Source organism: Acomys minous, assembly GCF_964271855.1.
Source record: "Acomys minous genome assembly, chromosome: 12".
NCBI lineage: Eukaryota > Metazoa > Chordata > Mammalia > Rodentia > Muridae > Acomys > Acomys minous.
Genome location: NC_140493.1, coordinates 75,026,231 through 75,096,857, shown reverse-complemented (window position 1 = coordinate 75,096,857; position 70,627 = coordinate 75,026,231). Strand labels below are relative to the sequence as shown.

Here is a 70,627-nt window from a genome sequence, read left to right as displayed (position 1 = left end):
GGTCTTTAGTGATCTTGCTGTCTCTGACATTGGGAGGTAGTTTCTGGTGTCCTACACTGGTCATTGAGAGCAGTTTGTTGGTAAGTGTCTATATGTTGAGAACCCTCACCTGTGTGGATCAGGGAACCATGCCCTAGATCAGGCAGGTGATCTGATTTCAGCTCTAGAGGACTCTGCTCCACACCCTTGGCTCCCCACTGGGTCAGCAGAGGCTTGTGTTGGTGCTTGGCAGCCCAAGGATCAGTTCGAGGTAGTGTAGATATTGCTGGTTATCCTGTCTTTGGCTGGGCTTTAGAAACCCTGCCCTTGGGCACTGGAGCTTTGAGGTCTTAGGCTCAACCTGCCCTACAGTGCTGACTGTGGTGGTTGGCTAGGCCTGATATGTCCAGGCCGTGGGGCCTACGCTCAGTCCTGCCACAGAGTGTGGGAGCCCCTGCTGGGCTGTGGCAGCTGGCTAGGCTTCTACTCATCTGCTTAGGCCAGTTCAGTCCTGCCCACGTGTGCAGGAACAGTCCACTGGGGCAGCTGGCTAGGTTTCTGCCTGATCTATTCAGGCCATGCCACCTTAGATCAGTCAACCCTAGAGTGCAGCTATGGAGCTGTATCTGGAGAACGTGTCTACAGCTGCCTGGGCCCCTGCATGGGCCCTTGTCTCCCCATGGACTGGCAGGATGATCTGAGGTCAGATCTTTGCCAGTTCCATACTCTTGACTCCTCCTGGGCCAGCAGACACTGACACTGTTTCTCTGTAGGCCACAGTTCAGTCAGAGAAGGAGAAAGAATGCAGGTACAGCAAGATAGGCTGCACTGGGCTTTGGATGCCGTACCTGAGTGGTCACTGGCCCCTGGGGCTTTCTGTGGACTGGCGGGGTGGTCTGAGGTCAGATCCACCCATTTTCCTGTTTTCCCAAAGCCAGCAGATCCAGACTCTAGTGCTTCACTGCCCACAGTTCAGTCCCAGATACCGAGTCTGTGATATAGAGCAAAGCTGCAGCTTGCAGGTAGGTATAGGTCCAGACTCTGGGGACTGGGTACCTGTTCTCTGTGGGCCAGTTGGATGGCCTGAGGCCAGACCCACATGTGCTCTATTCTATGTGGACCCCTCTCACCTAGGGCTCTCCAGGTCTTGTGGTCTGTAGCTCCCAGCCGGTCCCTATTCTCCCTCTTGCAGATCAGATACCGTATGTTCAGCACTGCCATCTTGGATCTCTCAGCACCAGGTTCTTTACTCACCAATCTATATCCTCCATCCATTCTGAAATCCTTCAGTGATTACAAACTTATTATAGGAGTTTTGTTTTTATGCCTATCATTGATTCGTTGTGATTTCCAGTAGAAGTAATCATAATTTTCTTAAAGGCAGCTTAACTTGCTCCTTCCATCTCTGTATCTTTCTGTTTTCTTTTCTGAACTAACGAGTTAGCCAAGACTTTCACTGTTGTGACAGTGCAATGGTGAGAGGGAACATCCTTGTTCTGCTATATTCAATCTTATGAGAACTTCATCTACTTTAGCGACGGTGAGTACAGAATCCACTACCAGTCACTGTAGATGTTTATTAGGTGGAAGAAGCTTCCTCTGATTCCAAGTGTACTGACAAGTAGTTTTGGTTTTTTAATCTTGATGAGTATGCACTTTTGTTCAACACTTTTTGGTGTCAATTGGTAGCACCACGTAACCATTCGTCTTTCAGCTGGTTGATTTGATAGGCTACAACAATAAATTTTTAATAGAATTTAAGTTTTCGCTCTTATATGTACATGTGTGTGTTTACAGCGGTGCTTGACAATGCATGTGTGGATGTGCTCACCTGTGTGTTTGTATGTAGTTAGAGGTTGACATCTGGATGTCTTCCTTGACCACTGTCCACCCCAGTCTTTGTGGTAGAATATCTTCCATGAGCCTGGAGATGGCCATGTCCAGCTGGACCAGGTAGCCAGGGAGGACCCAGGACACACTTGGCCCATGATTTTCTTTTTACTGCTGTATTATTAGCTTTCTGCTAAGTTGGAAAGAGCAAACATGATAATTTGGCTCGTCTTCCTTGTAACTTCATCACAGCACAGCATACCACTGTCTATGTGCAACTTCCTGGCCTTAGAGAGTGAAATTGCCAATGTTCATTCTGGTTTTGTGTTTTGGAACAAGTTGCTGAGTATGAGTATTATTTGTAGAATTGGTGTTCAATAGAATTCATTGGCATAATCTTCTGGGAGATCCTTGTGCTTTCGGGGTTGGAAAACTATTATTTATTCAACTTATGTAATAGACAAAGACGTTATTGCTATTTCCTTATGTGAGTTCTGGCAGAGTGTGTATCTCAAAAAAACAGAACATTTTCCCCTATGCTTTCAAGTTTTGAACCAAGAATTCTTTAAAATCTTTTATTCTCTGTGATCCTGTATTTTCTAGGGCAGTAGCAAAGATGGTCTTCTTGCCAGTAGTAATTTGTGCCTTTGCTCTTTTCATGTGATTGTCCTAGGTGATGGTTTGTTGCTTTTATTGTTATGTCCAAAGACACAATTTTGGTCTTATTGATTTTCTCTATTGTTTACCTATTTTCTATTCTTGTTTTTCTTCCATTCTTTTGTGTGATCTAGGTTTGTGTTGCACACAGACATACACAAACAAATACACCACACACAATTACCTAAGTGAAGACTGCCAGGAAGAGATGTCCTTCTTTACCTTTAAATGGGCATTTAAATGGATGCTCATGAAATCTTAGAAATTGGCCTTGGAACTGACTGGGTGACAAAGATTACCACTATTAGTTAGTCTTCTTGTCACTGGAGTTTCAGATAGTTGCTACCAGACCTGGCTCTTTATGTGGGAGCTGGGCGATCTGAAGTTTGATCCTCATGATGGACCGAACACTTTACCCACTGATCAATCTACCCTGCCCATTCTGAAGCTTCCCAATGATACCTGACTGAAACAACATAAGGGAGGATAGGTCTATTTTGGCTCACAGTTTCAGAGAGTATTGTCCATCATAGCATTTGAATGGCATTGGTTATAAACAGTTCAGTCTATACTCCCAGGAGTTCATGACTGGATGTATTTCAGCAGTAGACAGAAAACAAGGTGAGCTATAACTTCCAAGGACCTGTTCCATGTCACTCACCTCCAAAAATTTTTCTTCCTTCCCTAAATGTTGTACCATCTCCCTTAAATGTGCCACTTGTCTGGGGACCAAGTATTCAAGCACATGGACATAGGAGGGACATTTCACACCATAACATAATAATTATATTAGTCTATTCCTATTGCCAAAACATAATGCCTTAGACATAAATAACTTATAAGAAGAAGGATTGATTGCTTAAATTCTGGATCTGAGTATGGTGAAGATCAAGGTACCAGTAGTCTTGGTGTCTGGGAAGGGCTTGCTGCACATTGATTCTGTGTACCTCCTGTGTGTTTTTTCAAGGCAAGAAGGCACAACAATTCTCCCAAGCCTCTGCTATTAGCATTGGTATCACTTATAGAGGCAGACTTCTCCTGACTCAGTCATGTGTTGAAAGTCCCTCCTCTTAATCCCACCACAATGCATGCTATGGTTTATATGTGACTACCCCTCAATAGATGCAAACTGTAAGCTTAGCCCGTAGTATAGTGGTGGTGAGATGGTGTAGGAGCCTTTACGTTTTGGGGCTGAGTTGAAGGACATTTCAGTGTTGGGAGCTCTGCTTTTGTGATGGATTAGCAATAGGAGTGTTTTGAAGGTATAGAGATGAATCATCATGGTCATTCTATGTGCCTGGCCACTTCAACACACAGCATATTTCCTTTCTGGCTCTGCTGTTTTGTGATATAGTCTGATCGCCTCATCAGGGCCAATGCTATGTTATGTGAGCCTTCTATTTAGACTATTTAGTTACCTTCCTTTCTTCATACAGTACACACACAGCACAAAGGGCCAATATTAGATTCCAATGTAAATCTTGAAGAAGCAGACACTCAGATCATAACTCAGGTAAATTAATGTTAGGTCTAAGAACCGGTAGCTCCTTAAATAGCTGCTGCGCGAGAGTGTAGGATGAGTTCATGTCTAGGGTCTTTTGTTTCCCTTCTTCAGTGCGATTCTCCTCTTCTCTGGGGAGGAGGGCTGTTGGCTACTAGCACACCAAGGCAGGAGGAGCAGAAGATGAGGCACAGAGCTTGGAAGGCTGTGAGCACGACAGAGACCAAACACTCCAGGAACCACTTCAGGGAGCTAGTTCAACTTTACTTGGAGAGAACAAAGGCTACGGTCCTTGGGGAGTGGGTGAGGGGCTCCCAGGATAGGTGTACATAATTGGTTGAAACAAGGAACTGCAACACTCTTCTATGATATGAGCGGGAACACAGTACCTAATTATCCTATAGGCGTGGGGGAGGGAAGAGCTAGCAGAGAGCTGTGTCAAAGGCCATCTATCATATGTGGTTAGGGGCATCTATATCTAAATACACTCTCCAGATGAAGTCAGGTAGAGAGCAGGAGGCCCAGCTGGGGAGAGGGAGTCCTACACCTAACACTGACCTCAGAAGGGTTATCCCAACTGGGAGGAGAACTGCAACCTCAAAGAACAGGATCCTCCAACAATTTAGCATTCCGCACAGCACCAATTCTGTCTGCCCAGCTAAGATTGTTGAGGTCTTCCTAAGCACTGCAGTGGCTGCCCGTAGGCCCTCCCTTCCTCTTGGTATCCTGTGCTCAGACCTAGCAACTCTTTCTCTTCCTGCCTCTCAGTGTGTCCCTGTGCTTACAGCTTGAATCCACTTTCTGAGTTCTTGCTGATCTCCCATGCTGAAGGTAAAGAGTCCCTACAATAAGATTACAGCCTTTTATTTCTCCAATTTCTCCAGAATTAGGACATGCAGCTGGCTGGCTTCCTTTCTCTGGCTCAGTAGCCTCCCCTCTTTCTTGGAAAGCTCAGAAGAGCATTATTTGCAGTCCGTCATGCCCACTGCCCTTCCAGAACAGATGCGTTGGGGAGCCATCCTCATTTAAAAAAAATCCCAAATAGGTGTGGGATGTAGAAGTCTAGTTTTCCTCATAGGTCTGGCTTCACATCTGGCTTCAGAATTCGTTACATGGAAAGGCTCTGGGGTTAGAGAGAAGTCTCTAGATTAGTGCAAGAGGTCATGGGACTCTGTGAAAAGACAAGTGTGACGAGAAAAGAAATAGGCATAGAGAAGCTAATTACCAATGGCAGATAGTGGGAGGGCTGGAGATAAAGGGCTAGAGGGGCCTGTCATCTGCCGCCACATTCTCCCTGAACCTCAGCAGAGTTCTGCCCTTCCAGAAGACATCCCTGCGGGGTGGTCCTTACCCACTGCTGTTGGGTTTTCCCTTCCAGCTTAATATGACCCAAAATTAGAGTAATGTACTTAAGAGCACATATGTGTTCTTCTTTGGCAACACCACAGTCATAGAATAACATTGAACCCAGCAGCAGGGAGCATGCACTCCACTTGAAGAGACACTGATTCCCGGAGAATACAAAAGCTCCTGCAATGCTAATGCATCATGCATGGCTTTCACTACCCCACAGGCGGGAGGGAGGGAGAACACTGACATTTTGCCAGGAATTTAACTGAGTTCACATAAAAAAATAAACACACAGTTTGTAAGTTAAATTCCATTTACTTGGCTAAAATATAATTTAAATACCATTAAATATTACTCAAGGAAGTCTGTGTTTTAAATTATTAAAGGCACAGCTCTTCAGCTATCATAATAAATTACATATCACACTGCCCTTGGGAAAGGTTGAGGGAGTATACATAAGATTTCCTGGGACTCTCAGCTTAGACACAAAGGTTCAAGGATGCTGAGTTTGAGACTTCTGGTCCAAGCGCTTTATGGCATCTTTAACCCACTTCATCTTGGGGTCAGCACAGATGTCCTTATCCAGTATGGTCCTGAAGCTGTGGGGAAAGGACATGGTTAGACACACAGGGCTCTGAGCATTCTTTTCAGGGCATGGCTTATCGACCATCAGGCCTCTTCTGCTGCTCCATAGATGAAGAGGCAGGAGAGAAGACTGGGAGAGTGAAAGAAAGGAACCCTGTTCTTGCTCTCCTAGCTGAATCTTTCCAGTCTCCTGGCTATATGAGTTGGGCACACACTCTCTCTGAGCTGATGGAAAAGTATGGACTTTCTAACAGGCTTAGCTTTCTTAGATGAGGAGGGGACCAGACTGGTAAGATGTTATGTTTGATTTATGGTCACGAGTCCAAACTTCTCACCCATGCTCCTCAGATAGGAAACTAGTATGGGGTGCCAGGCGTGACCTACTCACATCACAGCTTCCCGGGGACACTGGGTGCTGGTGATTCTCCTGTAGCTCTTCAGCCTCCGCACGTGAACCTTCTGATGAGCCACATCATAACAGCAGGTGACCGGGATGGACACCGAATCTGAAAAAGAATTTTGCAAAGAAAGAGATAACTTAGGAGACATTTAGGGTGTTCTCACAAGGAAAGGAGTGTGCTGGCTTGTACCTAAGAGTCGTCACAGCTCCCAAGTTTTGTATCCAGAGTTCAATCACAGAACATCACAGAATATATCTTTGCTGCTGACTATGTGTGTGGGGGAAAAATCTCATTAATTTCTGACACAGGGAAGTAAGCTGTAGGAACTTGCTGTCTATCGCTTGCTGCTGTGGGTTTAGAGCCAACCTACTTTTAGGAACATAACCCCAAACTTCAAACCACCATTCCTGTCACTCCTCCATTGCTCGAGCTGTCCTTTTCATTCACAGGCCCACTTCTGGGCCGCCTCTTTTCCAAACAAGGAGAGAGCAGTATCTCTAGTGGCTGCGGGCAGGATCTTGTCCCAGAGCTGGTGTCAGGAGACATCACAGGACCTCAGTGCTCTGCACACTTGCTTCTGGCTCTCAGACTTGCTGTGACATAGTGACTTTTTTTTTAAACTCCTCCTGTAACCCGAGTCTCTCCATCTTAAACATGCAGACCATGCAGGAGGAGCTCTGGAAAGTGCCAAGAGATTAAAGAAGCCTTACCTGGCCCAGCCAACACCTCTGGGCCGATGGTAGCAGCCACGAGAATCAGGCACAGAAACGCTGTGGAGATCTTCATGTTGAGGTCAAAGGTTTTGGAAAGAAAACTGGAGGCTTCAGGAGTTAGCGTCTCTGCTCCTCTGGAGGCTCCATCTGTCTTTTATAAGAAGCATGGAGCCTGGTAGCATCCTGCTGAAGGAAGGATGAGGCAAGATCCTCTGGATCATGCTGAGTAGGCACTAAGACCCCCGGGGTGATTTCCCCATAGCCAGAAGGAAGCTGTGCAGTTTCCGTCTGCTGCCAGTTTAGACCATGGAGCAGAGGCAGAAAGGTATAGCTGAGCACAGCAACACAGAGGGACAAGAGTTCTCATTTCTTCGAAATGGAAAAACATCTGTATGGAAGAAAGAACAGAAACCAGAAGTCACAGTGCAGTAAAGACAGGCCAGGATCTGCCACTTGGAGGGTGCCAAGAGGCTGGAGATAGGCTGAGTCTTCATCTCTGGCCTTTGTCACACCATGTCACTGCAACCCCTAAAACAGGTGGGCTCTCAGATCCCAGTTGGGCTCCAAATAATCCCGGAGGAATGACAGGATCCAGAGTGTGCAAGCTAGCTTTGCTTTCCTCAGTCTTCTCTTCCTTCCTGTTACACATGTTTACACATTGTACAAGTTAGACCTATCTTTGTACATGTTAGGCGTGTACTCTACCGCTATGCTACAGCTATATGACTTGCATTCCTTCTCTGTCTCTGTCTCTCTGTCTCTGTCTCTGTCTCCCTCCCTCCCTCCCTCCCTCCCTCCCTCCCTCCCTCCTTCCCTCCCTCCCTCCCCCCTCTCTCTCTTTTGAGATAGGGTTCATTTAGTTGCCCAACAAGCCTTGAAATAATTTTGTAGAACAGGCTGACCTTGGACTTGTGATCCTCCTGCCTTGATCTTTCAAATCGCTGTGTTTATAGAATTGCATAATTAATCTTGGCTCAATGTCTGAAAGTCTCAGAGTCTTAGAGTCTTAGAGGACTCTGTGTCAATTGCTGATTCTGTAGTCAGCGTGATTTTAAGTAGGTGGGATCCTACAGTGAGTGGGATCCTGTAATGGTGGGTATGATCTTGAATGGAACTCACAGGAGGGGATGATGCTACAGTATGTGGGATCTGGAAGTGAGGAAACTTGCAATGGAGGAAGACCATGCAGTAGACTAGGAATGCTGCAGTGGGTGGAATCCTGCCATGGGTGGGATCCTGAAGCATGTAGTGGAAGGATCCTACAGTGGAGTTGACTCTGCAGTATGTAGAATCTTGCTATGATGAGGATCTTGTAGTAAGTACAATATCCTGACGTGGGTGGGATCCTTCAGTGGTGGGAATCCTGTAGTGGGAGATCCTGCAGTGGGTGGTATAATTCAGTAGGTGAAACCCTGTGGTGGGAGGGGACGATCTTATAGTGGAGAGATCCTGCAGTGGGGAGATCCTGCAGTGGGGGAGATCCTGCAGTGAGGAGACCCTGCAGTGGGACGATCCTGCAGTGGGGGAGATCCTGCCATGGGGAGATCCTGCAGTGAGGAGGAGGAGACTCTGCAGTGGGGAGATGCTGCAGTGGAGAGATCCTGCAGTGGGGAGATCCTGCAGTGGAGAGATCCTGCAGTAGGGAGATCCTGCAGTGGGGAGATCCTGCAGTGGAGAGATCCTGCAGTGGGGAGATCCTGCAGTGGGGAGATCCTGCAGTGGGGAGATCCTGCAGTGGGGAGATCCTGCAGTGGGGAGATCCTGCAGTGGGGAGATCCTGCAGTGGGGAGACCCTGCAGTGGGGAGATCCTGCAGTGGGGAGATCCTGCAGTGGGGAGATCCTGCAGTGGGGAGATCCTCCAGTGGGGAGATCCTATAATGAAGAGATCTTGTGGTGTAGGAAATCTGCAGTGGAGTTGATCCTGCAGTAGGTGATTTTTCCCAAGTGAAATCATTTGGAGAAGCCAACGATTTTATGAAGATTCTGGAAGTTTGGGTTTGTTAGTTAATGCCCTCCCAAAGCCCTTCACTACACGTAGTGGAAGAGAGGTCATTGGAAAATGTGAAGGGGAGCCAGGTTGCAAGTTGCTGACCTCATCTGTCCCTCACCACTCACCCATCATCACCACTGAAAGCTTAGAGTATAGCATTTCTAGGTTGGTTCATTTCACCAAGCAATATTGTGGTGTATGGGAAAATATATATCTTGTGAAATATTCTGTTGTTGTTTTAAGACAGAGTTTCAAAATTTGGCTGTCCTGAACTCACTTTGTAGGCGAGGCTGGCCTTGAACTCACAGAGATCTACCTGCCTCTGCCTTCCTGAGTGCTGCGGTTATGGGCATGAGTCCCCGCATCTGGCTGAAATTATATTCTTAACGACAAAGTGTGTAGTTCACAGGGACTTGCAGTCAGTCTGCATGGTTCTGTTTTGTGAACCAAATTCTATGTTCAATAACCCATCCCCACCTGCTCCCTGGCCCTGGGGAAGCACCTGGATCTCGCTCACCGAATAATCTCACCCATGGCAGTATCCTCCACTGCTGCTTATCCTTTTCTGCGGTTTCAAACTTCTCATGTAATGAAGTTCAATTTTCTTCAACTGCCTTATGTTAGCATAGTGGCTTAAGGGCCTTCTATGCTGTTGCATCTATCACTATTTCTCCTTTTCTTTCAGGCCATGTAAGATGCCACACTAGGTATCTGACACAGTGTGCTTGTCCACTCACAAGCACCTAGCTCATCCTTGCCCTTCTGTTGTAAATAATACTTTAATGTGCATGAACTAGCCTTAATTTTTTTTTTTTTTTTTAGTAATGATCCAGAAGTGGAGTTGCAGAGCTCTATGGTAATCATGCATTTGTTTATTCTTAGGAGCTAAGTACCCTCTTTTTCCCACAGAGCTGCTCTGTTTGACACTCTCAGCAGCTGCACACAAGGCTCCATTCCCGCCACATCCTTGCCGTGGTCTTCTCTAGTGGACATCTTAGATAGGAAGCAGTTTCTCATCGCAACATTTGTTTCTGTTTCTCTGTTGACTGGTGATGAGTGGATTTCCATGGACTTGCCAGCGGTTTGTGTGTTTTCTTTGGAGAAATATTTTGAATCAGTGGTAAGCTTTTGTTGTTGAGTTGCAGATGTTCTCTATTCTGGATACAGATTTATTGCGGTATGCAAGGACTTCTTCCCCGTTTCCAGATTGCCTTTTCACTTTGTTGACATTGTCCTGTGATGCTGAGGTCTTTTTGGTTACCACTAAGTCTAACTTGTGTAGTTTTTGTTTTGTTTTGTTTTGTTTTTGCCACCCGGGACTTGGAGCCATACTCACAAAGTCATTGCTAAGTCAGGAAGATATGTTGTGTGCTGTCTTCTAACAGTTGTGTTTTTTGTTCTTGTTGGGTTTTTTGTTGTTTTTGTTTGTTAGTTTGTTTTGCTACAGCTTTGGTTGGTACATTTTGAGTTAAGTTTTCATATGGTGCCAGGAAAGGGCCCAATTTCATTTTTCTACATGAGAACATCCAATTTCCCCAGAACCATTTCTTGGGAAAACAACTAACTCCTCTTGACACTCATCTTTAAAAAACAATTGGACCTTATGTGCTATGATTTATTTCTGGGAGCCCTGTCCTGCTTTGCTGATCTGTGCCTATCGTTATGTCAAGACCACAGTGTTCTGGTTACTCTGAATTAGTAGCAGGTTTTTGTGATTCAAGATTAGAGGCACTATTTAGGGTCCATTGACAAACTAAGTGGCTTTTAGGATGTGGCCCTCTGTTTCTGCTGAGCATGTCACTGGGATTCAGGCAGGAATTTGAGTCTGTAAATGGCTTTAGGAAGTCTTTACTTCTTAACCAAATTGTCCTCTGACCCATGAACCTAGAGTGTGCTTTCCTCCCCTTACGCCCCTCTTTATTCTGGCCGGTTTCCTAACTGTGTTCTGCAGTCCTTCTGCCTTCTTACTTCGTTGATTCTCTCTTTTTCTTGAGACTACCATGACTGTAATTAATTTCAAAATTCCCTTTTCAAACCACTCACTGCTACCGTAAGGAAACGCAGCTGATGTAAGTGCGATATTTTTAGATCTTGCACGTCACTGTTTTACTATCAAACTCCAACTTTTCTGTATGTGTGGAATCTGAAGGTGATTTGAAGGAAGAAGAAGAAGAAGAAGAAGAAGAAGAAGAAGAAGAAGAAGAAGAAGAAGAAGTCTCTGTGTACTTGGCATACAAGTCCCTTTTCAGATTCATGTTTTGCAAATAATTTCTTCTAGTCTGTGACTTTTATAGAGTGTAAGACATTTCTTTTTCTTTTTTTCTTTTCTTTTCTTTCTTTCTTTCTTTCTTTTTTTTTTTTTTTTTTTTTTTTTTTTGCTTCCATGGACTGTAATCTATCGGTAGTTTTTCTTGTGTGGAGTGCTTTTGATTTTGTATCTATAAAGTTAACATCAAACACAGTGTCACCTATTTCATCTTCTAGATAATATTTCTTTATTGATTAAGAATTTCATAATGCATATAATTTTTTTTATCAGGTCTACCTCCCATTCCCTACCTCCCAAGTACCCCCATCCCGCCATGACTGTTTTCCTCCCACTTTCATATGTTCTGTCTTTTAAAACCTGTGGAGTCCACATAGTGCTGTATAGCTTGAATTTCAAGTGGCCAAGAGACATGTCTACAATTCATTTCACACTCCTTTCCATGAGAAGTACCTGGTCTGTCTCTGCATCCATTTTGTGTGTTCACCCAGTTGTTACAGACTCATTTACAGAAAATTCTCCACTGAATTGCCTCTGCTACTTTTCAAAGGTAATTTGTGTGGATCTATTTCCGTCCTGTTGATTTATTTTCTATTATATAGTCAGTCCCAAGGCATCTTGAAGCCAGGTAATGTGAGTCCTCTGACTTTATTTTTCAGTGTTGTGTTAACTCATCCGGGTATTTTGCCTCTCTGTCTAAACTTTAGAACCAGTTTGTCAATATCCATCAAAGAACTTGGTGGGCTCTGGACTGAAATTATGTTGAATGAAGAGATCAAGTGAGGAAGAGCTTGAAGGTTGATAGTATTGATCGAGTCTCCCTCCTATGAACACAGTGATCTCAACTTTGGCTCAGTTCTTTCTCCTCTCAAGGGTTCATAGCTGTTCTAATGTATATCACAATATTCCTTTGGTTAAGTCCTATGTACATGATTTTTAGTGGTTCTCTAAGTGACATAGCATTATCAATTTCCTGTTCACTACTAATATTTTGGAAGGCTACTGAATCTTATATCAAAACCTTTTTATTACACAACACTTCTATGATGACAAGTTAACTGTAGGAGTGTTGTTGTTCTGTGGTACCCACTGTTGATTCTTGGTAACGGTAAACCAGGGTTTTTCTCAAATGCAGCCTAACTTCTTTCTTCCTATTTGTGCACTTTTGTTTTCTTGCCTGCGCTAATGAGTCAGCCAGGATTCTCAGTGATGTGATACTGCAGTGGCGAGAGGGAGCATCCTTGCTCTGCTGGTCTCAGTCTATGAGAACCTTGTCAGCAGTGAGGGTGGAGTCAGCTGCAGGTCCTTGTAGACATTTGTTAGCTCGAGAAGCTTCCCTCTATTCCAAGCGTCTTGTGATTGATGGTTACCATAATAATTTAAAAAGTTTTAAAGATATATTATGTATGTGATTCGTGCATGATGCACAAGCATGTGTAAGCATGCTCACTTGTGCAAGGATTGTGAAGGTTGAAAGTTGACTTGATGATATCCTCCATCACTTTTCCACCTTATGTCTTGAGATAAGTTCTCTTCACTGACTTTTGAACTGCCCATTTCAGCTGGCCAGCAAGGACCCAGGAGCCCCTGTCTCTGCTCTCCCTGTGAAGTGCTGCTTTTTATGGGGATGCAGAAGATTCTCACACTTGGCCAGCAAGCACATGTCCGCTCAGCTGTCTCAACAGCCTTTCCTATATGAAATTAATTAGGCTATGTTGTTGGCGTCTGTCTTCTAAACTTTTGCTGAGGCAGTTTGCACCTATGTTCACGCATCTCATGTGCTGCCTTCTGCCGGCCTGTGATTCTCCTCTGTTGTGATTTGTCACCCTACTTATGTTAGGTCAAGAAGAATAGACAGGTGGCAATATTGACTCTTTCTTCCTTGTAAGCCCAGAACAGATGCCTGTGCAGATCTTCTTGGTCTCAGACAATGAATTTGCAAATGTTCTCTTTGTATTTATATTTTGGAACCAGGCGTTGAGTGATCATTTGTTAACTTAAATACCCAGTAGAGTTCACAAGTGTGCCCAGCTCCGAGGTCTCCGTTCTCTCTACATTGGAAAATTATGGTTTATCAAACTCTTTAAGTGCTATAAGGATATCTGGTTGGCCCTTTTCCCTTGTGTGAGCTCTGGTCAAGAAACTGACTTTTTCTCTAAGCTTCAACATTGGGTGAATTATTTCTCATATCTAGTGTCTTTATTACACATAGTGTCCAGAGAAGTGATAGTGAGGGCCTTCTTGTGTTTCTGAGAGTAGTAACTTGTACCTCTGCTTTCTTGTGGTGGTCCTAGTTGTAGATTTGTTGATTATTTTTGTTGTTGTTCTTTTAAACATCGGGCTTTAGTTTTATTGATTTCCCTCTTGTTCCTGTATTCTCTGATCTTGTTTGTCTGTGGGTATGTGTGTGTGTGTGTCTGTGTGTGTGTGTCTTTGTGTGTGTATGTGTGTTTGTGTGTGTGTATGTGTATCTGTATTATATGTGCATGTGTATGTATATGTGTGTGTTTTGGTTTTTGTTTTTTCTTTTCCTCTGACTCATTGGGCTTTATATTTACTCCTGTTTTTCTGCTTTTGTCAGGTAGAATCTTAAGTTGTTCATTTTAGATTGCTCTTATTTTGTTTTCCTTCCATAGTATACATTTCCTTGCAATCACTGCTTGTGCTCCATCTAACAAATTTTGCTACTTTGTACAAAAACATTTTCAACTTTCTCTTAAGATCTTTTGCTGTATTGATGCATTATTTAGACCTATAAAATCCAACCTCCAAGTATTTGGAGAGTTTTCGTCTTTCTTTTATTGACCTTTAGTTTAATTCAATCGCAGTTGGGAAAGCATGTGTTATGAGGTTTCTATTCTTTTACATTTACTGAACATGGGTCCTCTTGTAAATGTTCCCCACTTGTTGGAAAGAATGTGTATTTTTGTTTTCAGTTTTTATGGAATAAAATCTACTTTAAATGTCAGTTAGAATCACATTAAATCCAGACGATCCGTGATGCTGTTTAGGTCATCTAGCCACAGGTGACTGTTCTCCAAGATCTGTGCATTACTGAAGAGGGTGCACTGAAGTGTTCACCTGTCATAAGTTTGGCAATTGTCATTAATTCTGGAAAATTCTTAACTGCTAGTGTTTCACATGCCTTCCTCCTCCCTTCTCCCTTCTGATATCCTCACTTTGCACATGCACTGTCTGCATTTGTCTTTAAAGTTCTGGAACATGCCATTTCATTTCCTCTTTTGCATCTCAGTTCTGGAGGATTCTACGGGCCCACCCCTACGCCTTCCGATTCTTTCCTTGGCTCTCTCCACTCTGCTGCCGAGTCCCTGGATGATGTTTTTGCATTATGTCAGGGTGTTTCGATCCCTAGGACATTACTTTCCTTCTTTATTAGTGTTTTTCTATCCCTGCTGATGTTTTCTTGCGTTTTACAACGTAAGCTCTTGCCATGTTGCTCAAAGTTATTGCAAGTTCTCAGTGTGATGGCGTCAGATTTTCCTGGTGCGTCTTTATCAGGTTCCTTGTCTTGTTTTTTCCTCCTGAGTCTGTGTGCTTCTTGCCTTTTGGTATGCTTGTTGAAATCAAGCACAGTGCATTGGGTGGCAGGAATGGAGATAAGTCAGTCGTTAGAGTTAAGAGTTTTTGTTTTCCTAATAGTGAGACAGGGTTTCTCTAGACAGTCTTTCTTGCATTAACATCTGGATACTGCTGCTCTTTTAGCAGTGACCCTTTGGCACTGGTAGATGTGGTGGCAGGGATGATTAGGTCTCAGTCACTGACTGCCCTCAGCCCCATGCCCTTGACACCTGTCCCCTTTCTACTTTTAGGAGGGTTTGCCAATTGTTCTGAATGGGTATTTTCTATTCCTTGTGTAGATTAGGTTCTGGAAAAGCAACTTTCTTCTAGAACTAGTAGAGAACACAAAAGTTTGAGCATTTTAAAAAATATTCACCCAATGCATTTTTATCCCCTCCAATGCACTTTGTTTTAATTGATTGAGAATTCCATATATGTATACAATATGTTTTAATTGTCTATCCTCATGCCCTTCCTTCCAGTTTCCTGTCTTCAGTATCACAATTCCCTCCCAGTTTCATTCTCTCTCTCTCTCTCTCTCTCTCTCTCTCTCTCTCTCTCTCTCTCTCAATCTCTCTCTCTCTTTTTAATTTTTTAAACCCGTGGAGTCCACTTAGTGCCATAGCATGTGATTGTGTATAAGGCCAGGTACTGGAACATGGGCAGCCTCTCATGGGCTGCAACCCCAAAGACAACTGACTCTCCCGCTTGCAGGCGCCATCAGTTGCCAATGGCTCCTCGGCTAGGGCTAGAACTTCCAGGCTGACTTGGTCTGTGTGCATGCTGTCACTGCCAATGTTAGTTTACATGTGCGATTTCCCTCTTGTGTCTCTGCAACCGTCCGCTTCCTTTGGCTCTTACCATTTTCCTAGCTTCTTTTCTGCAATTATCCCTGGTGCTTGGGAATAAGGGGTGTGATGTAGGTGTCATGTTTAGAGCTGAACACTCCATGGTTTTTACTCTCTGCACGTTGACCATTGGGGTGGGGTTTTGTATTCATCATCATGTGCTACGAAAAAGAAGCCTTGTTGGTGAGGGCTCGGAGATGTGCTATCTGTGGATAGACTGGCAAGTCTTTTAGGCGTTGGTTTAAATCTATGTCTGCTCAGAAGCGAGTTCTCCCCTAGAGGCTATGACTTTACCTGGTCTCAGGTTAACAGTGCCAAGCACAGGCTCTGTCTTGTGGAGCAGACCTTAAGTCCAATCAGAAAGAGATTGGTTACTCCCTTAATATTCATACCACTACCACACTAGTGTGGGGATGTCTTGCCAGGACCGTCGTTATTACAGTTTGCAGGGTTTCCTCCTATCTTGAGCAAGACTGATGATAACTTCTCTCTCTCTGAGCAGTGTGTGTAGAATCTTCTAGCACTGTTTTTTTTTTCAGAATGACAGCATTTCTTCTGAATATGTTTCAAAATGGACATCTTCCTCTGTCCCTACTGGAGGCATTAGAGAATATTTGGGTGATATTCACCCTGTAAACCTGGTGGAGGCCCTGGCAATCAACTTTATGCATGAGTTTGGATTCCCCTCCTCGCCCTGTGAGGAACTGCCTCCTATATAGTTCCATTTTCAAGACTTTCAGCTAAAGCTTAATCTCCTGACCTGTGTTTTTGACCCTTTGACTCCTGCTTCTGGCCAAATGTGGTTCTCTCCTGTAAGGCGCGGCCGCGCCTGATAATGGCAGCGACCGTTACCACTTAGCAGCGACCGTTAACGCTCCCGCACATGCACAGATGTAAGCCCTCTTAATGCACCCCTCCTGAACAGGGGTATGCAAATGAAGCACTCCAATATGGCCCTCTCAACTGCAGGCATGCTAATGGGGCATGCTAATGAAGCATGCAAATGCAACCAATGAGACTTTGACACTCCACATACAGACAGTATTTAAACAACATGCTCGTGGGCATTCGGGGTCTTTCGTTTCAGCTTCAAGGGCGCTCCCAATAAAGCGCGATTGAGAAGAATCCTGGTGTCTGCGTCGTTCCTGCCGGTGGGAGGGCGCAACACTCTCCATCCATCTCCTGCTCTGGTTACCTTGAAGAGCTCTGGCAGATCTAAGAAAAGTTGCCAATCTTCAGTTTAATTCAGCAATTTTTCTCCTTGTCAAATAGGAGTGATTCCTCCAACTTCTTTCTGGGTCCAAGTAGAAAAGCTGGAAGTCAAAGGAATTCATTTCTATGTTGTTTTCCTTTCCTACAGGTTCTTTGGTGGAGTGTATCTATTAAATTTTTTTGTGTGTGCCATTTTTAACATGTGATTGGTCATTTTCTTGTTTCTGGGCTTAAGAGTTCTTTTTCGGATTTGGGTAGAATTTATTTATTAGACTGGGCATTGCAAATGCCTTCTTCCGGTCTATGGTGTTTTCTTTTAACAATACATTTCACCAAGAAGAATGTTTCAACAGCAATGAAGTTCATTTTACCAAATTTTCCTGCCACAGCTCTCACTTTTTGTTTTCGGCTTATTTTCTGATCTGAGATGCCATATTGGTTCTCAGTTGACACAGTGAGACTTCTGACAAACCATTAACTGTGCTCCAATAATCTTGAACCTTAAATGCTCCATAAAGGTCTTATATACATCAGTACACTGCAGTTAATTTACTCATTTTTCCATAGTCATGACCTATGAGATTTTTCTTTTTATACTTATAAAAAGTATGCATGACAAGCTGATACATGATCGTTCATACTTCCATTTAATTCCACAGCCAAGGGATTAATAAATCAAATGTGTGGATGTTATAATACTGTAAAACTTCTTATTCAGATGATTACATTGTTTGAAAGCTTGCTCCATCACTAGGATATGAGTCAACTAGTCTTAAGAATGTTGGAAGCACATTCTCCACAGTTGAGTGGAGAGTGGGGTATGACTTTCACACAAACTCTGGTGCCTCATATTTGACCATGTCCCCTGGAGGGGGAGACCTGGTGGCACTCAGAGGAAGGACAGCAGGTTACCAAGAAGAGACTTGATACCCTATGAGCATATACAGGGGGAGGAAATCCCCCTCAGGAACCGTCATAGGGGAGGGGAATAAGGGAAAAATGAGAGGGAGGGAAGAGTGGGAGGATACAAGGGATGGGATAACCATTGAGATGTAACAAGAATAAATTAATTAAAAATAAAAAAAAGAATGTTGGGCAGTTTGTGAAGAAGCAGACATTTATTGGTTAAAAAGTGAAGTTAACCTATGATAACAGATGTCACCATGGTGGATTCTTTTGTGGGAACTGATAGAAGGGAGCCTGGAACATTCTGCACTTTGATGTGTCAATCTCCTACCTATCCAATTAAGTAGAAATAGCAATGATGAGGCTACATCAGCTTTATCAGGAGGATTGCTTGTAATTATGTTGTGACCAGAGTGGTGGTGAAACTAGTTGCTTATGCACGTGAAATGCATAAAATGGTGCATTTAAAATACCTGAATCTCATCACATATCAATTACACTTTGAAATAAGCAACAGGGGAAAAGCACAGATAATTTTGCACAGAATTTATTTGGCTCCCTTAAAAATACAGATTTATTTATCTATTTAAATCGTGTGTGTGTGTGTGTGTGTGTGTGTGTGTGTGTGTGCGCACAAATGTGTTCAAGTGTGCAAAGAGACCAGAAGAGGGTGTTGTATCCTCTGGAGTTAGAATGTGTACTGGAAACCTAATTCAGATCCTATACAACACCATACCTATCCCATCTAACTATGTACTTACCATTAACAGCTAATCAATCTCTGCAGCCTTGTCCATAGGAATGTAACTACTAATTTTTATAATCAGAGAGAAATTTGGGGTGTTGTAGGACACTGTCTTCTAGTCTGTGGGGATGCCAGGAGTATCCTGTGGCTCTGATTCTATCGAGATGTATTGGATTACAAATCAGATTTGTATGTGTTTTGCATTGTTGCTATTTTACATAATACCTTCAGAGTTTAGCCAGTCTCTCCTCTGAGCTTCTATAAGTAGACAACATTAATAGGTATGAAAAATCATATTCATAGGGAAATAAAAAGGGCTGATGAAATGAAAAAAAAAACCACATTGTTGAGCAACTTGAGATTAGTCATGATTTAGCCAACAACTTGCCCAGTATGACCATGAGGAAGTCTTCCCAGCTTTGTTATAATTCGATATATCCAGAATGGATAGCATTCTGACAAGTTTAGGGATGACAGAGAGTCCTCAGTTATGTGTCAGCCTCAGAGTCTTGTAGTGGATGACCAGAAAGTGGAATAGAAAAATGAACAGACAAGCAACAACTAAGTCTTAGCTTGATTTACCAAATAGGATGCTGTGATTGACAGACATATTCAGGTCTGCCGTGGCCACAGCACTAGACAGTGATACTGTCTGTATAGTTGTCATTCCTGGGTTGAGTAGTTTCAAGCTGATCTTGACTCATCCATGACTGAAGACAAAGGTTAATGCAAGGCCCTGGTCATTTGCAGAGCAGTGCTTTCTTCAACCCCAAGAGACACAGCATAGCATAGGCTCAAAGTCTGGATTCAGTTCCTAGGAAAGCAAGTTCAAATTGTTACTGAAATTAGAGTCAGAGCCTGGGCCTTGGTAGCCCTCTAATAAGCCAACTTTAGGCACAAATCCTTAGTCATCCTGTTTCAACAACACAATTAACAGTGGCAAGCAGAAAAAAAAGATTTACTCACTGGGCAATTCAGTCATTGGAAAGAGGTCTAGGTTTAGGTATAAGTAGGCAGCCAGAAGTGTGCAAAGAGAGAACAATCCAGGTCCATGTGTCAACTTGCCTGCCAATCTTGTGTCAATACAATCTGATCTGCAGGTAACCTGACACATAATGAATTGGTTGTTGTTGCTGCTGCTGTTGTTGTTGTTGTTGTTGTTGTTGTTGTTGTTGTTGTTGGTTTTCAGGAGACAGGCACCCCTTCTGACTGGGCCCAAGACCTCAGCCTTTTCCTTTCCCCAGCATGAGATACCCAGAGACTTTTCTCTTTCTAGAGATCAAATGTTTCAATAGTATGATAGCCAAAAGGCAGGGCTCTTTAGAGTAACCCCTTATAACATCTTCTTTCTTATCAGGATAGTTGTATTCTCTGTGTCAGAGAAGGCACACAACTTCTTTATGCTTAATACGTTTAACCTTCTTGTACAGAAATGGGACCTGCTGTGACTGTTAGACTATCTGATGTCAAAGCATGCACTGAAGAGTGGATAGTGTGTGGTGCGTGATCAGTACACTAGCTGTAACCCATAGTCTGGTAAGGTAAGTATACACAGATGTGTTGGAAGAGAGAACCCAAGCTTATACCATAGGTGGATAATGGCAAAATGTCTTCTAGAAGTGAACAAGTGAGCTCTTGGGATGCTATCATGACCCAAGGGCAGAACACTCTGTGGGCTTGTAAGAAATGGGATCTGTATGCCAATGTGGATGGCCACCATAGTACACCAGGATTCTGTGAGGAGTGTGTGCATGTCAGTCCTTGAGGCTTTCTGATTATGCAACTTCCCTCTCTTATTTTATTTTTAAACAGAATTCAAGGAATCCCATTGCAAGAAGTTGAAATGAAACTTAAGCCAGGCCAGGCAAGGAGCTGTTTTTGTCTAGCTGTTCTGCCTGCTTAAGTTATTCCTTCTTTTAGGTACCTTCCCAATGAGCAGTTTTCTAAAGAAAATCCTGCCAATTGCCTGTGGCCCCATGGTTAATGGAAGAGATCTTGAATTGAGATCAGAAACAATAATCTGGAAAAAAGAAGACAGGAGAAGGGCATGCAAAGGAACTGAGCCGGGTTCTGACTTGCGTCTCCTGGCAAGCAAGCTCTCTGCTTTGTTTTTTGGTTCCTTCCTCATCCTCCATTCCCAGTAGTCACAGGGTCACAGAATGGCCTGAAGGAGATCTTTTCCCTAAGTCAACCCTTTACCTTGACAAACGAGAGAGAAAGAAGTAGGCAGAGGAAACGATTTGTGACAGGCCATACAGTGTGTATGACACGTGTGTGACCGTGTCCAAAGAAATGTCACCACGCAACACCAATTAAGAAGGAAGAGACATCCAAGAAAGGATAGTAAGGAACCCAGGAAGCTCACAGACCATCAGTGCGCTAGTGCCCAGACCTGCTTGTAACACAAGGATTCCTTGGGCAAGTATTGCTAAGTTGTGGGACTGATAAACCCTACAAAATGCAGGAACAGTTTATGGAGACGGTGTCCGGAATCTTCTGGTTTTGAAGTGCTCTGGTTGACTTGGGTAACTTTTAATCATGACCAGCTTTGGAGCCACTTTTGAGCTAGTTCAAAGTGTCGTTTACAAATAGAGGGAAGCAAAGGAGAGGAAAACAATTTCCTCCAAATGAGAGTGACAACTGATTAAGAACCCGAAACCCAGGCTCCGGGATTAGATTACTAAGACCAATTGGGCGTCGGGCCTCCTACTTTGTTCTCTGCCTCCTGGTAAAGTCTTTGTTGTTATGGAATAACTTACAGCTACCAGCTCACGTGGCAAGGACAAGCAATCCTGGGCCCCACTGGAAAATAGATGCTTTCAGGGAAGCTTGCTTGATATGTCTTAACCAAAGAGACGTGATCAGCTACTACTGGGTCTAAGGAACACCCTGCCCTTGCTTCATCACATCTATTCAATGCTGACCTTGCCCAGCAGAAGGAAGCCTCTGGCGACTTGTTATGGCTTGCCCTAGCTGCAGCGTGAACAATCAAGTGGGCACACTGGAACAAAAGTGACCATGTAATTCCATAAGGACAAGGGCATGGGAGAACACTATAGTGTGGGGGGGGGTACCCCGAGACGACATATTGCACAAGTGATATGAGAATGTCTCATCATTCATTACTCTGTGGAATCAGTAGGATGTACCCTCAAATGATGTCTGGGATAAGGGGTGAGTATGAGAGGTGCACACACTGTTTTATTATGACAACAAATAGGTCATTAGGGTGTCAGTGAGTGCCTAGTTGCTTCTGGGTCTTTACCCAGGTTGTGGGATATGCATGGGTGTCCTCTGACCGGCTCTTGGATGTTCCTAGGGCTTGGATATTTGCAGTGCATCTGAATTCCTGAATGCCTCGACAGTGTGGATTCCAAGGATCATGCCCCACCCATCTTTGATGACAACAGAGGCCATTTGGTCTGAAACATGGATCCAAATAAAGGTGAAAAGGAGTTTCTGTGTTCACTTCCTAAATGAATGTTTATTATCCCAACTTCATTGGTGGGGCACATACTAGAGTTATCTGGAGAAGCAGAACTTATACAACTTATATTCAGAACTTATTATATACACACACACACACACACACACACACACACACACACACACACACACACATATATATATATATGTGGTCCAGCTAGTTCAGCAATGGCTGTCTATCAATGGAAATCTAAGAACCCAGCACAATCCTGAGGAAGAACACCAGAAACTCAAAGTAGTAGGCTCTAATGCCAGTGAAAAAAATAGAGCTGCTAGTGAGAATGAGAGAAGCAGGTAAAGAGAGAGCTGCCTTCCTTCTTCCATGTCCTTTATATAGGCTGTCAGCAGAAGATGTGGCCCAGTTTAAAGGTGGATCACCCCACCTTAAAAATCTAGATTAGAAGTGATTCTCCCCACTTCAAATGATTTGATTAAGAGAAAAAAAAAAAAGTCCCTCACAAATATGCACAGCCATTTGGGTATATAAGTTAATTACAGATGAAGCTAAGTTGATAGCCAAGAAATGCCATCATGGGGAAGTTGAGGAAAAGAACAATGACTTGATGTGCCCTGGGTAGTGTGTGTCATATAACAGAGCATCTAGACCTCTGGTTGTCCTTGAGAAGGCTCTGCCTGTAGTGGAAGAAGGGTGTAGCATGACTGACATAGTACAGCTTTCCATGGCTGCCTCTGATTAAGGTTCCTCGCCAGTGAATACCCCCCTCCCCACCCCCAGACACCATGGCCTGTGAAGGACAGAGAAAGATTTGCTCCAGTTCTTAATGATCCCTGCCCAGAGTGGCGTTTGTCAGTTTGGCTTGCCTTTTGCTGACGGAGGTAAGCCATGAATTCTTATCTGTCTTTGGCATGAGTCCCACTCAATGTGCGGAGTGAGAACTGGTGCCATTAGGAGCTATTCCTCCACCTGGCCAGTTGCAACAGCTCAGTGGCTGTTGACCATCATTTGGAAGTGTTCAGACGTGTACTGTGGAACACTCTCAGGCTGAACGATTCATAATCCTCACGTTCAAAGGCCCACTCGCTTAGGTTTTGTTAAATTTTAATGTGAGGCAGAACGGTGCATCTAAATAGCTTCATAACATTTAGTGCCTTCTGCAGCGTTCTAAATAAAACATATTTTTTGTTGTTTTTGTCGAGACAGAAAATGAACCCGTAATAATCCCATAATCTTGCAATTGACTTTTATCTAAATGCCAGGCTATTATGCTAATGGTTATGATAGCACGTTATTCACATTCGCTTAGCGAAGTGGAAATGATGATAAAGCCCTCAGTGGGCACAGGTGTTAATTGGTACTTTGGGTGATATTTTATTTAATTATTTACGGAAAGCACAGGGTTACAAATATAAGACAGTGATTGCCTAGCACGCACGAGGCTCTGGATTCCACGCCCATTCCTACATAAAGCAGGCGTGGTGAGCTGAGTGAGCACTTGTGAGGTGGATGCAGGGAGAAGTTCCTGGTCATCCCCAGCTGCACAGCAAGCCCTAGGCCAGCATGAGAGCCTGACTAAGGAAAAACCAAACACCAAAGAAACATATAAGGCAAACATCCTAGTATCCGTCAGACATTGTGAAGGATTTACTGGCTACTCAAGTTTCATGTCACCTATAAAGTCATTCTTATTATGTATTTGTCACTTTTTTTAAAATGAGGCCAAATACAGTAGACTATTTGATTTAATAGTGTGCATTTGTTATGGTTTGAATGTGAAGCATCCCTCATAGGCTCCATTGTTTGAATGTCACCTCCCCGGCTGGTGGCATTGTCTAGGGAGTCTGTGGAACCTTTGGGACATGTGCTTTTGGGGGCAGCAGTGTGTCACTTGTGGGGGTGGCAGGTCTTGAGGGCTATACCTGTGTCTGTTTCTGCTTAGTGTTTCCTGCTTCCTGGCTCAACTGATATGGGAGGAGCCTGCCACACACCCTCATGGCCAAGTAGTTGCCCTACCCACTTGAACCATGAGCCACAATAAATGCCCTTCTGAAGCTGCTTCCCTCAGGTATTGCTACTATAAATTAGCATATATTAATAGTGTTTGAATTTGAAAAAACTTTATTCTACCCTCCACTCTGTAACACACTCTCTGTCTCTGTCTCTGTCTCTGTCTCTGTCTCTGTCTCTGTCTCTCTCTCTCTCTCTGTCTCTCTGTCTCTGTCTCTCTCTGTCTCTCTCTCTCTCTCTCTCTCTCTCTCTCTCTCTCTCTCTCTCTGTGTGTGTGTGTGTGTGTGTGTGTGTGTTAACAGGTACCCACAGAGGTCAGAAGGGGACATCAGATCCTCTGGACCTGGAGTTACAGGTGGTTTTGTGCTGTCTGATGAGGGTGCTGGGAAGGGAAGTTGAGTCCTCGTTATGAGCAGCAAGCGCTCTTAACTGCCATCTCTTCCTATGTGCATTTTTTTAATCTTATGAATTGTCTCCTTAGCTTAGGAGCTCTGACATTTTTCTTCTTTATAATGACTTTAGAGCTTTTTGCCTCTTCCTTATGTTGTTTTTCGGTGAACATCATCATGTCCCTTTACAGCAATGTAGAAGTGAGAACACTTGAAGCATATCCTCAGCCTCCGGATTTCCTCTGGCAAGAAGGAACTGAGACCCTTTAAAAATAAATCAATTTGGGACCTTCCCCTGCTCATTGCGTCATAGAACCCCGAGTCATCTTGTAAGGTTCAGTTCAAGAATCAAGTGTCCATACATGCTCAGCCAGAACAGGATGCTTTCGCTCACCTAGAGGAGGGGCATGGGAAGAGGAAGAGGCAGTTATAAGGGAGCAAGGTAAAAGAGCTAAGATGTAAGGAACTTTGCAGAGCATCCAGGCATAGTCTCGGCTCACCTGCTAACCAGCTCTGTGGTCCAAGTGGCACAGAGATCTCAAAGCAACTGTCAACCTAAGAAGTTTGTGGGAAAAGAGGTTGATAGTTTGTCTTAGTTTGATTTCCTGTTGCTTGATTCAATACTAACTAACAGTGACCAACTTGGGTAGCGAAGGGTTTATCCAACTTACAGGTTGCAGTCTATGCTGAAGGAAAGTCAAAGTAGGAACTCAAGGCAAGAACTGGAGGCAGGAACAAAAGGGGAATCACAGAGCAGCCACAACCACTTTGGGGGATGACCCTTTCACAGGGGTCACCTAAGACCACTAGAAAACACAGACATTTATGTTATGATTCATAACAGTAGTGAAATTACTGTTACCAAGTAGCAATGAAAATAACTTTATGGTTGGGGGTCACCACTGTTGGCTCTTCACCCATTCTCAGCAGAGAAAACACCCTGCGGTGAACTTCCTTTGTAAAGTTTATATACTTTGTAAACTTTGTATACTCTTCAAGTTTTGCCCCTGGGCTCCCCCCCTACATCTTTCCCCAGGTGCCCCTCTTCAGCTCCCTGGGGTGCCATGCCTCTGTGGTCCTGGAAGGGGTGCTCAGATCTTCAAGGGGTGCTCAGATCTTCACGGGGTGCTCAGATCTTCATGCTGTGCTGCTGGCCTCTCTACACCTCCAGACAGCAACGCCTCAGGACTCCAGAGCATCTGAGGCTAACTTTCCACAGCCCTGGGACCTGAGATCAGACTAGAGAAACTGGAAACTCAGACTCAGGAGAAAGCAGCAGCACCCGAGGCCTCAGCTATGGCTCTTGCTGACAGGGAACTCAGGAGGAGGCAGGAGCCAGTCTCTGTGGCAACAATGTATAAACCAGCCAGTCCCCTAAATCAGGGAGCTTTACTAGGTTTTGGGTTGTCAGCCAGGGACTAGGACCAGGACCAGGATCAGGGATGCCCCTCAGTGTAAATTCACAATTTAGTTGAGGAAAGTTGTTCTGTTCAGCTCAGGGTTGAAGTCTGCGTAGAGCCCTTGAAGCACGAGTCAATAGGCCCCCCACCCACACCTCTTTGTCCTAATGACATTTCCACCCTCCGTAACTGTCTGTCATAAAGGCCATCTCCAGCCTCTCAGTAGGGCCTTTCCCAGATTATGCTAATTTTAGGTGGGAAAATCTGAATAAAAACCCACCAATCCCTGAGCAGCGAAGCCCACTAATTCCCACACTTCCCACAAAACCCCACCAATCCCTGAGCTTCCCCAAGCTCAGGACTTGAAATCTCACCAGTTCTCACCCACTCCTGGGAGGAGCAGCACCCACTCCTGGGAGGAGCAGCACCCACTCCTGGGAGGAGCAGCACCCACTCCTGGGAGGAGCGGCACTCACTCCTGCATTCATCCCTCCTCTCCTTGGTTTCATCCCTCCAATTTTTTTTTTTTTTAACGATACTTGCTGCCTGGTGTGACTCTCTTATCTGAAGAAGTCAAGAAGCAAAGAGAAGAAGAAGCAAAGAAGGAGCACGGCTGAGGCTCCTGAGCATCTCAGCTCATCTGGGGATACCCTCCCCTGAGAGCTGCAACGCCTCTGTTGAGGAAGCTTCCTCTCAGTTGTGTGGTTCCTGGGCTCCTGAGTTCCAGGACACTGTTCCATCCGAGCAGGAACACCAACAACCACAGCATGAGGAACTATAGTAAAGGGTCACAGCATCAGGAAGGTTAAGAACCATTGTCTTAGAGAAACGTTGCTTATTGGCTTGTTCCCCGGCTTACTCGGGTCTCTTTCTTCTACAGCCTAGGCCCACTTCCCAAGGTACAGCACCGTCCACAGTAGGCTTGATCTTCCTGTATCCATCAGAAAATGCTTTACAGACATGCTCACAGGCCAATCAAATGAAGGCAGTTCCTCAGTTGATGCCCCTTCTGTCCAGCTGTGTCAAGCTGACGAGCAATTAGCCACGGTGTGCTTTATGTGGTGGTGTGTGACATTATGAGGGAAGTATGAACCAATGGCTACTCATCACGGACAGGGAACCAATGACAAACCAAAGTAAGGATCCAACCCAAGTTCAACTTGGTGAACCAGTGAGTTTTATTAGCTGGATATTTACTTACAGGAGCTAAAATGGCTTAAAGGCAGCTGCATCACCAAAGCCCACTCCAGCATGTGTGACAGCTCATGAAACATAGGGACCTTGAGAGCAACGCACAGCTTATTGGTAGTTAGTTCACTTAGCCTCAAGCTTCTAGGCAGCTTGGCTGATCTCTGCTTCTTTTAGGCTGCCTGGTTGGTCTGAGCCTCTTCAGGAAACTAAGTAAGAATCTCATCAGTCCTTTCAGCTTACATACACACTAGGGAATAGACGAGCCTAGTGAGCCTGTTCAGTTTCAGGAACTTCCTGAAGCCTTTGGGTTGTTTCTTGGGCTTAAGGAGCTGCAGGATGGAATATTTCGCCTCCTTTTAGAATATCCTGTTGTTTCACCTTCCTGTTCATTTCTATGCTTGATGAGATTCCCTTCACAGTGGGAAGTTTTAATATCTAAGGAAACTGACGTACACCACATAAGGCATGAGAGACAGGCAGAGGATTCTTTAATGATTCCTCTCAGGCAGAAGATTATGGATGAATGGAACTCCTGACATGCTGTCCATAACTTTAGCCTCCTTTCTCCTATTCTTCCATGATTGATGATCTTTTTGCAAGGGGTTTGCTCTGAGACAGGGACATTTGAGCCCAAGAAAGGCAAACGAGAGAAGGGCAGGGAAGAGCTTTGGAAAGCTTTATGTTGTGGTGGGCAGGACAGGGTTAAGATAGATGTATTCTGGAGTCAGGCCACCACTAGAAGTCCAAATTCAGATGCTTCTGTCAGTTCCCTGGGCCTCAGTTTCCCTAAGATGCATGTGAACTAAATGAGTTGACAACAAGAAGCAACAGGGAGTTGCTATCTCATGGTCAAGTGTTTAACCGGTCAGCTTCTGATCTGGAAGCTGAGAGGGATGTGGCGTTGATAGGATGGGTGCCAGGAAGAGGCTCAGCATGTGGACCCTTAGGCAGACATGAACCTTCCATGATTTTTTGTGCTATAGACAAGGGAATAAAGTTCTACAGTCTTTATAAATAAATAGGAAAAATGTCTCCTGGAAATAGAGGGCCGTGAAATCTCAACACACTCTCATGAACCAGTGGTACAGAGGGCTCCAGGCTCTAGAAAGCTGCGGAAACAGATACCAGGTATGTGACACCAAAAGAAACCATCCTTGTTTCTGGAGAGTGTTCAGGGACCACAGCCAGCAAGTCTCTTTGACTGTGCAATTTCCCTTCCTTTGGCTCTGGTTTCAATCAAGGTTTGAGGAACCTCAATCAGCACAGCCAGAATGAGACTTTATACTGCCCAAGTTCTGAAGTTGTTCTGGTTAGCTGCTGGCCACATTCTCCAGGGGTGGAGCTTTCCTGTCTCTTGATCCTTATGGTGGTTTCTTACTTCATCGTTATCCAGTGGATCAGACAGATGGCTTTCGGGTAATTTAGAAGCTGATGAATGAGGTGATGTCTACGGTCTGGCCAACTTAGTAGTGGATGGAGATGACTGTGCATTGGAAGTGAGGCAAGTTTCTTGAAGTGAAGTCTGTCTTACAACTTAGTTGAGTGTTGGCTCTGGTCCCTTAACAATTAGACTGTATTATGAATTTATTAAGCAGAGGTTAATAAACTTACAACCCGACTACCCTGAAGAAGAGGGAAAGGAGGTTAAAGAGAAGAAGAATAAACCATCCAGGTATCAGTTCCACGGGAGGAATCCCTAGGCATCTCTGGGCCTGCACACAGATCCTCTCCCCACAGAAGCAATCCGCACCCTCATGGTCCAATCCTTTTCTCTAGTCTCTTAGCTTCTCCTCTCTCCCAGTTGGTCCTGAGCCCATGGTCTCTCCTCCAGTTCCCTCCTCCCATAGATGGTCAACTTGCAGCTAGTGTCCTAGGTCCTGTCCTTAATCCCTGGGCCCTAATGGCTCCTTTCTGTCTATCACAGATGCTTCTCCCAGTGGAATATCAGAGGTGTTTCAATGAGGCAAAGCCCACCAAGACTACTTTCACCCGGGGCCCGTTCATGTTCCTTCCACAGTTGAGTCTGAAGCAATGGGGCAGAGGCAGGTTCGAGATGATCTTGGAACACTCCCTTTTTTTTTAAATAGATGTATTCAAGGTCTACAGAATCACAGGACCAATGGGAAGAGACATAGCTGATCAATGGTGATCCGGGACTGGAGGATTATCAACAGTCAGTGTAGGATTTGGGCAGGTTAACTGTAAACTGTAACTCAAGTGCAAGACAGTGGGAGAGAACCTAAGGGGAAGAACACAAAGGAATCCCAGAGAGTTTCGGGGTCCCAGAGCCTTTAACATCTCTGAGGAAACCATTTGAAAACCTGATGTGCACTTCCCCGCAACCTAGCACTCTTGACTCAGAATCTTGGGAGGAGGTCTGTCTGGTGGTGTGTGAGAGGCTGCCTAGGGGAGACCCAACGTATACATGTACCCACCCAAGAAAGGAAACCTGCAACTGACCAGTGTGTCCATTGCTCTCAAGTCCAACTTAGAAAAAAAACAACAAAGTTTCATTAGCGCTAATAACAGAAGTGTGGGTGTGGGGCTACTTATAAGAGCAAGAAAGACACAAAAGTTAACTGTGTCACCAAGAAGCTCAACCCACAGACTCACGAAAGCCTTCTGCGCACAAGTGAAAAAAATCTCCTCTCCACAGCCGGGATGATGAGTGTCAACTTCAGGCAGCTGTTGTTTACTGTTTCTCAACAACGAAGAGGGGCCTTTTAAGTCTTGCAAGTTTCAACTTTCCCGGACATGTCTGTTTACCTCTTGAGTCTCATGATCTTCCTGTCTCAGTCCTGGAGGTAATGTTTTTAATTTCAAGGAAGCCACTTATATAACACCCGGACGCTTATGTTTTCAAGAGTAGCCCCAGCGAATCTAAGTATCTAACTTAGAAACCATCTGTCTAGTGCAAAAGTGAACAATATGTGTACAGACTCCCCCCATCTCCCCCGCCCCTCGCCAACCCTGGCAGTCCAGTTGCAGAGTCACAGCCTGACAAAGAGACATCGGGGTTGGGACACTCAATGGCGCGCAGCACCTCCATGACGGCAAGTTGGACGGGGACCTCTGCAAAATAGTGACGGAGCATCACGGAAGACGTGAAGAAATATCTACCCGAAGCTGGGTACATGGTGTCCGTGTCCCCACTCTCTCTGCCTGTCTTCTTTCCCCTTCATCTGACAAGACTTGCCCGCTGCCACAGGCTTCTCTGAGTGGCAGAACATGTGGGGACATGTCTGTTATCTTTCTTCCAGAGTAGCGTGTGCTCCTATAGTAGGCTGGGGCCTTGGTCCTGACTGGTGCTTGGAGGTGGAGCCTTGGTGGCAGATGAGACACCCAGAGCTACTGCATCTGATGGGAGGATGAAACAAGCCTGTTTGCCTTGACACCGAGTCACTAGCTAGTGACCTTAGGCAGTGCCTATCCCGTGAGAGGATTCTTAGCCCTGCCCTGAGTACACTTGAGTACACGTTTGAAGTAGTTTTTCTACCAGCTTGTCCCCAGCCCGTGTACACGCGATGCTGTGTATGTGCCTGGAGTCGTGCTGCTCAGAAGCGTGACTCCTAGAGCTGCAGGAACCTGTGAACTCGTTCCCCAGATCCCTTCATCTCTCACCTGTAATGCAGGCCCACAAAACTGAGGTCCAGAAAGGGAACTTGACATACCTCTTTGCACAGGGATTCTGTGCCACTTCTGGCACCGGCGTCATCTCAGCTTCTGACACTGCTCTCTGCAGATGCCATCCTCTTCTCCCTCAGACTTGCAGGCTAAGTTGGTCCCCTTTGCAGGGAGAATGTTGATTTCTGCAATAAGTCCCAATTTGGAAAAATAAGTTGGCCAAGCTTTTATACTGCAGAGGACATTTGGGGAGACCCCCAAGGAAGAGGAGGTCTTATCTCCAAGCACATACTAGGTACCTCTGCACTGGGACAGTAAGAGCAATTAGCATCATATGGTGTTTGAGAAGTCGGTCCTAGGACCTGGTGCCCAGCAATCTCAGTCTGTCCTTATCTTCCATACATCTCAGTGCAGCTTGCTAGTGCTATGAGCCATTACCATTTTTCCATGGCCACAAGAAGCATACTACTAATTAGGCCTCCTCTCTTTCTGGCTAGTTCCAATGCCCTTTGTGATAAATTCTTTGTCACCTTTGGGATGAAGTCAGGTTGTACATCTTGGCACCTTAAGGTCATTCCAAATATGGTTCTGTGCTTGGCATCTTGAATTTTTCTGATTTTTTTTTTTACCCAGAGCAAGATCCAAAGCCTGCCAGTTAGGATTTCTGTCTCTTTTTTTCTTTTCCTGTCCACTCTACATAGATCCCCTTTCATCTCACTCCATCTTGGCCACTGGAAAGGGAAATATAACCACTATGGTCATTGCTGCCTCTTTCCCTGGGGGGGGGGGTCTCTCTCTTCATAGATAAGTGAGTCATTGTCTGGGCTAAGAGTAGATTAGATGGAGATGACAAGGAGGGGAGGATGTTCTGGATGGTACTGCAATGGGTTGGGGGAGGCACTTGCCCCAACGGGTGGGAGATGGTCTGCTGAGCAGTAGGAGGAAGGAGTATCCTGTAGGAAAGATAAACATGTTTTTGTTTTGATTCCAAGTGTGGGATAGGGAACAGACTTGTGAGAGAGCAGGATGTTTATCCACTTAGAAGTCGAACCACTTCGTTGGGGAGCTTGGTTGTTGCCAGCTGAAAAACATCCTTGACTTGACTCTGAGAGGAGATATATTATGAGCACCAAACAAGAGACTGGGCTTTTATGGGGCTTGGTATTGTTTGGCTGTTCAAGATGCTCCTAGAGAGAACAGCCCCAGGGGTTCCGGGTTCCAGCAGCAACTTTGATGGAATTGGTGGTCTGCTGGAATCCTGCTGACTATGCCAGGAGAATCGTCCCCAGGAACTGATACCCAGAAGGTTTCATTCTTGTTTTCCTTAATCTCCTTTCCCTCTTGTTTAGGCTAGTCATGTTGTAAAGGAGGTACAAGCTCATAATAAAGTGTAACGGTTAAGGACATTGAGCCTACCATAACCAAAGGCTGGACGGACAGCAACCATAATCTTGGCTTCCAGGAAGCTGATACTGGGCACTGGAACCACCACGTCAGCGCAGCCATGGAATACAGAGTAGGCCTGAGCTCAAAGCTGGTGTCAAGGAAACTGCCAGAAGCATGGCCTGTGTTGAATCCCCAGAATCTGTATGAGAAAGATGACTGTGGTGGCACGTGCTCACATTCCTCAATCTGGAGAGGCAGAGACTGGCAGATTCCTAAGGCTTTGGCCAGCTACCTCACCTCCTTGGCGAGTTCCACACCAGTGAGAGACTCTGCCGTAAAGTCAGTTGGACAGTTGAGCCTAGAGAACATCTGAGATTGTCCTCTGGCTTAAACACACACACACACACACACACACACACACACACACACACACACACACACACCACAAAATGAGAGACCCTGTGTCAAAATCAAGGTAGACAGTGATTGAGAATGACATCTGAGGATTCTTCTCTCTCTCTCTCTCTCTCTCTCTCTCTCTCTCTCTCTCACACACACACACACACACACACACACACACACACACACACACAATTTATTAGTTATCTGATTGTCCCAGAGGTACCTAATCTTGCTACAGGGGTGAAGAGTTCCTGCTGTGCTGTGCAGCTCCTTGATAGCAGATGGGAGTCCCAGAGATGAAAGGAATTCCTTGGCAGGTCATGGTCTAGGAATGATGACATGAGATCTCCAATCTGCAGAATAGACACTCTGCTTTGGGGAAATTTCCAGGAAGTGAAAGAGGGAACCTGTGGGCTTGGGGGTACACAGAGACTTCTGCCCACTCATGACGCTCACAGGGAGAGATAGGGAAAAGAGGAGCAGCCAGATTCCATCTAAAAACAGGAAAAGCTAGGAGTTGGATCACCCTGCTGGCTCTACTTCCTCTGCTCAGAGAGGTGAGCAGACCCAGGTCCTTCTAGCATTGGCCCCATCAGCATTTAAGGCTCGAGCCCTTGTTAAGTGGGTACATTGGCGGAATGAAGGACTATAGAAGTCTTACCAGAAGAATGTTCTAGGGTCTGGTTATCAAAGAATATCAAAGCTGAGGCCAGTGGGGGGTTATGGGGTGCTGTGGCTTTCTTTTCAAGCCCCTGTTAAGTTGTCAGAGTTTTCCCAGCATGAACGGTAGCAGGGCTTCCAAAGTGTGGGCAAGTGGAGTAGACTGATGCAGGATCTGGAAGAGCCTGATGCTCACTCCTAGCTCCAGAGAACAGCACAGTATAAAATACATGGACCCAGTACACACAAAACACACACACACACACACACACACACACACACACACACACACACACGGGAAAAGGTGTCTGATGCAGCATAGACAGAGCTTCTTCTGATGCCTTGCTCCCCCCAGTGGACAGTGAATGTAGCATGGTAAATTCTACACCATACAGCACAGAGAAAGCTACATCAGCTACCATAATGGAGTAGCTTTCTATCCAGCTTTGTTTGTGTTTCATGCATCCCTGTGCTGTCTGCTCCTCCTCGCCTTCATCATCAACTTCTCGAATTGTTGCCTTCCCCCATACCTATTATTCCAAATTCCGGAAAGGGTTTGAGACTTCCTCCCTCTTCCGTGCATCACCCAGCACCATTCAGATTTTATATTACTCAACAGCATTTTCATGGTCTGGGTTGCAGGTTCCAGTCAGTCTTTAGTAGGCATGATGGACAGGCCTTTTCTTCTTCCTCATATCGGAAAATAATTTCCTGAATCATCCTGTGGCCCCACAGATGAAAAAACTGCAATGCTTGGCTATTGTAAAGGATGCAGGGCCCCCAACCAGAGGACACATGATACCTTTTGGGGGTGTTGGGTCAATAGGTGAAAGACTATGTCCTGTACTTGCCTCAGAGTATTTTCTGTTCTGAGACCATGCAGGATGCTCACTTGTGTCTACTGGGTAGATGCAGGATGCTCACTTGTGTCTACTGGGCAGATGCGGGATGCTCACTTTTGTCTACTGGGCAGATGCGGGGTGCTCACTCGTGTCTACTGGGCAGATGCGGGGTGCTCACTCGTGTCTACTGGGCAGATGCGGGATGCTCACTCGTGTCCACTGGGCAGATGCGGGATGTTCACTCGTGTCCACTGGGCAGATGCGGGATGCTCACTCGTGTCCACTGGACAGATCCGGGATGCTCACTCGTGTCCACTGGGCAGATCCGGGATGCTCACTCGTGTCTACTGGGCAGATGCGGGATGCTCACTCGTGTCTACTGGGCAGATGCGGGATGGTCACTCGTGTCTACTGGGCAGATGCGGGATGCTCACTCTTGTCTACTGGGCAGATGCGGGATGCTCACTCGTGTCTACTGGGCAGATGCGGGATGCTCACTCGTGTCCACTGGGCAGATGCGGGATGCTCACTCATGTCTACTGGGCAGATGCGGGGTGCTCACTCGTGTCTACTGGGCAGATGCGGGGTGCTCACTCGTGTCTACTGGGCAGATGCGGGGTGCTCACTCGTGTCTACTGGGCAGATGCGGGGTGCTCACTCGTGTCTACTGGGCAGATGCGGGGTGCTCACTCGTGTCTACTGGGCAGATGCGGGGTGCTCACTCGTGTCTACTGGGCAGATGCGGGGTGCTCACTCGTGTCTACTGGGCAGATGCGGGGTGCTCACTCGTGTCTACTGGGCAGATGCGGGGTGCTCACTCGTGTCTACTGGGCAGATGCGGGATGCTCACTCGTGTCTACTGGGCAGATGCGGGATGCTCACTTGTGTCTACTGGGTAGATGCCCTGTGCTCTCCTGCCATGGGATATGGGAAAGGGTGAAGGATATGTAGCTGTAACTCAGTTTGTACTTCAAGAACTGGTGGTACCAACAGGAAGGAAGGGTCAACAGGTTGACACATGAAAAGTATTTAACTCTGTGTGTGTGTGTGTGTGTGTGTGTGTGTGTGTGTGTTCATGTGCGTGCACCCATGTGTACATATATTTGTAAAGGCTAGAGGCTGATGCTAGATGTCTTTCTCTATTTCTCCTCCACCATATTTTAATTTCAGACGAGATCTCTTCTGGAACTTGCAGCTTGATGATTCAACTAGACCAGCTGTCCACCAAGCCCCAGAGATCCTCCTGTCTCTGCCCACTCAGGTGCAGGAATTGCAGGTGCACACTGCTGTACCCACCTTTGTATGGGGGTGGCTTGGAATCTGAATTAAGATCCTTGCACTTACAAAGGAACTTTATTGACTAAGCCACCTTCCCCAGAAGTGTTTTTTTTTAATCAGGGACAAGCACATAAAACATTTTCAGTAAATGTAATAGTCACTGGGATCAAGGATGTCAGAGGAAATCTGGGATTATGTGGAGGCCAAGTATGAGAGTAATTCTCAAATTTTCTCCCAGAGGGTGAGTCATGCTTTTAAACTGGGCAAAGCGGTGGGCTTGATTTTCCAAGGAATGCCTTTGTTCCAGAAAAGATAGATAAGAAATACCAGATAAAGGAAAGAGGCCCAAGGTCTCTTGCCAAGGACTAGACCTCTCTGGGCCTGAAGTGTGTGGCTAATGTGAACCAGAGAGCCTGACAGCCTGGGTGACTGGCTGAAGTTCAATGATGTCAGGCAGTTGGATTGCTATTGCTAATCTGGGCTTTTAAAAAATTAATTTATTCATATTACAACTCAGCTGTTAGCCCATCCCTTGTATCCTCTCATTCCTCCCTCCCTCCCTCCCTCCCGCTTCCCCCCCCCATGTCTGTGACTGAGGGGGACCTCCTCCCCCTCTATATGCTCATAGGGTATCGAGTCTCTTCTTGGTGACCTGTTATCCTTCCTCTTCCTCTGAGTGCCACCAGGCCTCCCCATCAAGGGGACGTGGTCAGAAATGGGGGCACCAGAGTTTGTATGAAAGTCAGAGCTAATCTGGGTTTTTAACCCAGACTGCAGCTCACTGCTATCCACATGGCTTCGGTGGGTCCTGTCAGGCCATCATTTTAGCTTTGCCTCTGGCGGTTACTCTGTCCAGCTCAGTTGCCCCCAGTGGGGAGCAAGTGGCTGCCTGACTTCTTTGTGTATTTCTCTTCTGTGGTGGCTTTGTGCAGCAGCTGTTGACTGTGAGTGTAAGTCATCTTCTCCATTACTGGAGAATGGGAAGAAAGCACGTGGCCAGAAATAACTCTGATGGGAGGTGAGAACAACTCACCGATGGAGAAGAGGTTCCCTGGCTTTCTACCTGGTCTCCAGAGAGTACAAGTGCTAGGGGCCACAGAACTGGAGATCTGATTCCCAGCTTTACTCTGTAGCTGTCTCTGATTAGGGGAAGTACCATACAATTAGGACCCCCAGAGCTGACTCTGTTCCATCCTGTCCTTCCCCAGAGTGGAAAAATGAGGGCTTAGGAAGGACGGAAACAGGATGCTTAAGGCATCAGTAGGCTCCGTGTCTCACACAGCAATCCCATGTCCATCTCCTGAGCCTGTGTGTATTTCCTAATGCCTGGGCTTCAGTTTAGTTACCTGCTAAAGAGAACACATTCAGATTTTGCTAGTAACTTTGGCCAGAGTTGCTTAGCACTCCATAGATGAAATGTTTCCACAAACCCAATTTTAATACAGAAGTATATACCATACGTGCTTAATAAATATTGATGGCTACTCTTCTTCATGCCAGGACTTTAGAGTTGGTGTGTTAAGTAGTTTAATCCTTAAGATAAATCTCTGGTGTAAACACTGCTTCTCTGGCGGTCAGTATAAAGTTCTTAGTCCCAAGGCTCAGGGAAGCTGTGTGCTTTCCCCACAGGAGACAAAGCCTGTGGATGTGCCCTTTGCCCTTGCTGAGCACATATGCACAGGCCAAAACATACAGTATTGCTTGTTTATTTTTCATAAAGTCCTTCGGTGGCAGGCATGTTTATGCCTCCTTTTCCAGTGAGACCAAGTGTGAGGTGTCAGAGCTGTGGAAAGGCCAGGAGGTGGAGCACAGCCTGCTGTGGCACAGCAAAGGAGAACCTCTGGGAAGGTGCTTTAGAATCTATACTTGGGTTGGTGAGACAGCTCTGCGTAGAGGTGCTTGCATGCAGGCCTGATGATCTGAGCCTTGAATCCCCGCACAGTAGGAGGGGAGAGATGATTGCACTTCGTTGTCCCCTGACCCCCTCACATAAGCCATGGCATATGCATACAGCTTTGGGCAAACACACACACACACTTTATAATCTGTGCTTTTGGACACTCCCCTGGCTATTTAATACAGAGATGAATAATAAGAAGAATATGAATAAGACGTGCAATTCTTAAACTTGAACCCTATTTGTGGTAGGGGAAACTAAAGCCCACGGAGGGAATAGGAGGTAGAGAACAAAGTTGTGACTAGCCAACTGTGCCTCAGGTCTGGCATACTTCCTGTCTTGGTACCCCGTTGCTCTACCCAGAGCTCCGTCAGGATCAGGAAAGACATTCCCTAGCTTTGGAGGTGCTGATGGGCCATGGATCTCTACTGGGGGGTGGGGTCTTCTTATAGAATGACTTTGCAGCACTACTGCCCATCATGAACTGGGTTTAGGAAATCTGCTAAATTGTGGCACGGGGTGCAATGGTTACAGCAGTAATCCCCTGGGTGACGAAGCTGTTGGTCCACTGGGATTAACGCAAACAAGATACAGTAAGCCAAATGAACAGGCGGCTCAGATCTCCACATCAGCCGTTCTGCTATGACACTTACTCTGTTCCCACCATGGCTACCCGGTCAGTCACTTATGAGAAGTCACAGTAGAGAAAGGGCTGACTGTGGTTCCTGAAAGGTTTAGCTTCATATGTGTGGGTGCAAGGCAAACACGGGTATCAATCAGTCTACTGCCCACGTCAGAGCGGCCACAAAAGACAGAAGTAGCAGGGGCACCCTAGTGGCTATAGTTTGGGGGGGGATCTGCTTGTATAGAAAGAGAGGAGGCCTGGGGTTAGAATGTAATATCTGAAGGACAGAGACAGTGTCCTAAGATATGTGTCCCTGGATTTGGTCACCGTGTGAATACCACAAGGTACTCAGAAATAAGCCTATTGACACTGCCTCTGCACACCCAGGCTGTGTGGTACAGTTCTGTGATATTTTCCTTTGGAGAACCATTTTCCTCCCTGACTGGCTTCCCTCAATTGTCTTCATAGAAACATTCGGCAGTTTGCTGCTCAATTTTCTGTCTCATCATGAATACCAATACTTGAACTATATGAGATTCACCGGAAGTTAGCTCAAAATCCGACAGCATGCTCAGACCCAACCTCCTCCTCCCGCAACACTGAAAAACATCACGACTCAGCCAAGATCACCATGGAACATCATGGGGCATGCCTCTGTGCACCCCTCACTCAGGCCACCAGAATTCTCTCTGAGGCAGGCCGTTCTTGAGCTGGTGTTAGTCTCATGGCCTTTAATGGAGTGAAAACTTTAATAGCCTCCTTTGCTTTGCTTTCGTTCTTCAAGATGGCCACCGTGACAAACCAGGACATGGTTGAAGAGTGATAACCGCCTCTGCTTTTCCACCTTCATGATCCTGAATCGCTTTTAATTTCATTTTCGGATCAGTCGTTTGATGGGGCGACTTACTGAGACCGTCTGCTATACTAACAGGGCATAACAAGCAGGGCGCTATGAGACTGAATGAATCAGCAGCCGAGAAAAGGAAGCAGTAGCCGAGCTGCTTGGTGTTGCTGACAGTGGGACGCAGCACACCGCTTTGCAGTTCTCTAAAAACAGAAGCGTAACCGGACGTAGCGCACTCTAAAGGAATGCTGGAAAGTACGGCATAGGAAATAAATACAGGAGCTAGCAAGCAGTGATTTACTGCCTTTGGGAAGCATGATGGAATCTGCCTACCTGAGACACCAAGGATCCACTTCCAAACCCTTGCAACAAAATGATATCCCAGAGAAGAGAGCCACATGAATTTTGTTGTTGTTTCTCGGTGCATATAAAATTTAGCTTTAGGGTCTGCTCTGTTCCATTAAAAGTGCACCGGAGTTATGTCTGGAATCAGTGCACACTCCTTATTCAAAAAATGTCTCTTCACAGGAAAAAAAAAGCTAATGATTATTGTGGCCTTCATTGAGTCATTACCTCTCCTTGCTGGTGGAGGGTCTTGGCTGGGTATCAGTGGCAGCTGCTCACTTACACTGGCCACTGAATGGAGTGGAGTGACTGGGACAAGCGTTTATTTATTTATTTTCATTTTATGTGTATGGGTATTTTGCCTGCATGCGTGTCTGTGCACCATGTACATGCAGTGGCCTCCAAGACCGGGAGAGGATATGAGATCTCTTGGGACAGGAGTTACAGGCAGTTTGTGAGCCACCATGTGGGTACAGGAAACTAAACCTAGGTCCTTTGGAAGAGTAGCCAGTGGTCTTGACCACTGAGCCATCTCTCCAGCCTCCCTGAGCCAGCAGTGGAATTTGCTGTATTGCCTTTTTCTTTCATGGAGGATCTCTCTGCAGTGGGTGATACTGTTCAACGTTTTGTTATACAAAGCTGATCTTTCAATGTTTTTAGGTTTTTTTGTTTTGTTTTGTTTTGTTTGTTTTTTTTGCAAAATCAACCCCTTGTAAAGCCACATTATCAGGTAAATTTATGTTAGGTCCTAAAGCCTCCTCTATCATCATTTCAGCAATGGTCACAGCGTCTGCACTGGGAGCTGACTCATTTCAAAGACGCGTGATCCTGTTATCCCTAGGCGTGTCTCATTGCACACGGTCCCCTGGGCCCTCTCATCTTGTGTGATGTCTGCAACTGACATCCTTTTTTGGCATGTGCCTATACATGTGCCGATAGATAATGATTACTGCTCTGGATGGTTTGTAAAGGGCCTGATAAAAGAGAAGCAAAACCTTATTTGGAGTAAGAGGCATAGTCGATGTGTCTACAAGAGCGCACACAGCACACGAAGACATGCTGCCCTCAGGGAAGCAGAATGGGTTAGTCGTTGACACTGGCCAACCTCTGGTATTTGTTATCACAGTGCTGGGACAGTGAGCATGTGATTAAATTAGTCATAGGAGCAGGTTTATATAATGCCCGGGTCCCATGGCAAGAGCTCCTGCCTACAAAGATTGATGTAGCTGACTGTACAGCAGGCTAGTAACAGAGGCTAATGCTGATCCCGGCTGTGGGACCATCCATCCAGCTATAGCACAAGCTATGTGTCTGATTAATGTAGTCAGGTTCTACCCTGAAAATGGCAATAATTCATTTTTAACTGGAACAAACACTCTCCAGGTGTGAGTTTAACACTTTTAGCTCCAGTACCGCAGCCAGCACCACTTCCCGAGACTGCATAGGATGTTTATTCTCAGCACAATGAGTCACTTCACATCACTGCAGAATGCCAGGAACAGTGAAGCAAACGAGGTGCATCACTGGATTGCACCCCTAAGATCCTTGGATCCTATGGAGAACCTATGTTTCCCTAGGAGCTCCCAGCAAGAGAGTGTAGTGGGTAGCCTGTGGAAGGTATAGTTGAGCTACCAGCTTAGAGAGAGCCCCTTGTAAAGATGGAATCCACCTTTGAGAATCAATACATATCCTCAAAGTCATTACAATATGGTGTTGTATCCCTAGTAGGTAAAATCCACAAAAGAAGAACCAAAGATGGAAGCAATAGTGACCTCACTTTTCATCCTTTCTTATGACCCACTTCGAGTATTTGTGTCTACTCTTCCTATCCATCAGGGTGGTGTGGTTGAGCAATCTTGGCTTGTAGGAGAAGAATACATTCATGCATTCTAGAAGTACCTCATATAATATCAAGATACAGCCATGTTATCATGTTGTCACTTGCAGGTCAATAGACTCAGAGGCAAGGAGAAGGTAGAAATTGCCCCTACCTGGATGGGGGCTTGGTCCCTGGCCATTAGCAGGAGATGGAGCTACTCCTTCTCCCTGAGCATTTTTTGGCATCTGGGTGGCACAGTCACATATTTCTTGTTGTTCCTTCACCCAAGGCTGACAGGTGGATAAGGGCAGCCGATGCAAGCTGGCCTTCAGAAGAACAAGATGACTGAAGGTTCAACCTTCATGCGTGGAGGTCTTAGTCAACAGCGAGAAGTCCAGCTGCTGAGCCCAGCTTAGGTGTTGGCTGAGGTTGGGGGAACTGTAGGATGAGGGTTCAAGGAAGGGGAGCACTGTTTACAGTCTCAAAAGCATGCATAGCAGTTGGAAGGAAGTTGAAGTTCACCCTATTGACCTTTCTCTTGAAGTTTTCAAGGCGGGCGGGTGCGGGGGAGGGGGGAGCTTGAAAGACTTCTGGAATTTTCTAGATTTCATGTGAGCCAATGAATCTGAACAGCAATAAGGGAGGGTCCTAATAGAGTCTGGTGTTCTGCCTAGATTTTCCCTGCCCCAGGTTTGAGGCTCTCCTTCCGAGTATGAGCTGCAAACAGTTCCCAGCAAACTCTTCTCTACAGGATCTTCCCCTGAAGCCATCAGCCAGGAGGCAGGCCTCATTCTTTGGGTTAGCCTCGTCTAATACTCTCTGTAGGATTAGCTGGCTAGGACTACATCTTGATGAAAATTCTCTATTTTCTTCCCTTTCCATCACTCAACTTGAATATCATCACCTAGGAGTTTCCTTTCCAGCAGACCAGTGACATCCCAGGTCTAGATTAGAGTCTGTTTACCTGTATATGGCTGCAACATACATGGGCTTTGAAAACCTGACTTTCTATTCCAGATCATGCTATGATCTACCAGAGGTGAAATTGGACTCAAGATGCTTCAAAAGATAGGAGAGAAAGCTTGGTGTAGGGGATGTGACCAAATTCTATTCAGTCCTTCACATCACGAGGGTATCTCGCCCCTTTGCTCCTCTTTTCTGAGGTCGCCTTGGTATTTGACTGACACTGGAGGTGTCAGTCTGTTGGTGTGTTGGTCTCAGTGGGATGTCTCATGGCCACTTCATGGCTGGTATGTGCCTTCTGGGCATGCATCTCATCTCTGGGTGGTGTTTAGAACTGGACTATAGGAGAGATAAAGGGCTTTTACTTGAAGTCAGAACCATGACATCTCTGAATGGGAGCCATTATGTAGTTGTTACTAGAAGTTGTTTCATGGGGAACCTTCCAGAAAGGTTCAGTGTAAGATAGACTAGGGATTCCAGGTACTCAGTGTGTAGAACTTTCTTGCTCCTGTGAACGGAGACTGTTCTCCACATAGATAATCTGATAGGGTCATTGGCCAGAGGGCTCAGTTTTCTACCTAAAAGACAGTATCACACGAACATTTCAAAGACCCAACACAACAGTAAGAGTGATCACTCACAGATGTATACTGAGATCGTTCACCTCCCAGAACAATGTGATTCTGAGTGTCTCATGCTGACCTCTTTATCATCTTGGACCACAGTGATCATGGTCCCCGGAGAGCTTGGTGTAATGGTACAGAGTTATTTAATGTGGTGGCCCTTCTGTGCACAGCCTAACCCAGAAAACTATAGATTCAGGACTGTCAGCTTCAGATGATACAGTTATTCAGGCAAGAAGCCATGACCTTTTCCAACCTTGGGGACAGAGCTGGTCTCTGTGGCTAGGTATGAAAGTCATGTGAGGCCAGAGATGCTAGTCCATCTGAAGATGCTACAGGGGGATGCAGATTTGAGCTGTTTATACAGGAAGAAGTGCCCCCGTCTCTTTGCGGCTGGGTTCTCTCAAGTGTGTAAAACTGGAGTCTAATGCTGGTCCTCTTAATCTGCTGTTAGAGAATAGCTTTCATTGTGGCTTTGGTGGAGCTTGGGAAGTTTTTGCCATCAGTTTCTTAACATGTGGTATTTAATCTGGAATTGGACCACTCTTGTGGTTACTCCTCCTTCCTATTTATCTGCCAGTGGTTACCCCCAACACCACACACACACACACACACACACACCCCACAGTTTCTTGCCTCCCTAGTGGAATAGTATGTCAGCCGCTTTTCCCTTTTCCACTCAGCAATCCTGCCCACAGCTGCCTGTTTTTCCTGAAGTTTCTCTCTTATCACTAACTGAAAACAATATGTGTTATAACCAGGGTGATGGTTTACTAACTTACATCCTCTTTCTAAGAGGAATTAGTCACAGCTCCCTTTTATTCTGAAAATCACCCCAATTTGGGAGACAAAACTTTCTGTTCACCCTACACATCACTATCTGAACTTCTTCCCTTGACGGCCTGTTTGCCCTCCATGCCAGACATTTATACCTAGGGGAGGCACCCAGTGAATTTGGTAGACGTCGCTCATCCTCACCCCAGGCACTGGCTGAAGCAATGGCTCTTCTCTGCCTGGACCGAGATCCCTCAGTGTCTGTGTGGTCTGTGTTGCAAGACAGAGCAGTAAGGGCGAGGTGAGAGGCTACCACAGGCAGTTGCAATGGGTTCCAGGGAAGACTTGGAACAAGCATGGTGTTACATCACCACGGTGGGGGTGGGGCGGGGCTTCAGCAGAATGAGTGAGGACTGTGGAGCTGGGACCTTTCTCTGATAGGAGCAGGAATCCCAGAGCTGAGCACAGGTGCAGTGGGGGACACCTGCAGAGTGACTGGCTCAGGTGTGTGTGTGTGTGTGTGTGTGTGTGTGTGTGTGTGTGCGCGCGCGCGCGCGTGCATGTGTGTAGTTAGGACCTTGCTGATGGAAGCAAGAATTGTAGGGACAGAATGGAATATCTGGATTTTGAAAAGCACTAGCCAAGTCAAAGTGTCATTTTTGTAAGGAACACAGCCCCACCTCACAAGCGATTCTCCCCCAACTGGCATCTTTTCCCCCCACCCCCAGAGGAATGGGCTTTCCCACACACACACACACCCCAAAAAAACCCAACACAGGTAATAAGATATGCATGGATTTTATGAATGTCCAAACCAATCCACTTTCATTAAATACCACACACCCTGCACCCACAATATCCTTCTAGAAATACAAAACACTTCTACAATAGTGACCTTTACATGGGAAATGGGAGGAGGGCGCAAAAAGACTTAACCAGAACCAACAGATGAACAAGAATCTCAAAGCTTTAGAACTTAAAAATAACAGGTTGTAGTAAAATATTATGTATACTTGCTATATACCAATAAAAATCGTTTAGGCTTGGCATGGTGGAGCATGCCTCTAATCCCAGCACTTTAAAGGAAGAGGCAGATAGATCTCCGTGACTTTGAGGTCGGCCTGGTCTACACAGTAAGTTCTAGGACAGCCAGGATGATACAGTGAGACCCTGTCTCAAACAAACAAACAAACAACCCAACCACAGAACCGATAGCCATGAAAAATATGCTTTAAAACTCCAATTATTTAAATGTAACATGTTTTAAAATATTAACATTTTGAGCTGGTTATGGTGGCACACACCTTTAATCCCAGCACTTGGGAGGAAGAAGCAGGAGGATCACTGTGAGTTCGAGGCCAGCCTGGTCTGCAAAGAGAGTTCCAGGACAGCCAGGGCTATTACACAGAGAAACCCTGTCTTGAAAAACCAATAAGAATGTGTGTGTGTGTGTGTGTGTATATAATGTTAAAATTTAATTAGTGTATATTCATTGTGCAAAACAGTGGGTCATATTGTGACATTTCCATATGTGTCTTTAAGGTGCTTTGATAGTATTCAGTCCTCTATTATCCTCAATTATTTTCCCATCCCATTCCATCCTATTCCTCAGGAATCCCACATCTACTTTCATGCCCCCCTTTTAAGATTCTGCATATGCAAGAAGTTACACAATCTTTCGAGTCTGGCTAATTTCACCCAACATAATGAGTTCCAGTTCCATCTATAACTACACGAAGCCAAGTCCTTGGGCACGGCGCAGAGATTGCCTCAGAGCACATCTTAGAGAAGAGAAGGAGTCAAGCACTTCTTAGGCTCTGGTTTAATCTCAAAAGACATCGTTGTTTATGGTTTGGAAGTGGGACGTTTTTGGTCCAGGTGTTTTGTAGCATCCTGGACCCACTTCTGCTTGGGGTCAGCACAGATCTCTTTGCCCAACTTGGTCTTGAAACTGTAGAAAACAAACAAACAATCAGAAGAATGCTTTGAAAATTCTCCCCCTTCCTTCCGAAACCCTCCCGGATCATTTGTTATGGAGTGCAGAGGCCACTGTGGTACAAAAATGATGGTTAGAAGACGACTGGGCACCAGGCTTGGCTCCTGCTCTTGATGGCCCAGTAAAGACGTCTTTTCTCTTGACCTGAAAGATCTAATCTGGCCAGGAACCAGTTCATGAAGAAAGCTGGGAATAAACACCACATTCTGTGAAAGCCCATGGATTGAGTTTCAGCTCTCAAACTGTATGATTCTTTAATTAAGACACAGCTCTTGACTGTGTGTCTTGGAAAGGAGTTCGGGGCCTGAAGGGTGTGTGTGCATGTGTGTGTGTGTGTGTGTGTGTGTGTGTGTGTGTGTGTGCGCCCACGCGTGCATGCATAGGTGCGGTCGAGTGTTTTACTCACACTATGGCTTTCAAGGTGCATCTGCTGTTGGTGATTTTTTTGTAGCTCTTCAGTAGTGGGTTGGGGATCTTCTTACCGGTCATAATAAAGCAGCAGGAAATTGGGATAGCGCCTAAATTTGGGAAGAAGAAAATGGACAGGAAGAATGAGTCGCCTGAGTCTGGAGTCTGGAAGAAGAAAGTCTGTAGGGAGAAAGTAAGGGTGCGTCAAGGGTGGAGGTAAAGCCATGAGGCCCTGTACTTTGATGCGATGCATTCACCTCCCCATGGTTCCTCTGCACAGTGGGGACCCACTGCCTCTGACAAGGTACGATGTACTTTACACTGGTAAACTGTGATAGATTGTTGAGCCCACCGAGAAGCTGGCTCCTGAAGCCGGTTTACCCTAACCCTTCCATTTCTGACCTAAGTGTGTTTGGGTCAAGTTTCCCCCAAGATTTGTCTGGCAAGGGGATGAGTGTCCAACTCCGTGATATTGAAGAGGAAACAGCAGAATAGACCCCGAGGAATAGTACTGTGCCCCAGAGAACAGTTAGAAGGGAAACTGTCGTTAGCAGGACACAGAGAGCTGCAGCCAGGAAGTACTCTGGGAGACTCCACAAGGGCATCCTTAGCCAGTTTCTGCTGGTTTCAAGCCCCCAATTTGATGATGTTACCTTTCTATTATTAAGTTGCTCTCTAGGACGGGCACTTCTCTCCCTCCCCCCTTCTCTCTCTCTCTCTCTCTCTCTCTCTCTCTCTCTCTCTCTCTCTGTGTGTGTGTGTGTGTGTGTGTGTGTGTGTGTGTGTATGTGTTTGTTACTTTTACTTTTACTATTACTTTGGCTCTATATGTACTTAATAAATACACTCCCTCATTCAAAACTTCAAGTGTGGCTACAGAGACCACTCCCCAGACCACAGAGAATGTAATTGGCATTGTCAGCAGGCTGTGAACTGCCATTTCTGTTTTAAAGAAGTAACTCTCATAAAAAGTGAAACAGGGTGTACACAATGGCAGTGAGGGAGGGAGTAATGACACCCCCATAGATTCCTGGCTCCCCGTGTGCCCTTCACTAGGACAAGGAAATGGGCATCTTCTGTGCCTGACACTACTACTACAGGGATAACATGTAAAGATTTCATCTCTCTGTGAACACTTTCTTTGGTCTTTTCTCATTTACAAAGAGTGTTCACTGAGCAAGGGCGTTGATTTCCCTGCGGGTTCTTGGAACAGTTCAGGAAGTTTCTCAAGACTCTAAGACCAGAAGGGAAAAAAGTAAAAATTCAAGTGCTAGGAAGGGTTTCCGAAAACAACAGAAACAAACAAACAAAAAACAACCCCCAAGGAAAAATAATAATGGCAATAATAATAACAATAATAATAGATCATTTAATAATATATATGGTTATATAATGTTAATTTCCTATACAGTAGTATACATATAATTTGCATTCAACTCTTATTTACAGAGATGAATTGTTTAAGTAGCTAGATGAGAAGAAGGGGCTTAAAGAATGTAAATATGAGATAATTTTCCATTAAATGGGTAAATTTTTAAAAATAAATGTGAATTTTGTTTGATAAGACAAAAATAAACAAGCTTAAACCCAAGTCACAAGAGGTATAAATGATTGTGCAAGGTGCATGCAGTGTGGGACTTAAAGATCCTGTATGTTTGATTAAATTACTAAAGGTTATTACAATTCCTACAGATATTGATCCGCTCAGGGCAACATTTACAAAAACTGATGCAAAAACCAAAAATGCATGTCTAATCAAGGTAGTTATTTGTGATTTGCTAACTTTGCTAGGCTGGTTCATACTTGGACGGGGGCGAATGACATTTTAGCAGAATCAAGATCCATTCAAATTTTTCTACATCCAAGCTCTATTGAGATGTTACACAGAAGTTTTGGATGGTAAGGCTGCCCTCCTGGGTGTCCAGCAACCACAGCTTGGAGGCCTACATCAGCGAGGAGAAAAGGGCCAGAAACTAGAGCCAGTATTGTAGCCTTTGGCCTCTAAAGTCAGCCAGTTTGTTGGGATCCTTCTAAATCTCTAGTCCTCTTGATCAGAGGGGCCACGGAATTTTCAGAGCCTGGACTGTAAGAAGTCCACGAGACCTGGGCACAGCACAGAAGGAGACTCACCAGAGAAGGATGTATTCCCTATGCTTGTAAAGGAAGCCACCTGGTGAACAGGCACTGACCCTTCCCTCAGAGAGCACAAGGAATAGAAAACAAGCTAAACTATTGGAGCCAAGGAGCTTCTCCCACACCAAAGAGTGGTCCCCTGGGGGGTATCCCGTGACTTATAAAGAAGTTTCTCTGTGGCTAGCCATGTGGTCTTAACCATCTCCTCCCCATAAAAGAATATATAACCACAACAAAGGCATGCATAGTTCAAAAGAGGGCAGTCTGTCAAATCCCATAGCATTGCTACCTGGTTTTACCTATCCAATGCTAAGCCCTATTTCTGTAAGACATTCAAAAATATAGAAGAGGAAGAAAAACACACCATCAACCAACAAGCCAGTTGAGGACTTATGCTTTCTCTTTAAGAGCTAACCCCAAAACAACTCCAGATAAATACTTATGCACATTATGTACTTATTTATTTGTCTACAAAGCCTTCTTTAAACACTCTCTGCCTCCTTAAATGCTCAGACAGGTGTGTTTCTTCCAGAATTTAACAAATCATTCACAAGACATCAGACCCTTCATGATCTCAGTACTTTAATTCTACTCTGTCTCTTTGGTCCTTTATTTATAATTGATGTTGTCCAGTTCCTAAGCCCTAAAACTTCAAATAATTCAGACAGAAGCAACTAGCTCCTGATCACATGCTCACAGCCTTCTACTGAGGGCTGCTGGGTTACCCAGAATAGTGCCATACATCCTACCTGTCCTCTGCATGAACCTCAGTGAGGGGTTCATCCAGCCCTCTCATTAACATCCTTAGCCAGCTCTGAAGGAACTTGGATCAGTCAACATCCAATCCCAAAGACTGGGTCCCAAATCCTCCATGTTATGATAAAAACAAATGTGTACACTAAATATACTAAAATATTAAAATATGTTATTTAAACTCACTGAGAAGCCTGGAAGCTGGTTTGCCCCTTCCCTGTTTCAGACCTACGTAAGTCCATCTCAAAGTGTAATCCTTCAAAAGCCAGTGTCTGAGGAGAGATTCACACACCCCCACCTCTACCCTGCAAATCTATAACAGCTGGGCATCCAGTAGTAAAACTAAGCATACTTAAAAAAATTAAACTCAGATCTCTAAAAGTAACAACACCACTAAAATGAAAAAAAAAAAAGTCAACAAAGTCTATAGTTAACTTTTGATTACATTCACCCCCCAATGTGTTAAATCAACCCCCTTATTTATTCCAAATAATAGAGATGGCAGTGCCGTATGACAGCACACAAGCAATTTAAGGGCTGAACAGAATGTGCATTATAGTGCTAAATTGTTATGTGTTGTTTAGGCTCACTTAAAATCTGGCTCTGGGAGTGGGCTTGCTCTCACACCTCAATTTCAGACAAAAACATGTCTGTCTTACAGAGTTCTTCAAGAGCTCTTGCTTGGGGACAGACTACCCACGCCAAAGCTCTATGTCGATGAAGAGAGGACAGCCAGACACCCGAGAGTAAGAGGAGTACGTCCTTAAAAAAAGAACAGCTAAAATGTGAACTATTGCCATCAGAGGCTCAAACGGGAACTCCCTGTTCCAACTGCCCAGTCACTTTCAGATGGATGCTCTGAGTCCCAGTTTAGTGCTGTACTTTTCTGTTATTACTTGCTCATTGGTTTGGAAGCCTCACCCGGCGGACCCTATCCATTAGGAACCTCAGACGACCACCTTAAAAGGGCTCCCTTAGTCAGTTTCTGCTGAACGTTTCGAGCACTAGAGTTGATAGTTTGTGCCTCTCCCTATCTCGCTCCATCTTTTGAAAAATCCGGCTTGCTATGTACTTAATAAACCCACTCGTTCAAAAGCATGAACACAACTGTCAAAGATCATTTTCTCCAGGCCAGAAAAAAGCCCCATCATTCCGACACTCTTTTGCTGTCCTAAAGAGGAGCGCACATCCATCAATGTGTTAGTCTCAGAATCAGTCGTCAAATACTCTCCATCGCCTGCTCTCTGGGCACAAACTCACCTGCACCCTTGGCCACTTTTGTCGGCGGGAGGTATTAACCAGTTTGGCCAGTACGGGAGGAGATGGGGTGGCCTGTGATACTTCTGATACTTGCAAGTGTTGCCTGTGGAGCCCCTGAGCACTCTTTTCCTTTGCTCCCTTAACAGGGCTGAGACCCTGAGTATACAGTACAGAAGCCAAGCCCCTGCATTGTTATTGTTTGCTAAGGGCAAGAAGCCGCCCCTTGTTGACTTGATTTGGATTAGCTGTCACTGCAGCATGCGTTAGTTTACACGCCTAGTAAAAGCAAGCCGTCAAAAGATTGCAAAAACGGGGTTTGGCACAAACACCTGCAGCAGGTTCCTAAATAGAGTCGAGAGCAACCCGCTCTAGAGGACGTCTCAGGACTTTTCTGTTTTGCCACTACTGCTATGTTAGAATCCTGCAGAAACTCTTCCCCCAAAATAGGTCCTTCAATTTCACCACTATCCGAACGCTCACTGTGACATACCATGGGTGTCATACCAATATCCATACCAAGACACTGTGAGGAGAGCTGGCTGTGTTTAGATGCACTTGGCACCTGCCTCAGTATTCATGTCAGAGAGAGAGAGAGAGAGAGAGAGAGAGAGAGAGAGAGAGAGAAACAGGCAGGCAGGCAGACAGACAGACACACACACACAGAGAGAGAGAGAGTGAGAGAGAGAGAGACAAGCAGACAGACAGACAGACAGACAGACAGACAGACAGACAGACACACACACACACACACACACACACACACACACACACACACAGAGCCAGAGAGAGACATAAAGAGCAATATGAACGCAGACCAGTGTCCGTTCTGGCTGTTTGACTGGTTGGGGTTTCTTGTCCCATCTTTAAACTGCAAGGTTAGTGGTTAGCAGCAAGTCTCTGAAGAGCCCTGCTGTGTGGCTTAAGAAATGGATACCTTCCCTCCCAGGGTCAGCAGGGGACTTACCTGGGTGAGCCAGCACCTGAGAGGTGAAGGCGGCAGCCATGAGTAGCAGGCACAGAAGCAGTATGGAAATCCGCATGGTGGAGGAGACAGTTGGGAGTTATCTGCCTTGATCTCAGCCTCTGTGCTCTGCTGGCTTAGTCTGCCCACCTTTATAGGGAGTGGAGTGGGTGGAAGCTTCCAGTGAAGACTCTGCCTGCAGAAGGTCATGAAGGAGGGGTCATGAGCAGCGGCGCACAGGCCAGCTCTTGGAAAGACAGCAAGGCAGAAGAAACACAAAACCGTGGGTGGGACTTGGCATCTGTCAGGGGATGGGAGTGAAAAATGAGGAGATTATGTGGTTATGAGATGTAACTAATCACTAGGCGGCGGGACAGAGAAGTCAGGGAACGGCATGGGAAAGCCAGTGGATTTAGGAACCCTACTTGGTCCCTGTGTTCACCTGGTGACCTGAAGGATTTTGGAGGCCCAGAAGGCCCGCCTTCAGGAAACGGGAAGTGATAGTCTTGCTTGACCTTTGTACGTAATTCAGTTGCCATACAGCCTTAGTATCCAGGAACTTAGTATTATTGGAAGCAGCAAGAGTAGGGATAACTTTAGAAAACTAGGATTATACTTGGCTTGAGCTACCTATACACGGACAGACAGACAGACAGACAGACAGACAGACAGACAGACACACACACACACACACACACACACACACACACACACACACGGTTAGCAACTCAGGACCACCTCCTGTACCAAGCTATGTGCACATCCTTCTCCCAAGAAAGCAACTAGTCCCTCGGCACTAATAATCCCTAGCAAGTCCTTAGCACACCCCCTCTGCCCCTTCTGCCTGTTAGAAGTTATTCAAACACATCCCAGGATACATCCTGGAATTAGGAGCAGTGGTGCAACTGTCCTGGGTGGGCAAGCTATGTTCCAGGAATGAACTCCTTAGGGACAACTCTCTCTACTATCCTATGCACGAGTGGGTGTGCATATGATGCAAGTCAAGTGCATCATGGGTGGGGACAGTGTGCAGCAAGCAAAGGCTTAGGTACCCTAACCTGCCAATCAAAACAGAAAACTTCCCAATGGCCCCCCTGCCCTATCAGCCAACTCCACTTGCTGGATTCTCAGAAGGAAATCCAGGAAACATGACTAACTTGAGACTCTGGAGCAGTCTCACTCAGAGCCCATGGCTGCCTTGTAGTGCTTCTGTGCTGTAACTACTCTGTGCTTTGTCTATTCTGTGATTTTGTACAAAACCTCTTGCTGTTTTGCTCTTCCTCAACGCTTAGTACAGCACTCCAAGAACCCTGAACCCTCTGACCCAGACAGCAACCACCACTGACAAAGAACTTAAGGGAGAAAAAAAAAAAGCTAATTCTTACTGACTTTGACTCCCTCCCCCAAAGCAGGACCCCTACATTTTTTACTTCAATAAAAACATCTTAAGTGAATTTGAAGTTCATACCAAACTGAAAATGTTGATCTAGAATATGGTAGATTAAAATGGAGAGAAAAGCAAAAGGTCAGGACTAAGTAAATATTTAAAACCAAAATACCAACTGATATCAATCTGTTATGATTACCTGGTTCCTCAGACAGAGCATCTCCAATACTCAGAGATAAAAATATTAGGAAAAAGAAGACAGCAATATCTCTCTATACCTCTAGGCACCTCACACAAGAATCCAATTTTGAAGCTGGGTGTGGTGGCCCATGCGTTTAATCCCAGCATTTGGAAGGCAGAGGCGGGAGGATCTCTGTGAACCTGAAGCCAGCCTGGCCTACAAAGTGAGTCCAGGACATCCAGGGCTATTATGCAGGAAAACCTCATCTCAGAAAAAAAAATGCAATTTTTGAAATTTTTTTATACAAATTTAGTGTGGACAATAATGATCACTTGTTTGATTTGCCATTTCCAGTGTCATCACCAATAGGGGCATCAATTGAATATAATCATTCCAAGAACCCCATTTAGTAAAGGAAGTAGTAAGTCTTTCATTGGTGTCCTAAGACCTCTGAAAATACACACACACACACACACACACACACACACACACACACACACACACACACGGTTATTAGCTGCCAAAGACATCTTGACATTTATTCCATTTCAGAGTTAGGATTTGGTATTAGTAACAAAAAGAGCAGACAAATGACTCAAACAGTTAAACTAGGAAAGCTGATGAGAAGAAAAAAGAGTTAGGCACTCATTTGGAAGTAAAAGAAAAACAGTTAAGATAAAAATAAAATTTGACAAGTTTTTATGATTATCCAGAACCACATATCATCCATATAAGAGAAAAGTGATAGAATTCCCATAGCAAAGGCTTTCAGAAGAAAACCTTCCAGATCAGTATGTTTTTAAATTAGAGACATTTTCTTCTCATGAGAATTGTTCATTTCAGTTACTGTGTTAATCAGCAATCTTCTATTGCTGCGAAGAGACACTGTGACCAAGGCAACTCTTATTTTGAAAAGCGTTTAAGTGGGGTTGGCTTACAGCTTCAGGGGCTTAGGCCATGATCATCATGGCAGGAAACATGGTGGGGGCCGGGGGGGGCATGCAGACAGACATGGTGGCTGGAAAGGAAGCTGAGAATTCTACATCCGGGTCTGCAGGCATCTGAGACACTGATCTTGGCTTGAACTTTTGAAACCTCAAAGTCCACCCCCAGTGACACACTTCCTCCAACAAGCTTACACCTACCCCAACAAGGCCACACCTCTTAATCCTTCTCAAGTAGTGCCACTCCCTGATGACTGAGTATTCAAATATATGAGCCCATGGTGGCCATTCTTTTATTATTATTATTATTATTATTATTATTATTATTATTATTATTATTATTATTATTATTATCATCATTTATTCAGATTGCATCCCAATTGTTATCCCCTCACTTGGATCTTCCCATTCCCACCCTCCCTCCCTCTTCTGCCTATTCCCTTCCCCTAGCCCTCAGACAGAAGGGGGCCTCCTCCCCCACCAAATGACTACAGCCTATCAGGTCTCATCCGGATAGCTTGCTTCCCCTTCCTCTGTGTGACCTCAGGGCCTCCCCACCAAGGGGGAAGTGACCAATTTGGGGCCACCGGAGTTCATGCGTCTTCAAGCCACCAGTCACCAAATCAAAAGAAAGCCCATTTTATGGGCGCACTTTTGTTTCTCCTTTGAGAATTTCATTGATGCGTACAATGGGTTTTGCCTATACTTGTCAGCCCCACTCCCCCCTTTGACCCTAGTTTCTTCCACATTTTAAAGCTATTTGCTTAGCTGCGAAAGCCCTTTGCCAAATTAGATCAAAACAGACTCCTGTATATCAAATATATTTCCCTGGAACTGAGCTGTGTGTAATAGAACAGATGCCTGATGTCTTCACACCCTAAGGACTCAGGAGCACACAGAAAGGCAGCCTTCTAGTTTACCCTCATCCTCTGAACACACAGCAGACAAGATGCTTATTGTCTTCAAAACAGCGAAGACAAGGAACACAAGAACCACATTGTTCATCTATGTAAAACCCCTAGGCTCCCGTGTAGGAGGAGCAGCTGTGAGGAGAAGCCATGTCTTAAATATACTGCAGCTACAGTAAATTGCTGTGCTGAATGTGAGCCCAGGGGCGCCATGTAGTTGGTTTGTGGCTTTTCAGGGACATTCCCACATCAAATAGATTGATCCTTAAAGGTTACGTGGCAAGACGTGCTAAGAAGGACTTGAGTTATAAAAAGGCAGTTCTATGGTCAACTTGTAATGTCTGTCCTAAGGACTGGGCTACGGTGCTCTTGCTGGCCTAACAAGACCATCTCAATTAGTCAGCAATTACCTAAAAGGCAATGAAATAGGAACCGAAACACTTGATCTTTTGCTCCTTGCTGCTCAGGTAACCTATCATTGTGAGGACAGTGGATCCAGGATATCTGAACTGGCTCGTGACTCTTTGTCAGTGAGAAACTTCATGCTGTGGACAGCTTATCTATGCCCCCTCAATCAAGCCTACCTCAAAGGGTTGCTATGAGGATTAAACCCATTAATATAGAAAGTGCTTGAAAGAGTGGCCAGATCTCTGCCAGATCTCAGTGCTTAGCAGTTCAGCGTTTGGTATTAGAAAGTAGAGTGGACTTTGTGGGCCAACGGTTGCTAGAAAGAGATTATGTCTGGGCAGATGGATTCCCACGCTTGACTCTCAGAATTCCCACTACTTCCAAGGAAGACAGCATACCCTAGAGATGGTTTTAGGAAGTCCAGTGTTGCACACTGGGGAGGCCTGGAGTTCAGAAACTGTGGCACAGTCAGAAATTTAGAACATTCCTGACATCAGAGGTGCCTGGGTGACGTCATTACATTGTTATGCACACTTAGCAGGAATAGTTTTATAGTTCAGTTGGGAACACAGAGAGGCTTAGTTCTCTACTTTTCTCATTGAGCTCTGGAATTTGATAGCAATCCAGAAACCTCAATGGGAATAAGTAAAATAAATATTGAGACTTCCAAGTTCAGCAGCTGTTCCATCTAACTGCCTGAGTGTTCCTGGCAAGTGGGAGGTTAAAAGCGGAGCTCTCCTGTTCTCTCTTTCCCAGCAGTCACCAGCAGAAAAGGGCATCTCATTAACCTGTGATGTGATTCTGTGTCTGATGAACAGGGTAGAGGGATTTCTTCCAAGAAGGACCAACAGTGGGTCCCCCAGTAGGAAAACACAATCTTGGATTCGTCAGTGTTTTTTTTTTTTAAGGAATGCTGGGAACAGAACAGGGAAAGATTGCTGGAAACAGGGCCCTTGGCTTGGATTTGTTGAGTTACAGATTGTGTCTACTGTGTCCAAGTCATGGGGCGGGTTGCAGCTCAGCATCAGAAAGCTTGCCTAGCACACACAGGGCCCTGGATTTGAACTCTAATAAACAAAAGAAAGCAAGGTCATATATCATAGTTCATAGACCTTGCATGACAGCCTTGAAAGAAACATAGACATGCATTTTATTTCATCCCATTCTTTAAAAGGAGAGAGAGAGAGAGAGAGAGAGACAGAGAGAGAGAGAGAGAGACAGAGACAGAGACAGAGAGAAGTGAAGAGGAGACAAGAGAAAAGAGAGAGAGAAATTTGAGAGCCTGGGACCAGAGATGAAAACTCAAAGGGTCTTCTGTTTAATTTAGGGGAAAAATGACCCCACTTGGCTGTCTCTTGATTCCTTTCTTTATACTGTGAAATCTCTACTGTACTTTAATAATTGTGTGCTGGCTAGTTTTGTTGTCAACTTGGTACAATCTAGAGACACCTGGGAAGAGGAAATTCCAACCGAAAAGCTGTTTCTGTAAGATTGGCCTGTGGTCATGTCTGTGAGGCATTGTCTTGAGTGATGATTGACATAGGAGAGCACCGCCCACTGTGAGTGGTATTTTCCCTGTCCAAGGGGACCTGGGCTTGACAAGAAAGGGCAGACCGACCAATAGAGAGCACGAGTAACCAGAATTCCTCTGTGGCTTCTGCTCGAGTTCTTGCTCTGAATTCCTTCAGCGATGGGTATAAGCCTATTTAAACAGTCCCTTCTAGAAGATTTTTTTGTTTGTTTGGTTGGTTTTGGTCATGGTGTTTTCATAAAAACAGAAAACAATTCAGAATGTTCAGTTTAACCTTGTACAAAACAGAGCCAAGGAAGGACCTCTGTTCTCAAGGGTCTCCATGATCATGCACAAAGTTTTTCTGCTATTTTTTTAAAAAGGTAAATAAGCCTAATGTCTATGTTAGCAAGATCTAACATTGTGTCTAGGGAATAGAAAGCTGTTAGAACACTAACACGTAAAGTCTAAACCAACCCAGGCACCTTTAAAAGAGAAAAATAAAGACTTAAAGAAATCAAATTATCTTCCTCATCTGTAAAAACATTTGTGAAAGGGAGGCCACTTTCTGTGGTTTCCCAGAATGTGTGTGTGCGTGTGCATGTGTGTGTGCATGTGTGTGTGTGTGTGTGTGTGTGTGTGTGTGTGTGTGCGCTTGTGGGAATACGAAAGTCAGAAGATGGTGTCAGGTCTTGTCCTCTGTAACTCCTCACCTATTTCTTCGAGGCAGGGTCTCTCTCCTTGAACATAAAGTCCATGTTTTTCTACTGTAATTTCCCAATTCTCTTGTCTCTGCATCCCATCATGAAGCTGGCAGTATAGGCATTGATGCCTGACTTGTTATTCTGGGGTTGGGATCCAAACCTCTGCCCTCATGATTGCACAAGTGACCTTAACCACTCAGCCATCTCCCTAGCCTCAAATGTCTTTTATTTGAAAGGCACTCATTCTTACATAATTTTATATTTCTCTTTAGGGGCTATCAACTTCTCCTCTTGTACAAAGGTGGGACACCAATGTGCACAGCAGCTAGATCCCTGGGCCCATCGGTCACAGTAATGCTGGCCAGTCCCTTCCTTCCAACGAGTGTACCAATGCCTGCCCAATCTCAACAATACCTACTTGTGGTTGCCTTTCAGCCAGATGATGCTCAGTCAGCTTACTTTCTGTAAGATGTTGCTTCAGAGAATTAGGATGAATAACAATCTCAGCAATCACCTGGGATGGATAGTCTCTACATTTACTGAGGCATAGTTTACAGAAGCGGGCATGGAAGCAGCCTGAGACACTTCTGCCTGCATGCCACTGACCTGGTTTCCTCATATGACTCTGGTTTACCTCTAGACTAAGGAATCAAGAGGCACACATGAATGTCTTTTGAGGAGTAAGTTTTTTTTTTATCAGCCTGTCCTTCCCTCATGTCTCATAGACAGAACGCAACTGTAGTAGCCGTATTTCCCCTTGATGAGACAAAGTACCTGATAAAAACAACTTAAGAAAGGAAGGGTTTATTTTGGATCTCAGTGTGAGGGTCTAATCCACCTTGATGGAAGGGGCGTGAGCCAATTGATCACACTGTATCTGTGGCCATCAAGGAGGGAAAGATGAATACTAGTGCTCAATTCCCATTTTTCCTTCGTATTGGTCCAGAACCCCAGCCCAGGGAATGGTACCTCCTACATTTAGAGTGGACTTTCCCCATCTCATTTAACCTAATCTAGCAACCCCTCACAGACTCATGCAGACATGTGTCTCCTAGGTGGGTCTAGACCATACCAAGCTGAGAGTTCATATCAACCATTACCACAACTAACCCAGTCTTAAAGGAGATGGCCCATTCCTATGGCAACATAGCACAGATTTAAATGTTCAGGGTCCTTTGATCACGGCTGATCCTCTCGGTCAAATGAGGATTTGGGTCCTCCTTGTCCAGTGCCATGTGTCAGAAAGACAAAGACAAATCATGTATACACAGTAAATTATGTGTCTAGTTCTCTCATTGGCTAGGCTTGGCAGCAATCCTACAGCCATCCAAGGCTTGGGTCTCCTATCTGGGAATGAATGCTCTTCTGTCTTTTTGATATTTGTTTCTTATTTCCCTTGTAAGAGTCTTCATTTTTTTTCCTTCTCCTTGGCCATTTCTGAACAAGATGTTGAAAAAAAAGTTGTGTTCAAAGCCCCCAGAGAATAATCCCACACTAGTCTTGTCAAATCCTAGTGCTTCAGGTTGGTTGTTTTTTGTTTTGTTTTGTTTTGAGAAATTCTAAATTCACGTATCTTCATTCAGGCAATGTCAATATCTATGCCCCACTCTCTCTTTTGGAAGCTTTGTTGCTGGCATTTTCATATCTGCATTTTGTTTGTGTCTAAGTGCTGCTGATGTTTATTGGAGAACTATTTGTATTTTATCAATCTCCATTTGTGGAGGCTTAGGGAGATTTGGCACAGTCTAATATTTGAGTCCTATTAACCTTAAGGTCACCATGATAGGAGGGAAACTTGAAGTGTGGGGTGTTTGTAGGGACAAGGTCTCAAAGTGGCTGACACCATTTGGTCCCTCACCCCATTGGTTAGCATTCATTCACAAGGCCCTCAGATAAATGCTATTTATTCTAGAGGGTGCTCTGTAATCTTGGGAACCATGTTCATTTTGAATTCACTGTGGCTTTTAGTGAGCCTTGGCTCACTAATGGTTTTATTGATAATTTAATATGATTTTGTCAATAACGTTGGGGGGGGGGGTCTCTCCGCTTGGCACTCAGCCAGTATCTCATCATCTACTTCTTAGAGAGACATTGTGTTTCCATCACAAAGCTATGTTTTTTCTGCCTTATTTTTCCCCGTCATTTCATCCAACTAAGATGGTTTTCCATGAGAGAGAGATGGGTAGGGCTTTTCCTACACACAAATTGCATTTTCTGCGATATAATCTTGAATTTGAGGACTTCATTCTCTTGCATATAACTAAAGGACAGCCAGTTCTTTGCTAAACCGTTTTCCTTACAGCAATAACTTGACAGATGCAGACAGAAGCAGCCAGCACACTATCAATACACGTTTTTGCCAAGTGTCCCTTTGGAGCTAAGATTTCCATAGACAGAGTCTGACAGCTTTGGAACAACGGCTTCCATCTTTCCAACCTGAAGTATTAGCTTGTTCCACCTGCTGTCAGCAGTGTGCTGAATGCTATTTTATACAGTTTTTTTTTTAATTTAATTTGTTTTACTTTGGGGAACAGCGTTTTACTATGTATCTCAGTGCAGATCTTGAATCCACTGTGTAGGCAACTGACCATGAACTTACAGCCACCCTCCTGTATCAGCCTCCTAAATGCTGGATTATAGCTGTGCATCATCATGTTGGGTTTTTAATGGTGGTGCATGCTCATTGCAGCTGTCTGTCTGTTAATCAAACAAATGACACTGTTTATGGCTAACCTAGAGATTGTGGCTCCCCCCACCCCACTTCCCTCTTCCTTAGCGATCACCAACTGATATGGTCCACAAGGACAAAGGGAGCAGAGGTGACAGAAGGGGAGTTCAGAATGCCAGGGAGCATCATAGAGTAGCTTTCCCATGGTGAACAAGGGCTAAACGTAGTTCTTGGGAGGTGGGTGGAGGGTTCTGAGGGTAAGTGAATGCCACTGGCTGGGCCTTGAGGTGCCAGAAATGCTTTACATGCTAGGAACTACAGATACTTATTGGGCAGGAGGTTCTTATCAGGAGAGAGGAAGTTGAACCTGCATTTTGGCCATGGGCTACATTACCTCTCATTTTGGCCATGGGCTGAGGGTCCTGCTTAGAGACAGTCTCCAGATGAATTCAGGCAAAGAGAAAGAAGCCCCCTTGCTGAGAATGGGAGTCCTTCGTTTTACACCAAGCTCTGGAGAGCTCTCTAGACATGGTGAACTTCGACTTTTACAGGGTCTTCCAACAAGAGATCACAAAAGTCCTGCAATATAGAAAGACCTAGGGAGGAGAATAGGGTGGAAGTGGGAGGAGGGAGGAATGGGAGGATACAAGTGATGGGTTAACAACTGAGTTGTAATCTGAATAAATTAATAAAATTTTTTAAAAAAGAAAGAATATGAGAGATTCTAAAAACATAGCCTGTCAACAACCCCTATACCTGTAGTATAAGTTCTTAAAAGGTAAAAGGGACATCTACCCACCTACCACTCCTAATTCATATATTTGGTGGCACTTGGGCATCTGTGATGGATAGTCTCACAAATGTGAAAAAATGTGCTCATTTTATTTTTAGTGTCTATATGATGCTGGTGCCAGAATAAGGGCCATGGATCTACTGTACATCCTCAGCTTAGTAACTACCCAAGTCTACAATGATATAACTCATCTAATCTTTGAATCCCATTGACCTTGACGCTCAACTATGAATCACCCTCTGCTTCTGGTCACAGTTTAGAACTTCTCTGTAATTATCCAAGCCTAAAGGAGACAAGAAAACCAAACCAAAACAACAACATAAAAAAAAAAACCCAGGTGCAGATGAAGACAAACAAAACGGAGAACTGGGCTGGTGATGTGTCTCACTAGGTGGGTAGAGTGCTTGCATGGCATGCACAAAGTCTTCAGTTCGATTGCCAGCACTTCAAAAACCTGTTTCGCCCTCTGGAGGTAGAATTTGTAGGATCAGAATTCAAGATCATTCTTTACTACATATTGAATTTTAGGCCAACCTGGGCTACATGGCACTTGGTTTAATAGCATAAAAAAATAGAAAGGGGGAAAAAAAGCAAGGAGACAAATAGTGAGGAAAGAAGAAGCCAAGAGAAAGAAGAAGGAGGAGGAGGGGGAGGAGGAGGGGGAGGAGGAGAAGGAGAAGACAAAAAAGAGGAGTTCCTTTTGGCCTTGGCCACCGGGAGCTCCTCCTCTCTGTACTGTGCATGCACTGATACTCTGCTTGACACTGATCATATAACACCTATCCCTTCCTCTCCCACAGCATTTTCATGGCTATAAGATGAAGCATGAGACAAAGAGATGATAGTTTGAGTGATGCTAGCCTGCCTCCTGGTGGCCGCGACAGGACTGGAAAAGCTGCTTGTTGTTGAGTTGAGATGAGGATTGATTGGAGGCTGCAGAAGAGGCAGAAAGCTCTGTTGGATTTGGCATGAGCATCAGTATATGGTCACTGGTGCACTGTCTGTTTGCCACTCAGGTGTCAGCTATCCCCTGACACCTTATGTTTCTACCTAGGGTTTTTTTTTTTTGGAGGCTCAGCTAGAAGATCCAAGAATCTGTCAGAATGTCAGAAGATCCAGAACCTGTCGGTGCAGGATCTCCACTTTTCCCTGTCCTTTCTGATTGATTGGTAGAGATAGATCTGGTTGAAGACTCGTGGCTCCCAGATGTGGGAGGGAATTTGCAAGGTCATGTTGGTCTGGTACCTCCATTCTCAAAGCCAGAGATGTGTTTAATATTTTGATCTGGAAGGGGTTGGAGGACTGTGAAGAGACCAGACAGACAGGAGTCTGGTGCAATAAGAGACTGTGAGAAAAGCCACAGCTTTGGGAACCAAAAAGGTGCCTGGTAAAGTGGCTAGGAGTGATGTCAGCTGTCAGAGGCAAACCTGTGGACCTGGCTTTTCCCAGCTCCAGCCTGTTTGGCTTTCCCCACTAAGAAGAGCCTAAGCTAAAGACCCGGGGTCACCACGTATGGTGCTCTCTGCACCCATGCTGTACTTCTCACCACCCTGTTTACCCACCCCACCCCCCAGCTTTGTTTTGTTCCTTAAAAAGACAGCATCAAAGATAGGCTTTTGTGAAAAAATATATTTTATATGAAAATTCAATAGTCAATACACATAAAAATTCCACAGTATCATAACATTATGATTTTATCCTAAACGTTTTTTTAAATAAAATATTTGCACTGATTCTTGCTTCATAATACAGAACGAAGTAAATGGGGGGAGGGGGCCGGTAAGCATTCTGCAGGTAACACAACATTAAAGTGACATGAGTTGTCCATGGCGGTACATTCAAATCACGCCAAAGTGCATGGCAAATTAAATAAAACATATTAATAACTTAAAGGTCATTCCTTAAGCATGTCTGTTTCACATTTCTACAGACAGCCCTTCTCCCTTGGAAAAATCAACCCATCTTGGCACAGTTCTCAGAAAGGACAAGGATGCTTCTCGGCTCCTAGGTTGGCTTCAGTTCAAGCACGGGTCTTCAAGGGTTTGGAGTTTGTGTTTTCTTGTCCAAGTATCTCATGGCCTCCTGGACCCACTTCTCGCGGAGTTTAGTGCAGACTTCCATGCCCTTCTTCGTCTTGAAGCTGAAGGAAGAAAGCTCAGTTAGAGAGTATGTAACGTGCTTTGTGGGTTCCTGACTGGTGCAGTACCCCAAATTGATAACATTACCCCAGGGCTGGAGGAGGAAGGAAGTAGGACCAAGGAAGGGCCCCAGTTGGAAGATGCAGGCTTCACTGGCTTTGGCCCTGAAGAGAGTGCTGGGGTTCAGTTTTCCCACGGGAAGTTATGTGAGTTTGTGTTAGATACAGTCTCCACACATTGAGTGTGTGTTCCTGTTCACTGCCTCAGGGAATGACTTAGCACAGAGGGGCAAAGGCAGGTGGTGTGTACTCACATTACAGCCTCCCAGGGACAGATACTACTGGTGATCTTTCTGTAGCTCTGGAGATTCTTCATGGGGATCTTTTTATCCTTGGCTTCATAGCAGCATGTAGTCGGATTGACCCCACCTACAAGGAAAGAACAAGGAAAGGTTCTTTGTGGTAGATTCTAGGTCTTTCATTTACCATTAATAGAGTAGTAGGGAACAGTCAAGAAGGTAAGAAAAGATGAAAGGACAAGTTGCCCGTCCCTGGTTTAATGTCTCTCCCCTTTAAGATGTCCCTCAAGTCTTTTCTCACTTGTATAGGTTATATGACAGTCAACAGGCACAAGCAGAGCTGATGACAACTCTGAGTGTCATTGGAAAGCACTAGTATAACGACCCAGCTCTGTAGAGTAAAGAGACCCTAGTCATGAGTCCCCCTTTTTGGAACAGAAAGCTTCATGTCTAGCTATGAGCATCTTGTAGAAACAGCCTCTACAGAACCGCCCTCTCTGGAAGCTGAGCTGCTTGAAGCACCCGTTAGATCCTGGGGCGCTTCCCCCTCCCTCTTCTGCCTGAGAACACACATCATCCCAGGGCAGAAGCAGCTAGGGCAGGAACCATCGAGTTTCTACAGGTGAGCCCTGGAGGAGTCAGATTCAAGTTCTGGCTCTGTGACTGGGCTGCATTCTTACCCTTCTTTCTATTGCCTTACTTTGGCAAAGCCAGTAAAATAAGACTACTGATAATCCTCATTCTGGAATGGACTGTGAAAACCCAGAGAAGGGACAAGCATGCTCTAGGGAGGAGGAGGCTGTGCCTGTCTCACCTGGTTGGGCCCATACGTGGATGCTGAAGGCAGCAGCTGTGAGCAGCAGGCACAGAAGTGTGGCGGAGATCTGCATGGTGAGGAAAAGAGAGCTGTCTTCAGTGAGAGGTGGCAGAGTCTGTGCTGGCCTTGCCTCTCTGCTCTTCTGGCAGCTCGGCTTCCCCTTTTATACGGCAGCGGAGAGGGAGGGACTCCTTTTTTGGAATGAATCACAGGGGAGCATAATTGTGGCCTGGCCTATTTCCATTTAGTACCAGGAATGGAAAAAGAGGTGGTGGCTCTGGCTTTTCCTACTCTGGCTTTTCCTACCAGCTCAGCTCCTGTTGGAAGCACTTTCCGTAGAATGAGGAAGGAAACGAGATGGCAAAGTCAAGGAATTCCAGTTTCCTCTTTTAAGCAACATCCGTAGGACCCGCAAGTCCAGAAACAGACACTAAAATTTCTCCTGGATTAAAAAAAAAAAAATACAGTCAAAGATGGACAGCCCTGGTAGCTTTTCAAATCTCAGAGGAAAGTAGAGTAATAAAATGATAGGGGGAAAAAAAAAGGAGAACATTTTTGAAATCCTGTGTTTAATATAGTTTTTAGATACTATGTAACCAAATATCTCAAACCGGTGGCCTAGAACAGTGCTGGCTTCAGATAGGAAGGCTGACTGGCCATGGCTAGGCAGCAGCTGCTTAGAGTCTCTCACACTTTGCAGGTACTTGATGGCTGAGGCTGAGGACCACATCAAAGCCTTCGCTCCAAGTCTGGTGTCCGGAAGAGCTCAAACAACTGCAGTGTGAGCCACACTACAGCTCTTTGGCTTGCTTCCTCTCCCACTGTGAAGGCCACATATTTTACAGGATGCCTTAAAGTCTCCAGGAGCATAGACCACACCTCTTAGCAAATTGAGTGTAAAGGAACCCGCAGACATGGTTTAAAAACACTGTGTAGGACCAAGTCTGTAGCTCGGCATCAGAGAGAAGATTCTGGAAGGGGAAGGGCCTGGCTTCTGTCCCCAGAACTACTATGCAGGGGAGTTAGAGACTGACACAGAACATAAGGGTCTTGTGGTTTTTTTTAAATAATACATTAGCTATGAACATATCTTTTCTAAGTGAAAGAACAGAGAGAAGTCAAGTTGCGTGCAGTGTCATGTCTCTTTATTCTCAGCCCTCAGTGGGTGAGAGGCTACAGCAGGAGGATTGTGACCTTAGGACCAGTCTACATTCTGTAGTGAGACATCATGTCAAAAACTCCAGTCTGGGGAGGTAGAATATACTACCCATGAGCACTTGCCCTGGCTTCATAACAAAGACATGAACCTAAAACACTAAAGGGCTGGTGCTTTTAATCTCAGTAGTAGAATCTGGGTTCCGGTATATTACTGTTTAAAAAAAAAATTAGCAGACGAAGAAGGAAATTGGGAGTTGCTTGGTGAGTAAATACTTTGCGTTTTATGAGATGAAAATGGCCTAGAGGTCTGTTGTTCAATGGTGTTATGTGTGTCAATATTAATTCCATAAACTATGCTTAAAGGTGGAAAATATGAATTTTGAGGTTTGTGCTTCTGCCACTATTTTAGAAGTTTAAAAGAGAATAGAGTCTTTTAAAAAGCACATTTATAGTTCCCATTATAAACGGATGATTGTTCCTAAAAAACATGACTCATCAATCTGTTCCTGATTCACTGTATGCAATGGGGACTAGGAGCAAGACACAGGAGATGTTTTCTGGGAAAGCGAGACTGGGCTGTGGAGAGGGCTCACTTGGTAAAGCACTTGCCAGGTAGGCATGGGGACCAGAGTTTGATCCCCCAAGAGCTGAGTGGTATGCACCTGCTATCTAGTGTTGGGGAGGCAGGGGCAAGCAGATCTTTGGGGGCCCTCTGGCCAGCCAGCCTGACCGGATGAATGAGTCTGGCTTCAATGAGAGATTTTGTTTCAAAGAAAGTGTGGACAGTGCTTGAAGAACAATGCCTGGACCTCTGGCCTCCACACGGATGTGCCCATGAAACCCAGCAATGAGGGATGGTGCTCAGCAGGTCTTGTACTTCTTGATAGGCACCAGGAAAGATGCTCCTGAAACAGGGCTTTTGGTCTTGCTCTCAGGACTAGCATCCTTGACCATGGCTTTAAGACCCATCATCCATAGGCTTCTGCCTGGCTCATTTTCGCCTGTTGCCTACACTGGAGTGGAGCTGGGCAGGCACGCTTGTCTTAAGTAGCCATCACTGCTGTTTGCTGGCTTATAGAAGGCTGAAGCTGGTTTACAGGTGATTAACTTGGCAATATGATTCCTTAAAACAAACAAACCTACTGATGCTGTTCTGGGCTACTGATAACAGACACGTCATACCTCTTCCTATGTGCTTTTTCTTGGCTGGCTTCCTTGCTTCATCCACTTTAGATCCACAACTCTTTTAAGCCAAAACTTCTCAGGCTTAAATGAGAGCTCCATGTTGCTAACCATTCTAACCAGTTCCCTTCTTTAAACCACTTTCTCCAACCGAAAACCTTTACAGATGCTTTATTGTCCAAAACCTTTTTAAAAAATTCATCCCGTGCCTTTTAAGTTAATTTATTCACTTTACATCCTGATTTCAGGCCCCCTGTCCTCCAAGCCCCTCCCCAACACCCTTCCTCACATTCTCCACTCTCCTTCTCCTCAGAGATTGGGGAGGTCCTCCATGGGTACCAACCTGCCCTGGCACATTAAGTCGATGCAGAACTAGGTGCATCCTCTCCCACTGAGGCTAGACAAGGTAGCCTGGTTAGAGGAACAGGATCCAAAGGGAGGAGGCATCAGAGTCAGAGAGGGTTCCTGCTCCAGTTGTTGGGGGATCCACAGGAAGAGCAAGCTTTGTATCTGCTACATTTGTGCAGGGACCTAGGACCAGTCCATGCATGCTCTTTGGTTGGTGGTTCAGTCTCTGTAAGACCGCCATAGGCCCAGGGTAGTTAACTCTGTAGATCTCCTTGTGGAGACCTTAGGAGGGGATGGGGACAGGAACAGGGGTAGAGATTGGGAGTAGGGAGAGCAGGGGAGAGAGGGCCAGGTAAGAGAATGGAAACTGGAGATGGGGGCATCTCTGGGATTTGCCAGATACCTAGGGTAGGGGATGCCCCTTAGAAATCTATGGAGGTCACCCTAGCTGAGACTCCTAACAGTGGAGGATATGGAACCTGAAGTGACCACCTTTTGTAGCAGGAACCTCCAGTGGAGGGACACCAACCCACCCACAAAACCTTTGACCCCAAATTTGCCCTCTGAGAGGCTTCACCCCGAAGCCGATGGAAACATACAGAGACCCACAGCTACACATTAGACAAGCTCGGGGAGTCCTGTAGAAGAGTTGGGGTAACCAATTGATTGAGGGAGCTGGAGGGTTCAAGGCCTCCACAGGAAGACCTACAGAGTCATCCACATGCCTTTATACCCAAATGTTTTTCAGCAGAATTGTGAAGGGTGTGTGCTTGAGAAAAGACAGTCTTCAACAAATGGTGCTGGGAAAGCCAGATATCCACATTCAGAGGAATAAAAGTAAACACCAGCGCTCATGGTACATGAAAACCAACTCAAGTGGGTTAAAAAAAAATGTAAAATGTAAAATGTGAGACCTGAAGTCATGAAGTAACTGGAAAAAAAATAATACTCAGGAAATGCTTCGTGATGTGGAAATAGGCACAGAGTTTATGGATGAGACCCCAAAGCATAGGAAACAGAAGCAAGAGTCAGCCAATCGTATTTTATGAAACTAAAGGCACTGGGAAACAAACAATCAGCAGGGTTAACAAATTAACCCATAGAACGGGAGAAAAATATTACACCTGACAAGGGGTTCATAACAAGAATGTATAAGAAACTCTATAGCAAACAAACAAAATCAAAAACAAAGAAACAAAAAACAACCCCCCCCAAAAAAAACCAGAAACCAAAACCAACCAACCAAAACAAGTGAACTCTCATAAATAATCTAATCAGAAATGGTCTATAAGAGCCAAATGTGGTGGCCCATGCTTGAAATCTCTGCAATCGGGAGATGAGGGGAAAGGGGAATCAGGAGTTTAAGGCTTTAAGGCTTTAAGGAGTTTGGCTTCTTCATAATACGTTTAGAATCAGCCTGGACTGCAGGAGACCACATCGCATCTTCATACCACATCAAATGTATAATCAGCATTTCTAAAATGCAACTTCTTAAATGAATGCGAGGGCGAATAAAAGAATCCTCAAGTCTACTGAGCACAACAGAATCCAGAACTGCCTGGGAGGAGGGGCCTGCGCTCCTGTGGGAATGATTTTTGACTGTGTTAGGTTGACTGAAATGGAAAGACTTGCCCACTGCTGGTGGCGCCATTTCTTGGCTGGGGCCTTGGACCCTGTGACTGGGGAAAGGGAGCTGATCAGCAGCCTGCGTTCCTCGGCTCTCTGATACTCTGCTTTGGATGAGGCATGATAAACTGCTCTGAGCATTTCCTGCCTTGATTACCCTGCCGTGATGAGACTAAGAAGAAACCTTTTCTTTTAGAAGAAGAATATATTTTTTTTTCACAGTAATACAAAAAGAAATGAAGACGTCAGGGGAAAGCAAATCAAAACCACAGTGAAACATCACCTCCCTCCAGTCAGAAGGGCTATTGCCAAAGGAGTAAAAAAAAAAAAAACTGAATAATGCTGGCAAGGATGTGGGGGGAGGGGAAGGGCGCCTTGAAACTGTTCATGGAAATGTAAGCTAGTGCAGTCATTGTCAGGAAAAGTATGGTAGTTCCTCAAAATATTAAAGAGTAGAATTAGCGTATGATCTAGCAATCTCACCCCTGGGCGTGTAGCCAAAGGAATTGGAATCAGCATGGCAAGAAATGTCTGTGCTCCATGCTTATGAGAGCGCCGACCACAACAGCTAAGAAATGGAAACAGTTTCTTGCTAGTTGATAAGTAGATAAAGAGGGTGTGGCAACGATACACAGCGGAATGATGGGACCTTGCCATTTTTGGCACCATGGCTGAAACCGGATGTCATCATCGGGAAATAAGCCAGACACAGGGAAGTCCTTCCCATGTGATGATCTTCCTCACGTGAAAGCCGTGAGGGTTGACCTCATGAAAGCGGAGAGCGGAAGGGTAAGTTACTGAAGACTGGGTGAGGCAGGGGGAGGGGCGGGCCGGATAAAGTCAACTAACAGACACCAAGTTACAGGTAGCTTGGAGAAAGGAGTTCTGGTCGTTGTGTTTCATGCCATTAACTTATAACTAACTAATTCTGTGTCTATTTAAAAGGCCAGAGCAAAAAATTCTGAGTGTTTTCAATTTAAAGATGATAATTGTTTCAGGACGTGTGTGTGTGTGTATGTGTGTGTGTGTGTGTGTGTGTGTGTGTGTGTGTGTGTGTACTCTTATTTGAACATTAATCAACGTATACATGTACCAAAAAATCACATGAAAGGCTGCAGTAAGTGTTCAGTGGACAAAAGTACTTGTTTTGTATATTGGAAGGCCTGAGGTCTGTCAGAATGATCGAAAAAGTAGCATCTGTTGGCACTCACTGGTTATCTGGGCATTCCCATAGTGAGGTGGAAAGTGGAGACAGAAGAATCTTCCAGAAGCTCATAGGTTAGCTAACATAGAGAACACACTCAGTGGCAGATACGTGCTTCTTCAACAGGATGCAATAGAGAACCAACTCTCAAAAGTTGTCCTCTGACCTCCACACACGCTCTGTGGCTTATATGTATCTCTGCGTGCACACACATACTCACACTCACACACACAGTGATGATGTCATAAATATATATGATTTTCTGCACTGGTTGTAATTTTTAAAAAGCTGTCGAAGTCCAAAATCAGGGCTTGATTTGGAGCACCAGCTGTGCCACCAGATTCCATACGATTCTGAATTTCTTTCCTGAATTCTTATTCCTTTTCGCTCCTAAGTGGAAGTTGACCACGTTCATATCGGAAGAAAGGACACAGTGACAACCCATTCCAGAGACGACAGCACCCATTGTGGGTCCAGTAACCTGCCTAAGAGGACCAAGAAGCATATGTCCTAATCCCCACCAGTGGGCCACCAGAGCCTTCTGGGAAACTCCTAAAGCCTATGAGTGGGAAGAATAGCTTCTCCCATTTCAACACCCCACATCAGAACCTTTGGAAAGTTTTATACTTAAGTTTTTTTTAAAGTTTACATTTAGTGGCTAGGGAGATGGTTCAATGGTTAAAAGCACACATTGCACTTTAGGAGGACCCACATTTGGTTTTTAGCACCTATGTCAGGTGGCTTACGACTGCTTGTGACTCCAGCTCCATGGGGACCCAATGCCTATGGGCACCTCAGGCATCCACAGTCACGTGCACAAACTCACATGCAGACAGACAGATGCACACACAGCTAAAAATAAAATGAAAACATTTAAAACTCTATATTTGCTTGTTTGCTTTTATTTGTTTCCTTGTGTGTGTACACACGCATGTGCCATGGCTTATGGTTGGAGGTCAGAGCACAACTCGCAGGAGTCGGTTCTCTCTTTCCACCATATGAGTCCCAGTGACTGAAATCAGGTTGTGAGTCCGGGTGGCATGTGCCTTTACCCGCTGAGCCGTCTGGCTGGCCCACGTGCTCCTATTTTATGTGGAACTCAGGTGTATAAACACAATGTATTAGCTAGGGTTCCCTCAATGTGTATATTGTATATTAGTTATACAGCAACACACTTCCATACATTCACACACACACACACACACACACACACACACACACACACACACACACGAGTGTAATTATAAAAGAAAGTTGATTACATCAGGTTTCATAACTGCCGGCTCAGTAATTCCCCAATGCACCCTGGAAAGCCAGCAATCCAGAAGCTATTCAGTTCATGAAGCTGGGCACCCAGGGGGAAAACAGAGGCTAGTGACGCAGCTTCAGTCTGAAGCTGACGGCCTGCAAGCTCCATGGAGAGTCTCTGCTGTGAGCCTGTACCGAAGCCTGAAGAAGGCGGAGTCTGAGGACCACTGGGACGGAGTGGCTTATGCTCTTTGCTTTTCTTGTCTCTGCCTCTCTTCTGGACCCCCTGGACCCCTGGCTGGTTGGATGCTGCCGCCATCTTTACGGTGGCTCTTGGTCTCTGCTAGCTGCTGTCCTGTGCTCCAGGCATTTCTGCACCTTCATAGCAACAACCGAAAGTGTGAGTCACTAATTGCCTGAGCAGCACTCAGTCACACCATGTGAATGATGAAGATAAGCCTTTGTGCGCAGGCCACTTAGAAAGCACCTGCGTCACAAGGTAAGGCCTTTCTTACCT

The 70,627-nt window shown here is 45.2% G+C and overlaps 3 protein-coding genes and 1 long non-coding RNA gene across 4 annotated transcripts; 1 reads left to right on the top strand and 3 right to left on the bottom strand.

Moving 5' to 3' along the window:
• Window positions 1–5,612: 5,612 nt before the first annotated feature.
• LOC311578973 (C-C motif chemokine 12-like) lies at window positions 5,613–7,172 on the bottom strand. The gene is made up of 3 exons (XM_084749100.1): window positions 7,014–7,172; window positions 6,291–6,408; window positions 5,613–5,916 (listed from the first exon to the last, which is right to left on the bottom strand). The coding sequence occupies exons 1-3, from the start codon at window positions 7,087–7,089 to the stop codon at window positions 5,811–5,813; spliced, it is 300 nt and encodes a 99-aa protein (XP_084605226.1). The 5' UTR covers window positions 7,090–7,172; the 3' UTR covers window positions 5,613–5,810.
• Window positions 7,173–20,059: 12,887 nt separating this feature from the next.
• LOC311578354 lies at window positions 20,060–38,237 on the top strand. The gene is made up of 3 exons (XR_014772858.1): window positions 20,060–20,104; window positions 21,883–22,008; window positions 38,178–38,237. It is a non-coding gene; the product is annotated as an uncharacterized lncRNA (long non-coding RNA).
• Window positions 38,238–43,865: 5,628 nt separating this feature from the next.
• On the bottom strand, window positions 43,866–50,802 carry LOC311579683 (eotaxin-like). The gene is made up of 3 exons (XM_084750466.1): window positions 50,592–50,802; window positions 45,480–45,591; window positions 43,866–45,028 (listed from the first exon to the last, which is right to left on the bottom strand). The coding sequence occupies exons 1-3, from the start codon at window positions 50,665–50,667 to the stop codon at window positions 44,923–44,925; spliced, it is 294 nt and encodes a 97-aa protein (XP_084606592.1). The 5' UTR covers window positions 50,668–50,802; the 3' UTR covers window positions 43,866–44,922.
• A 10,904-nt stretch (window positions 50,803–61,706) lies between these two features.
• Window positions 61,707–63,473, bottom strand: LOC311579682 (C-C motif chemokine 7-like). The gene is made up of 3 exons (XM_084750465.1): window positions 63,342–63,473; window positions 62,543–62,657; window positions 61,707–62,231 (listed from the first exon to the last, which is right to left on the bottom strand). Exons 1-3 carry the CDS (start codon window positions 63,415–63,417, stop codon window positions 62,126–62,128), a joined length of 297 nt encoding a protein of 98 aa, XP_084606591.1. The 5' UTR covers window positions 63,418–63,473; the 3' UTR covers window positions 61,707–62,125.
• Between the last annotated feature and the right edge of the window lie 7,154 nt (window positions 63,474–70,627).

Bases quoted from the DNA above. Each gene is read 5' to 3' on its own strand.
- LOC311578973 (XM_084749100.1), bottom strand. From the start codon at position 7,089: ATGAAGATCTCCACAGCGTTTCTGTGCCTGATTCTCGTGGCTGCTACC. The intron at 6,409-7,013 runs GTAAGGCTTCTT...ATTCTTTTTCAG, and splicing joins AGAGGTGTTGGCTGGGCCAG to ATTCGGTGTCCATCCCGGTC. The intron at 5,917-6,290 runs GTGAGTAGGTCA...CTTTCCCCACAG, and splicing joins TGTCCCCGGGAAGCTGTGAT to CTTCAGGACCATACTGGATA.
- LOC311579683 (XM_084750466.1), bottom strand. From the start codon at position 50,667: ATGCGGATTTCCATACTGCTTCTGTGCCTGCTACTCATGGCTGCCGCC. The intron at 45,592-50,591 runs GTAAGTCCCCTG...TCCCAAATTTAG, and splicing joins TCAGGTGCTGGCTCACCCAG to GCGCTATCCCAATTTCCTGC. The intron at 45,029-45,479 runs GTGAGTAAAACA...TGTTTTCTACAG, and splicing joins TGCACCTTGAAAGCCATAGT to TTTCAAGACCAAGTTGGGCA.
- LOC311579682 (XM_084750465.1), bottom strand. From the start codon at position 63,417: ATGCAGATCTCCGCCACACTTCTGTGCCTGCTGCTCACAGCTGCTGCC. The intron at 62,658-63,341 runs GTGAGACAGGCA...CTTTCCTTGTAG, and splicing joins CCACGTATGGGCCCAACCAG to GTGGGGTCAATCCGACTACA. The intron at 62,232-62,542 runs GTGAGTACACAC...TTCTTCCTTCAG, and splicing joins TGTCCCTGGGAGGCTGTAAT to CTTCAAGACGAAGAAGGGCA.